This window comes from Watersipora subatra, chromosome 8 (assembly GCF_963576615.1).
Source record: "Watersipora subatra chromosome 8, tzWatSuba1.1, whole genome shotgun sequence".
NCBI classification, from domain to species: domain Eukaryota; kingdom Metazoa; phylum Bryozoa; class Gymnolaemata; order Cheilostomatida; family Watersiporidae; genus Watersipora; species Watersipora subatra.
Window position 1 is genome coordinate 38,536,775 of NC_088715.1, and position 72,089 is coordinate 38,608,863.

Sequence of the window (72,089 nt, forward strand, 5' to 3'; positions counted from 1 at the left end):
TGAAAACGGAAATGACGTCATTAGTACTCTTATTCGTGACGTCACATCCGGTAAAATTGAAAACGGAAATGACGTCACTAGTACTCTTATTCGTGACGTCACATCCGGTAAATTTGAAAACGGAAATGACGTCACTAGTACTCTTATTCGTGACGTCACATCCGGTAAATTTGAAAACGGAAATGACGTCACTAGTACTCTTATTCGTGACGTCACATCCGGTAAAATTGAAAACGGAAATGACGTCATTAGTACTCTTATTCGTGACGTCATATCCGGTAAAATTGAAAACGGAAATGACGTCACTAGTATTCTTATTCGTGACGTCATATCCGGCAAAATTGAAAACGGAAATGACGTCACTAGTACTCTTATTCGTGACGTCACATCCGGTAAAATTGAAAACGGAAATGACGTCACTAGTACTCTTACTCGTGACGTCATATCCGGCAGATTGGAAAACGGAAATGACGTCACTAGTACTCTTATTCGTGACGTCACATCCGGTAAAATTGAAAACGGAAATGACGTCACTAGTACTTTTATTCGTGACGTCATATCCGGTAAAATTGAAAACGGAAATGACGTCACTAGTATTCTTATTCGTGACGTCATATCCGGCAAAATTGAAACCGGAAATGACGTCACTAGTACTCTTATTCGTGACGTCACATCAGGTAAATTTGAAAACGGAAATGACGTCACTAGTACTCTTACTCGTGACGTCACATCCGGTATATTTGAAAACGGAAATGACGTCACTAGTACTCTTATTCGTGACGTCACATCCGGTAAATTCGAAAACGGAAATGACGTCACTAGTATTCTTATTCGTGACGTCACATCCGGTAAAATTGAAAACGGAAATGACGTCACTAGTGCTCTTATTCGTGACGTCATATCTGGTAAATTTGAACCCGGAAATGACGTCACATCCGGTAAATTTGAAAACGGAAATGACGTCACTAGTACTCTTACTCGTGACGTCATATCCGGCAGATTTGAAAACGGAAATGACGTCACTAGTACTCTTATTCGTGACGTCACATCCGGTAAAATTGAAAACGGAAATGACGTCACTAGTACTTTTATTCGTGACGTCATATCCGGTAAAATTGAAAACGGAAATGACGTCACTAGTATTCTTATTCGTGACGTCATATCCGGCAAAATTGAAAACGGAAATGACGTCACTAGTACTCTTATTCGTGACGCCATATTCGGTAAATTTGAAAATGGAAATGACGTCACTAGTACTCTTACTCGTGATGTCACATCCGGTAAATTTGAAAACGGAAATGACGTCACTAGTACTCTTATTCGTGACGTCATATCCGGTAAATTTGAAAACGGAAATGACATCACTAGTACTCTTATTCGTGACGTCACATCCGGTAAAATTGAAAACGGAAATGACGTCACTAGTACTCTTGTTGTAAACGTAAAAATAAAGCGAGATATTCTAAAGAACAAACTTTATGAAAGGAGTGGTAGCCATGAAAAAGACCGTGGAGGAATAACTCCGAAGAGTTGTCTTATTTGGATGCTATCGGTCCCATGAACGTCAGGCTCATCAAGGCGCTCTGGACACCCGGCGCAGAAAAACATGGTGAACTGATCAAAGGGAAAAGGTGACGTAGCCAATATATATATATAGAAAAGAGACTTCTGGGATAGTGGTTGACCTAGAAAAGATAACAGACGCCATTTATTAAGGATTTTACGCAGTTAACAATCTTCTATAATTTATTTCTTACCGTTCACTCATTGGAAGACATTTTTTATGTTCATGGTTACATGTCAAAATATTCTAAGCTTCTGTTAATATTAATTGTTAGTGGTTTAAGATTACTTAAACAATATTGTTTCCGTTTTTGTTCTACGTTTTCTCGAGATAAGATTTTGTAATTAGCCCTTTTCGTTATCGAAATATGTCTTAATGTTTTTTTACACTTACTGTTCGCTACCCAGTATATGTAGAATTTCCTGGGCTTTTTGTTAGTGTTTAGATTGTTATGCTATAATGGCTCATTGTCTAGCAATAATTTTTTATTGTTCTGTATGGGAAAATTCTTAGAAACTCGGCAGTCAGCAAGACTATATGATTGGTCGGTTTGAACGATAACCGTCAATCTCTAGGCCGATCGCTTATGTAATATAATTACTGCCACTAATTTTTAGGCAGTTCAGCTTGGATGTGACTCTTGAATTGGATGCATGATTAGTATTACTATAATAAAGTCGTTATTGTTGGAGAAATATCTTTTATAATCGTCACTAACAGCAAGCTCACACAAAATGACTACAAATAAATAGGATAATTAAATAATTATCCTTACAAGAGTTGTGTTCTCTCCTGTTGGTTTCAGCAGGTTACAGCGTTGGTTTCGGCGCACTCTGTTGTTTTCAGCAGAACGGAAGTGAGTTGGGTTCAGCTCCCTCCTGTTGGGTTCAGCAGGTTGTAGCGTTGGCTAAGCGCAGAGAACTAGAGCTAGGGGTTGTCTCCACCCTACTCATGCGAGTTTTCTTCACTCTTACTCGTGACGTCACATCCGGTAAAATTGAAAACGGAAATGACGTCACTAGTACTCTTTCTCGTGACGTCATATCCGGCAAATTTGAAAACGGAAATGACGTCACTAGTACTCTTATTCGTGACGTCACATCCGGTAAAATTGAAAACGGAAATGACGTCACTAGTACTCTTATTCGTGACGTCACATCCGGTAAATTTGAAAACGGAAATGACGTCATTAGTACTCTTATTCGTGACGTCACATCCGGTAAAATTGAAAACGGAAATGACGTCACTAGTACTCTTATTCGTGACGTCACATCCGGTAAATTTGAAAACGGAAATGACGTCACTAGTACTCTTATTCGTGACGTCACATCCGGTAAAATTGAAAACGGAAATGACGTCATTAGTACTCTTATTCGTGACGTCATATCCGGTAAATTTGAAAACGGAAATGACGTCACTAGTACTCTTATTCGTGACGTCACATCCGGTAAAATTGAAAACGGAAATGACGTCATTAGTACTCTTATTCGTGACGTCATATCCGGTAAATTTGAAAACGGAAATGACGTCACTAGTACTCTTACTCGTGACGTCATATCCGGCAGATTGGAAAACGGAAATGACGTCACTAGTACTCTTATTCGTGACGTCACATCCGGTAAAATTGAAAACGGAAATGACGTCACTAGTACTTTTATTCGTGACGTCATATCCGGTAAAATTGAAAACGGAAATGACGTCACTAGTATTCTTATTCGTGACGTCATATCCGGCAAAATTGAAACCGGAAATGACGTCACTAGTACTCTTATTCGTGACGTCACATCAGGTAAATTTGAAAACGGAAATGACGTCACTAGTACTCTTACTCGTGACGTCACATCCGGTATATTTGAAAACGGAAATGACGTCACTAGTACTCTTATTCGTGACGTCACATCCGGTAAATTCGAAAACGGAAATGACGTCACTAGTATTCTTATTCGTGACGTCACATCCGGTAAAATTGAAAACGGAAATAACGTCACTAGTGCTCTTATTCGTGACGTCATATCTGGTAAATTTGAACCCGGAAATGACGTCACATCCGGTAAATTTGAAAACGGAAATGACGTCACTAGTACTCTTACTCGTGACGTCATATCCGGCAGATTTGAAAACGGAAATGACGTCACTAGTACTCTTATTCGTGACGTCACATCCGGTAAAATTGAAAACGGAAATGACGTCACTAGTACTTTTATTCGTGACGTCATATCCGGTAAAATTGAAAACGGAAATGACGTCACTAGTATTCTTATTCGTGACGTCATATCCGGCAAAATTGAAAACGGAAATGACGTCACTAGTACTCTTATTCGTGACGCCATATTCGGTAAATTTGAAAATGGAAATGACGTCACTAGTACTCTTACTCGTGATGTCACATCCGGTAAATTTGAAAACGGAAATGACGTCACTAGTACTCTTATTCGTGACGTCATATCCGGTAAATTTGAAAACGGAAATGACATCACTAGTACTCTTATTCGTGACGTCACATCCGGTAAAATTGAAAACGGAAATGACGTCACTAGTACTCTTGTTGTAAACGTAAAAATAAAGCGAGATATTCTAAAGAACAAACTTTATGAAAGGAGTGGTAGCCATGAAAAAGACCGTGGAGGAATAACTCCGAAGAGTTGTCTTATTTGGATGCTATCGGTCCCATGAACGTCAGGCTCATCAAGGCGCTCTGGACACCCGGCGCAGAAAAACATGGTGAACTGATCAAAGGGAAAAGGTGACGTAGCCAATATATATATATAGAAAAGAGACTTCTGGGATAGTGGTTGACCTAGAAAAGATAACAGACGCCATTTATTAAGGATTTTACGCAGTTAACAATCTTCTATAATTTATTTCTTACCGTTCACTCATTGGAAGACATTTTTTATGTTCATGGTTACATGTCAAAATATTCTAAGCTTCTGTTAATATTAATTGTTAGTGGTTTAAGATTACTTAAACAATATTGTTTCCGTTTTTGTTCTACGTTTTCTCGAGATAAGATTTTGTAATTAGCCCTTTTCGTTATCGAAATATGTCTTAATGTTTTTTTACACTTACTGTTCGCTACCCAGTATATGTAGAATTTCCTGGGCTTTTTGTTAGTGTTTAGATTGTTATGCTATAATGGCTCATTGTCTAGCAATAATTTTTTATTGTTCTGTATGGGAAAATTCTTAGAAACTCGGCAGTCAGCAAGACTATATGATTGGTCGGTTTGAACGATAACCGTCAATCTCTAGGCCGATCGCTTATGTAATATAATTACTGCCACTAATTTTTAGGCAGTTCAGCTTGGATGTGACTCTTGAATTGGATGCATGATTAGTATTACTATAATAAAGTCGTTATTGTTGGAGAAATATCTTTTATAATCGTCACTAACAGCAAGCTCACACAAAATGACTACAAATAAATAGGATAATTAAATAATTATCCTTACAAGAGTTGTGTTCTCTCCTGTTGGTTTCAGCAGGTTACAGCGTTGGTTTCGGCGCACTCTGTTGTTTTCAGCAGAACGGAAGTGAGTTGGGTTCAGCTCCCTCCTGTTGGGTTCAGCAGGTTGTAGCGTTGGCTAAGCGCAGAGAACTAGAGCTAGGGGTTGTCTCCACCCTACTCATGCGAGTTTTCTTCACTCTTACTCGTGACGTCACATCCGGTAAAATTGAAAACGGAAATGACGTCACTAGTACTCTTTCTCGTGACGTCATATCCGGCAAATTTGAAAACGGAAATGACGTCACTAGTACTCTTACTCGTGACGTCACATCCGGTATATTTGAAAACGGAAATGACGTCACTAGTACTCTTATTCGTGACGTCACATCCGGTAAATTCGAAAACGGAAATGACGTCACTAGTATTCTTATTCGTGACGTCACATCCGGTAAAATTGAAAACGGAAATAACGTCACTAGTGCTCTTATTCGTGACGTCATATCTGGTAAATTTGAACCCGGAAATGACGTCACATCCGGTAAATTTGAAAACGGAAATGACGTCACTAGTACTCTTACTCGTGACGTCATATCCGGCAGATTTGAAAACGGAAATGACGTCACTAGTACTCTTATTCGTGACGTCACATCCGGTAAAATTGAAAACGGAAATGACGTCACTAGTACTTTTATTCGTGACGTCATATCCGGTAAAATTGAAAACGGAAATGACGTCACTAGTATTCTTATTCGTGACGTCATATCCGGCAAAATTGAAAACGGAAATGACGTCACTAGTACTCTTATTCGTGACGCCATATTCGGTAAATTTGAAAATGGAAATGACGTCACTAGTACTCTTACTCGTGATGTCACATCCGGTAAATTTGAAAACGGAAATGACGTCACTAGTACTCTTATTCGTGACGTCATATCCGGTAAATTTGAAAACGGAAATGACATCACTAGTACTCTTATTCGTGACGTCACATCCGGTAAAATTGAAAACGGAAATGACGTCACTAGTACTCTTGTTGTAAACGTAAAAATAAAGCGAGATATTCTAAAGAACAAACTTTATGAAAGGAGTGGTAGCCATGAAAAAGACCGTGGAGGAATAACTCCGAAGAGTTGTCTTATTTGGATGCTATCGGTCCCATGAACGTCAGGCTCATCAAGGCGCTCTGGACACCCGGCGCAGAAAAACATGGTGAACTGATCAAAGGGAAAAGGTGACGTAGCCAATATATATATATAGAAAAGAGACTTCTGGGATAGTGGTTGACCTAGAAAAGATAACAGACGCCATTTATTAAGGATTTTACGCAGTTAACAATCTTCTATAATTTATTTCTTACCGTTCACTCATTGGAAGACATTTTTTATGTTCATGGTTACATGTCAAAATATTCTAAGCTTCTGTTAATATTAATTGTTAGTGGTTTAAGATTACTTAAACAATATTGTTTCCGTTTTTGTTCTACGTTTTCTCGAGATAAGATTTTGTAATTAGCCCTTTTCGTTATCGAAATATGTCTTAATGTTTTTTTACACTTACTGTTCGCTACCCAGTATATGTAGAATTTCCTGGGCTTTTTGTTAGTGTTTAGATTGTTATGCTATAATGGCTCATTGTCTAGCAATAATTTTTTATTGTTCTGTATGGGAAAATTCTTAGAAACTCGGCAGTCAGCAAGACTATATGATTGGTCGGTTTGAACGATAACCGTCAATCTCTAGGCCGATCGCTTATGTAATATAATTACTGCCACTAATTTTTAGGCAGTTCAGCTTGGATGTGACTCTTGAATTGGATGCATGATTAGTATTACTATAATAAAGTCGTTATTGTTGGAGAAATATCTTTTATAATCGTCACTAACAGCAAGCTCACACAAAATGACTACAAATAAATAGGATAATTAAATAATTATCCTTACAAGAGTTGTGTTCTCTCCTGTTGGTTTCAGCAGGTTACAGCGTTGGTTTCGGCGCACTCTGTTGTTTTCAGCAGAACGGAAGTGAGTTGGGTTCAGCTCCCTCCTGTTGGGTTCAGCAGGTTGTAGCGTTGGCTAAGCGCAGAGAACTAGAGCTAGGGGTTGTCTCCACCCTACTCATGCGAGTTTTCTTCACTCTTACTCGTGACGTCACATCCGGTAAAATTGAAAACGGAAATGACGTCACTAGTACTCTTTCTCGTGACGTCATATCCGGCAAATTTGAAAACGGAAATGACGTCACTAGTACTCTTATTCGTGACGTCACATCCGGTAAAATTGAAAACGGAAATGACGTCACTAGTACTTTTATTCGTGACGTCACATCCGGTAAATTTGAAAACGGAAATGACGTCATTAGTACTCTTATTCGTGACGTCACATCCGGTAAAATTGAAAACGGAAATGACGTCACTAGTACTCTTATTCGTGACGTCACATCCGGTAAATTTGAAAACGGAAATGACGTCACTAGTACTCTTATTCGTGACGTCACATCCGGTAAATTTGAAAACGGAAATGACGTCACTAGTACTCTTATTCGTGACGTCACATCCGGTAAAATTGAAAACGGAAATGACGTCATTAGTACTCTTATTCGTGACGTCATATCCGGTAAAATTGAAAACGGAAATGACGTCACTAGTATTCTTATTCGTGACGTCATATCCGGCAAAATTGAAAACGGAAATGACGTCACTAGTACTCTTATTCGTGACGTCACATCCGGTAAAATTGAAAACGGAAATGACGTCACTAGTACTCTTACTCGTGACGTCATATCCGGCAGATTGGAAAACGGAAATGACGTCACTAGTACTCTTATTCGTGACGTCACATCCGGTAAAATTGAAAACGGAAATGACGTCACTAGTACTTTTATTCGTGACGTCATATCCGGTAAAATTGAAAACGGAAATGACGTCACTAGTACTCTTATTCGTGACGTCACATCCGGTAAATTTGAAAACGGAAATGACGTCATTAGTACTCTTATTCGTGACGTCACATCCGGTAAAATTGAAAACGGAAATGACGTCACTAGTACTCTTATTCGTGACGTCACATCCGGTAAATTTGAAAACGGAAATGACGTCACTAGTACTCTTATTCGTGACGTCACATCCGGTAAAATTGAAAACGGAAATGACGTCATTAGTACTCTTATTCGTGACGTCATATCCGGTAAATTTGAAAACGGAAATGACGTCACTAGTACTCTTATTCGTGACGTCACATCCGGTAAAATTGAAAACGGAAATGACGTCATTAGTACTCTTATTCGTGACGTCATATCCGGTAAATTTGAAAACGGAAATGACGTCACTAGTACTCTTACTCGTGACGTCATATCCGGCAGATTGGAAAACGGAAATGACGTCACTAGTACTCTTATTCGTGACGTCACATCCGGTAAAATTGAAAACGGAAATGACGTCACTAGTACTTTTATTCGTGACGTCATATCCGGTAAAATTGAAAACGGAAATGACGTCACTAGTATTCTTATTCGTGACGTCATATCCGGCAAAATTGAAACCGGAAATGACGTCACTAGTACTCTTATTCGTGACGTCACATCAGGTAAATTTGAAAACGGAAATGACGTCACTAGTACTCTTACTCGTGACGTCACATCCGGTATATTTGAAAACGGAAATGACGTCACTAGTACTCTTATTCGTGACGTCACATCCGGTAAATTCGAAAACGGAAATGACGTCACTAGTATTCTTATTCGTGACGTCACATCCGGTAAAATTGAAAACGGAAATAACGTCACTAGTGCTCTTATTCGTGACGTCATATCTGGTAAATTTGAACCCGGAAATGACGTCACATCCGGTAAATTTGAAAACGGAAATGACGTCACTAGTACTCTTACTCGTGACGTCATATCCGGCAGATTTGAAAACGGAAATGACGTCACTAGTACTCTTATTCGTGACGTCACATCCGGTAAAATTGAAAACGGAAATGACGTCACTAGTACTTTTATTCGTGACGTCATATCCGGTAAAATTGAAAACGGAAATGACGTCACTAGTATTCTTATTCGTGACGTCATATCCGGCAAAATTGAAAACGGAAATGACGTCACTAGTACTCTTATTCGTGACGCCATATTCGGTAAATTTGAAAATGGAAATGACGTCACTAGTACTCTTACTCGTGATGTCACATCCGGTAAATTTGAAAACGGAAATGACGTCACTAGTACTCTTATTCGTGACGTCATATCCGGTAAATTTGAAAACGGAAATGACATCACTAGTACTCTTATTCGTGACGTCACATCCGGTAAAATTGAAAACGGAAATGACGTCACTAGTACTCTTGTTGTAAACGTAAAAATAAAGCGAGATATTCTAAAGAACAAACTTTATGAAAGGAGTGGTAGCCATGAAAAAGACCGTGGAGGAATAACTCCGAAGAGTTGTCTTATTTGGATGCTATCGGTCCCATGAACGTCAGGCTCATCAAGGCGCTCTGGACACCCGGCGCAGAAAAACATGGTGAACTGATCAAAGGGAAAAGGTGACGTAGCCAATATATATATATAGAAAAGAGACTTCTGGGATAGTGGTTGACCTAGAAAAGATAACAGACGCCATTTATTAAGGATTTTACGCAGTTAACAATCTTCTATAATTTATTTCTTACCGTTCACTCATTGGAAGACATTTTTTATGTTCATGGTTACATGTCAAAATATTCTAAGCTTCTGTTAATATTAATTGTTAGTGGTTCAAGATTACTTAAACAATATTGTTTCCGTTTTTGTTCTACGTTTTCTCGAGATAAGATTTTGTAATTAGCCCTTTTCGTTATCGAAATATGTCTTAATGTTTTTTTACACTTACTGTTCGCTACCCAGTATATGTAGAATTTCCTGGGCTTTTTGTTAGTGTTTAGATTGTTATGCTATAATGGCTCATTGTCTAGCAATAATTTTTTATTGTTCTGTATGGGAAAATTCTTAGAAACTCGGCAGTCAGCAAGACTATATGATTGGTCGGTTTGAACGATAACCGTCAATCTCTAGGCCGATCGCTTATGTAATATAATTACTGCCACTAATTTTTAGGCAGTTCAGCTTGGATGTGACTCTTGAATTGGATGCATGATTAGTATTACTATAATAAAGTCGTTATTGTTGGAGAAATATCTTTTATAATCGTCACTAACAGCAAGCTCACACAAAATGACTACAAATAAATAGGATAATTAAATAATTATCCTTACAAGAGTTGTGTTCTCTCCTGTTGGTTTCAGCAGGTTACAGCGTTGGTTTCGGCGCACTCTGTTGTTTTCAGCAGAACGGAAGTGAGTTGGGTTCAGCTCCCTCCTGTTGGGTTCAGCAGGTTGTAGCGTTGGCTAAGCGCAGAGAACTAGAGCTAGGGGTTGTCTCCACCCTACTCATGCGAGTTTTCTTCACTCTTACTCGTGACGTCACATCCGGTAAAATTGAAAACGGAAATGACGTCACTAGTACTCTTTCTCGTGACGTCATATCCGGCAAATTTGAAAACGGAAATGACGTCACTAGTACTCTTACTCGTGACGTCACATCCGGTATATTTGAAAACGGAAATGACGTCACTAGTACTCTTATTCGTGACGTCACATCCGGTAAATTCGAAAACGGAAATGACGTCACTAGTATTCTTATTCGTGACGTCACATCCGGTAAAATTGAAAACGGAAATAACGTCACTAGTGCTCTTATTCGTGACGTCATATCTGGTAAATTTGAACCCGGAAATGACGTCACATCCGGTAAATTTGAAAACGGAAATGACGTCACTAGTACTCTTACTCGTGACGTCATATCCGGCAGATTTGAAAACGGAAATGACGTCACTAGTACTCTTATTCGTGACGTCACATCCGGTAAAATTGAAAACGGAAATGACGTCACTAGTACTTTTATTCGTGACGTCATATCCGGTAAAATTGAAAACGGAAATGACGTCACTAGTATTCTTATTCGTGACGTCATATCCGGCAAAATTGAAAACGGAAATGACGTCACTAGTACTCTTATTCGTGACGCCATATTCGGTAAATTTGAAAATGGAAATGACGTCACTAGTACTCTTACTCGTGATGTCACATCCGGTAAATTTGAAAACGGAAATGACGTCACTAGTACTCTTATTCGTGACGTCATATCCGGTAAATTTGAAAACGGAAATGACATCACTAGTACTCTTATTCGTGACGTCACATCCGGTAAAATTGAAAACGGAAATGACGTCACTAGTACTCTTGTTGTAAACGTAAAAATAAAGCGAGATATTCTAAAGAACAAACTTTATGAAAGGAGTGGTAGCCATGAAAAAGACCGTGGAGGAATAACTCCGAAGAGTTGTCTTATTTGGATGCTATCGGTCCCATGAACGTCAGGCTCATCAAGGCGCTCTGGACACCCGGCGCAGAAAAACATGGTGAACTGATCAAAGGGAAAAGGTGACGTAGCCAATATATATATATAGAAAAGAGACTTCTGGGATAGTGGTTGACCTAGAAAAGATAACAGACGCCATTTATTAAGGATTTTACGCAGTTAACAATCTTCTATAATTTATTTCTTACCGTTCACTCATTGGAAGACATTTTTTATGTTCATGGTTACATGTCAAAATATTCTAAGCTTCTGTTAATATTAATTGTTAGTGGTTTAAGATTACTTAAACAATATTGTTTCCGTTTTTGTTCTACGTTTTCTCGAGATAAGATTTTGTAATTAGCCCTTTTCGTTATCGAAATATGTCTTAATGTTTTTTTACACTTACTGTTCGCTACCCAGTATATGTAGAATTTCCTGGGCTTTTTGTTAGTGTTTAGATTGTTATGCTATAATGGCTCATTGTCTAGCAATAATTTTTTATTGTTCTGTATGGGAAAATTCTTAGAAACTCGGCAGTCAGCAAGACTATATGATTGGTCGGTTTGAACGATAACCGTCAATCTCTAGGCCGATCGCTTATGTAATATAATTACTGCCACTAATTTTTAGGCAGTTCAGCTTGGATGTGACTCTTGAATTGGATGCATGATTAGTATTACTATAATAAAGTCGTTATTGTTGGAGAAATATCTTTTATAATCGTCACTAACAGCAAGCTCACACAAAATGACTACAAATAAATAGGATAATTAAATAATTATCCTTACAAGAGTTGTGTTCTCTCCTGTTGGTTTCAGCAGGTTACAGCGTTGGTTTCGGCGCACTCTGTTGTTTTCAGCAGAACGGAAGTGAGTTGGGTTCAGCTCCCTCCTGTTGGGTTCAGCAGGTTGTAGCGTTGGCTAAGCGCAGAGAACTAGAGCTAGGGGTTGTCTCCACCCTACTCATGCGAGTTTTCTTCACTCTTACTCGTGACGTCACATCCGGTAAAATTGAAAACGGAAATGACGTCACTAGTACTCTTTCTCGTGACGTCATATCCGGCAAATTTGAAAACGGAAATGACGTCACTAGTACTCTTATTCGTGACGTCACATCCGGTAAAATTGAAAACGGAAATGACGTCACTAGTACTTTTATTCGTGACGTCACATCCGGTAAATTTGAAAACGGAAATGACGTCATTAGTACTCTTATTCGTGACGTCACATCCGGTAAAATTGAAAACGGAAATGACGTCACTAGTACTCTTATTCGTGACGTCACATCCGGTAAATTTGAAAACGGAAATGACGTCACTAGTACTCTTATTCGTGACGTCACATCCGGTAAATTTGAAAACGGAAATGACGTCACTAGTACTCTTATTCGTGACGTCACATCCGGTAAAATTGAAAACGGAAATGACGTCATTAGTACTCTTATTCGTGACGTCATATCCGGTAAAATTGAAAACGGAAATGACGTCACTAGTATTCTTATTCGTGACGTCATATCCGGCAAAATTGAAAACGGAAATGACGTCACTAGTACTCTTATTCGTGACGTCACATCCGGTAAAATTGAAAACGGAAATGACGTCACTAGTACTCTTACTCGTGACGTCATATCCGGCAGATTGGAAAACGGAAATGACGTCACTAGTACTCTTATTCGTGACGTCACATCCGGTAAAATTGAAAACGGAAATGACGTCACTAGTACTTTTATTCGTGACGTCATATCCGGTAAAATTGAAAACGGAAATGACGTCACTAGTACTCTTATTCGTGACGTCACATCCGGTAAATTTGAAAACGGAAATGACGTCATTAGTACTCTTATTCGTGACGTCACATCCGGTAAAATTGAAAACGGAAATGACGTCACTAGTACTCTTATTCGTGACGTCACATCCGGTAAATTTGAAAACGGAAATGACGTCACTAGTACTCTTATTCGTGACGTCACATCCGGTAAAATTGAAAACGGAAATGACGTCATTAGTACTCTTATTCGTGACGTCATATCCGGTAAATTTGAAAACGGAAATGACGTCACTAGTACTCTTATTCGTGACGTCACATCCGGTAAAATTGAAAACGGAAATGACGTCATTAGTACTCTTATTCGTGACGTCATATCCGGTAAATTTGAAAACGGAAATGACGTCACTAGTACTCTTACTCGTGACGTCATATCCGGCAGATTGGAAAACGGAAATGACGTCACTAGTACTCTTATTCGTGACGTCACATCCGGTAAAATTGAAAACGGAAATGACGTCACTAGTACTTTTATTCGTGACGTCATATCCGGTAAAATTGAAAACGGAAATGACGTCACTAGTATTCTTATTCGTGACGTCATATCCGGCAAAATTGAAACCGGAAATGACGTCACTAGTACTCTTATTCGTGACGTCACATCAGGTAAATTTGAAAACGGAAATGACGTCACTAGTACTCTTACTCGTGACGTCACATCCGGTATATTTGAAAACGGAAATGACGTCACTAGTACTCTTATTCGTGACGTCACATCCGGTAAATTCGAAAACGGAAATGACGTCACTAGTATTCTTATTCGTGACGTCACATCCGGTAAAATTGAAAACGGAAATAACGTCACTAGTGCTCTTATTCGTGACGTCATATCTGGTAAATTTGAACCCGGAAATGACGTCACATCCGGTAAATTTGAAAACGGAAATGACGTCACTAGTACTCTTACTCGTGACGTCATATCCGGCAGATTTGAAAACGGAAATGACGTCACTAGTACTCTTATTCGTGACGTCACATCCGGTAAAATTGAAAACGGAAATGACGTCACTAGTACTTTTATTCGTGACGTCATATCCGGTAAAATTGAAAACGGAAATGACGTCACTAGTATTCTTATTCGTGACGTCATATCCGGCAAAATTGAAAACGGAAATGACGTCACTAGTACTCTTATTCGTGACGCCATATTCGGTAAATTTGAAAATGGAAATGACGTCACTAGTACTCTTACTCGTGATGTCACATCCGGTAAATTTGAAAACGGAAATGACGTCACTAGTACTCTTATTCGTGACGTCATATCCGGTAAATTTGAAAACGGAAATGACATCACTAGTACTCTTATTCGTGACGTCACATCCGGTAAAATTGAAAACGGAAATGACGTCACTAGTACTCTTGTTGTAAACGTAAAAATAAAGCGAGATATTCTAAAGAACAAACTTTATGAAAGGAGTGGTAGCCATGAAAAAGACCGTGGAGGAATAACTCCGAAGAGTTGTCTTATTTGGATGCTATCGGTCCCATGAACGTCAGGCTCATCAAGGCGCTCTGGACACCCGGCGCAGAAAAACATGGTGAACTGATCAAAGGGAAAAGGTGACGTAGCCAATATATATATATAGAAAAGAGACTTCTGGGATAGTGGTTGACCTAGAAAAGATAACAGACGCCATTTATTAAGGATTTTACGCAGTTAACAATCTTCTATAATTTATTTCTTACCGTTCACTCATTGGAAGACATTTTTTATGTTCATGGTTACATGTCAAAATATTCTAAGCTTCTGTTAATATTAATTGTTAGTGGTTTAAGATTACTTAAACAATATTGTTTCCGTTTTTGTTCTACGTTTTCTCGAGATAAGATTTTGTAATTAGCCCTTTTCGTTATCGAAATATGTCTTAATGTTTTTTTACACTTACTGTTCGCTACCCAGTATATGTAGAATTTCCTGGGCTTTTTGTTAGTGTTTAGATTGTTATGCTATAATGGCTCATTGTCTAGCAATAATTTTTTATTGTTCTGTATGGGAAAATTCTTAGAAACTCGGCAGTCAGCAAGACTATATGATTGGTCGGTTTGAACGATAACCGTCAATCTCTAGGCCGATCGCTTATGTAATATAATTACTGCCACTAATTTTTAGGCAGTTCAGCTTGGATGTGACTCTTGAATTGGATGCATGATTAGTATTACTATAATAAAGTCGTTATTGTTGGAGAAATATCTTTTATAATCGTCACTAACAGCAAGCTCACACAAAATGACTACAAATAAATAGGATAATTAAATAATTATCCTTACAAGAGTTGTGTTCTCTCCTGTTGGTTTCAGCAGGTTACAGCGTTGGTTTCGGCGCACTCTGTTGTTTTCAGCAGAACGGAAGTGAGTTGGGTTCAGCTCCCTCCTGTTGGGTTCAGCAGGTTGTAGCGTTGGCTAAGCGCAGAGAACTAGAGCTAGGGGTTGTCTCCACCCTACTCATGCGAGTTTTCTTCACTCTTACTCGTGACGTCACATCCGGTAAAATTGAAAACGGAAATGACGTCACTAGTACTCTTTCTCGTGACGTCATATCCGGCAAATTTGAAAACGGAAATGACGTCACTAGTACTCTTACTCGTGACGTCACATCCGGTATATTTGAAAACGGAAATGACGTCACTAGTACTCTTATTCGTGACGTCACATCCGGTAAATTCGAAAACGGAAATGACGTCACTAGTATTCTTATTCGTGACGTCACATCCGGTAAAATTGAAAACGGAAATAACGTCACTAGTGCTCTTATTCGTGACGTCATATCTGGTAAATTTGAACCCGGAAATGACGTCACATCCGGTAAATTTGAAAACGGAAATGACGTCACTAGTACTCTTACTCGTGACGTCATATCCGGCAGATTTGAAAACGGAAATGACGTCACTAGTACTCTTATTCGTGACGTCACATCCGGTAAAATTGAAAACGGAAATGACGTCACTAGTACTTTTATTCGTGACGTCATATCCGGTAAAATTGAAAACGGAAATGACGTCACTAGTATTCTTATTCGTGACGTCATATCCGGCAAAATTGAAAACGGAAATGACGTCACTAGTACTCTTATTCGTGACGCCATATTCGGTAAATTTGAAAATGGAAATGACGTCACTAGTACTCTTACTCGTGATGTCACATCCGGTAAATTTGAAAACGGAAATGACGTCACTAGTACTCTTATTCGTGACGTCATATCCGGTAAATTTGAAAACGGAAATGACATCACTAGTACTCTTATTCGTGACGTCACATCCGGTAAAATTGAAAACGGAAATGACGTCACTAGTACTCTTGTTGTAAACGTAAAAATAAAGCGAGATATTCTAAAGAACAAACTTTATGAAAGGAGTGGTAGCCATGAAAAAGACCGTGGAGGAATAACTCCGAAGAGTTGTCTTATTTGGATGCTATCGGTCCCATGAACGTCAGGCTCATCAAGGCGCTCTGGACACCCGGCGCAGAAAAACATGGTGAACTGATCAAAGGGAAAAGGTGACGTAGCCAATATATATATATAGAAAAGAGACTTCTGGGATAGTGGTTGACCTAGAAAAGATAACAGACGCCATTTATTAAGGATTTTACGCAGTTAACAATCTTCTATAATTTATTTCTTACCGTTCACTCATTGGAAGACATTTTTTATGTTCATGGTTACATGTCAAAATATTCTAAGCTTCTGTTAATATTAATTGTTAGTGGTTTAAGATTACTTAAACAATATTGTTTCCGTTTTTGTTCTACGTTTTCTCGAGATAAGATTTTGTAATTAGCCCTTTTCGTTATCGAAATATGTCTTAATGTTTTTTTACACTTACTGTTCGCTACCCAGTATATGTAGAATTTCCTGGGCTTTTTGTTAGTGTTTAGATTGTTATGCTATAATGGCTCATTGTCTAGCAATAATTTTTTATTGTTCTGTATGGGAAAATTCTTAGAAACTCGGCAGTCAGCAAGACTATATGATTGGTCGGTTTGAACGATAACCGTCAATCTCTAGGCCGATCGCTTATGTAATATAATTACTGCCACTAATTTTTAGGCAGTTCAGCTTGGATGTGACTCTTGAATTGGATGCATGATTAGTATTACTATAATAAAGTCGTTATTGTTGGAGAAATATCTTTTATAATCGTCACTAACAGCAAGCTCACACAAAATGACTACAAATAAATAGGATAATTAAATAATTATCCTTACAAGAGTTGTGTTCTCTCCTGTTGGTTTCAGCAGGTTACAGCGTTGGTTTCGGCGCACTCTGTTGTTTTCAGCAGAACGGAAGTGAGTTGGGTTCAGCTCCCTCCTGTTGGGTTCAGCAGGTTGTAGCGTTGGCTAAGCGCAGAGAACTAGAGCTAGGGGTTGTCTCCACCCTACTCATGCGAGTTTTCTTCACTCTTACTCGTGACGTCACATCCGGTAAAATTGAAAACGGAAATGACGTCACTAGTACTCTTTCTCGTGACGTCATATCCGGCAAATTTGAAAACGGAAATGACGTCACTAGTACTCTTACTCGTGACGTCACATCCGGTATATTTGAAAACGGAAATGACGTCACTAGTACTCTTATTCGTGACGTCACATCCGGTAAATTCGAAAACGGAAATGACGTCACTAGTATTCTTATTCGTGACGTCACATCCGGTAAAATTGAAAACGGAAATAACGTCACTAGTGCTCTTATTCGTGACGTCATATCTGGTAAATTTGAACCCGGAAATGACGTCACATCCGGTAAATTTGAAAACGGAAATGACGTCACTAGTACTCTTACTCGTGACGTCATATCCGGCAGATTTGAAAACGGAAATGACGTCACTAGTACTCTTATTCGTGACGTCACATCCGGTAAAATTGAAAACGGAAATGACGTCACTAGTACTTTTATTCGTGACGTCATATCCGGTAAAATTGAAAACGGAAATGACGTCACTAGTATTCTTATTCGTGACGTCATATCCGGCAAAATTGAAAACGGAAATGACGTCACTAGTACTCTTATTCGTGACGCCATATTCGGTAAATTTGAAAATGGAAATGACGTCACTAGTACTCTTACTCGTGATGTCACATCCGGTAAATTTGAAAACGGAAATGACGTCACTAGTACTCTTATTCGTGACGTCATATCCGGTAAATTTGAAAACGGAAATGACATCACTAGTACTCTTATTCGTGACGTCACATCCGGTAAAATTGAAAACGGAAATGACGTCACTAGTACTCTTGTTGTAAACGTAAAAATAAAGCGAGATATTCTAAAGAACAAACTTTATGAAAGGAGTGGTAGCCATGAAAAAGACCGTGGAGGAATAACTCCGAAGAGTTGTCTTATTTGGATGCTATCGGTCCCATGAACGTCAGGCTCATCAAGGCGCTCTGGACACCCGGCGCAGAAAAACATGGTGAACTGATCAAAGGGAAAAGGTGACGTAGCCAATATATATATATAGAAAAGAGACTTCTGGGATAGTGGTTGACCTAGAAAAGATAACAGACGCCATTTATTAAGGATTTTACGCAGTTAACAATCTTCTATAATTTATTTCTTACCGTTCACTCATTGGAAGACATTTTTTATGTTCATGGTTACATGTCAAAATATTCTAAGCTTCTGTTAATATTAATTGTTAGTGGTTTAAGATTACTTAAACAATATTGTTTCCGTTTTTGTTCTACGTTTTCTCGAGATAAGATTTTGTAATTAGCCCTTTTCGTTATCGAAATATGTCTTAATGTTTTTTTACACTTACTGTTCGCTACCCAGTATATGTAGAATTTCCTGGGCTTTTTGTTAGTGTTTAGATTGTTATGCTATAATGGCTCATTGTCTAGCAATAATTTTTTATTGTTCTGTATGGGAAAATTCTTAGAAACTCGGCAGTCAGCAAGACTATATGATTGGTCGGTTTGAACGATAACCGTCAATCTCTAGGCCGATCGCTTATGTAATATAATTACTGCCACTAATTTTTAGGCAGTTCAGCTTGGATGTGACTCTTGAATTGGATGCATGATTAGTATTACTATAATAAAGTCGTTATTGTTGGAGAAATATCTTTTATAATCGTCACTAACAGCAAGCTCACACAAAATGACTACAAATAAATAGGATAATTAAATAATTATCCTTACAAGAGTTGTGTTCTCTCCTGTTGGTTTCAGCAGGTTACAGCGTTGGTTTCGGCGCACTCTGTTGTTTTCAGCAGAACGGAAGTGAGTTGGGTTCAGCTCCCTCCTGTTGGGTTCAGCAGGTTGTAGCGTTGGCTAAGCGCAGAGAACTAGAGCTAGGGGTTGTCTCCACCCTACTCATGCGAGTTTTCTTCACTCTTACTCGTGACGTCACATCCGGTAAAATTGAAAACGGAAATGACGTCACTAGTACTCTTTCTCGTGACGTCATATCCGGCAAATTTGAAAACGGAAATGACGTCACTAGTACTCTTATTCGTGACGTCACATCCGGTAAAATTGAAAACGGAAATGACGTCACTAGTACTTTTATTCGTGACGTCACATCCGGTAAATTTGAAAACGGAAATGACGTCATTAGTACTCTTATTCGTGACGTCACATCCGGTAAAATTGAAAACGGAAATGACGTCACTAGTACTCTTATTCGTGACGTCACATCCGGTAAATTTGAAAACGGAAATGACGTCACTAGTACTCTTATTCGTGACGTCACATCCGGTAAATTTGAAAACGGAAATGACGTCACTAGTACTCTTATTCGTGACGTCACATCCGGTAAAATTGAAAACGGAAATGACGTCATTAGTACTCTTATTCGTGACGTCATATCCGGTAAAATTGAAAACGGAAATGACGTCACTAGTATTCTTATTCGTGACGTCATATCCGGCAAAATTGAAAACGGAAATGACGTCACTAGTACTCTTATTCGTGACGTCACATCCGGTAAAATTGAAAACGGAAATGACGTCACTAGTACTCTTACTCGTGACGTCATATCCGGCAGATTGGAAAACGGAAATGACGTCACTAGTACTCTTATTCGTGACGTCACATCCGGTAAAATTGAAAACGGAAATGACGTCACTAGTACTTTTATTCGTGACGTCATATCCGGTAAAATTGAAAACGGAAATGACGTCACTAGTACTCTTATTCGTGACGTCACATCCGGTAAATTTGAAAACGGAAATGACGTCATTAGTACTCTTATTCGTGACGTCACATCCGGTAAAATTGAAAACGGAAATGACGTCACTAGTACTCTTATTCGTGACGTCACATCCGGTAAATTTGAAAACGGAAATGACGTCACTAGTACTCTTATTCGTGACGTCACATCCGGTAAAATTGAAAACGGAAATGACGTCATTAGTACTCTTATTCGTGACGTCATATCCGGTAAATTTGAAAACGGAAATGACGTCACTAGTACTCTTATTCGTGACGTCACATCCGGTAAAATTGAAAACGGAAATGACGTCATTAGTACTCTTATTCGTGACGTCATATCCGGTAAATTTGAAAACGGAAATGACGTCACTAGTACTCTTACTCGTGACGTCATATCCGGCAGATTGGAAAACGGAAATGACGTCACTAGTACTCTTATTCGTGACGTCACATCCGGTAAAATTGAAAACGGAAATGACGTCACTAGTACTTTTATTCGTGACGTCATATCCGGTAAAATTGAAAACGGAAATGACGTCACTAGTATTCTTATTCGTGACGTCATATCCGGCAAAATTGAAACCGGAAATGACGTCACTAGTACTCTTATTCGTGACGTCACATCAGGTAAATTTGAAAACGGAAATGACGTCACTAGTACTCTTACTCGTGACGTCACATCCGGTATATTTGAAAACGGAAATGACGTCACTAGTACTCTTATTCGTGACGTCACATCCGGTAAATTCGAAAACGGAAATGACGTCACTAGTATTCTTATTCGTGACGTCACATCCGGTAAAATTGAAAACGGAAATAACGTCACTAGTGCTCTTATTCGTGACGTCATATCTGGTAAATTTGAACCCGGAAATGACGTCACATCCGGTAAATTTGAAAACGGAAATGACGTCACTAGTACTCTTACTCGTGACGTCATATCCGGCAGATTTGAAAACGGAAATGACGTCACTAGTACTCTTATTCGTGACGTCACATCCGGTAAAATTGAAAACGGAAATGACGTCACTAGTACTTTTATTCGTGACGTCATATCCGGTAAAATTGAAAACGGAAATGACGTCACTAGTATTCTTATTCGTGACGTCATATCCGGCAAAATTGAAAACGGAAATGACGTCACTAGTACTCTTATTCGTGACGCCATATTCGGTAAATTTGAAAATGGAAATGACGTCACTAGTACTCTTACTCGTGATGTCACATCCGGTAAATTTGAAAACGGAAATGACGTCACTAGTACTCTTATTCGTGACGTCATATCCGGTAAATTTGAAAACGGAAATGACATCACTAGTACTCTTATTCGTGACGTCACATCCGGTAAAATTGAAAACGGAAATGACGTCACTAGTACTCTTGTTGTAAACGTAAAAATAAAGCGAGATATTCTAAAGAACAAACTTTATGAAAGGAGTGGTAGCCATGAAAAAGACCGTGGAGGAATAACTCCGAAGAGTTGTCTTATTTGGATGCTATCGGTCCCATGAACGTCAGGCTCATCAAGGCGCTCTGGACACCCGGCGCAGAAAAACATGGTGAACTGATCAAAGGGAAAAGGTGACGTAGCCAATATATATATATAGAAAAGAGACTTCTGGGATAGTGGTTGACCTAGAAAAGATAACAGACGCCATTTATTAAGGATTTTACGCAGTTAACAATCTTCTATAATTTATTTCTTACCGTTCACTCATTGGAAGACATTTTTTATGTTCATGGTTACATGTCAAAATATTCTAAGCTTCTGTTAATATTAATTGTTAGTGGTTCAAGATTACTTAAACAATATTGTTTCCGTTTTTGTTCTACGTTTTCTCGAGATAAGATTTTGTAATTAGCCCTTTTCGTTATCGAAATATGTCTTAATGTTTTTTTACACTTACTGTTCGCTACCCAGTATATGTAGAATTTCCTGGGCTTTTTGTTAGTGTTTAGATTGTTATGCTATAATGGCTCATTGTCTAGCAATAATTTTTTATTGTTCTGTATGGGAAAATTCTTAGAAACTCGGCAGTCAGCAAGACTATATGATTGGTCGGTTTGAACGATAACCGTCAATCTCTAGGCCGATCGCTTATGTAATATAATTACTGCCACTAATTTTTAGGCAGTTCAGCTTGGATGTGACTCTTGAATTGGATGCATGATTAGTATTACTATAATAAAGTCGTTATTGTTGGAGAAATATCTTTTATAATCGTCACTAACAGCAAGCTCACACAAAATGACTACAAATAAATAGGATAATTAAATAATTATCCTTACAAGAGTTGTGTTCTCTCCTGTTGGTTTCAGCAGGTTACAGCGTTGGTTTCGGCGCACTCTGTTGTTTTCAGCAGAACGGAAGTGAGTTGGGTTCAGCTCCCTCCTGTTGGGTTCAGCAGGTTGTAGCGTTGGCTAAGCGCAGAGAACTAGAGCTAGGGGTTGTCTCCACCCTACTCATGCGAGTTTTCTTCACTCTTACTCGTGACGTCACATCCGGTAAAATTGAAAACGGAAATGACGTCACTAGTACTCTTTCTCGTGACGTCATATCCGGCAAATTTGAAAACGGAAATGACGTCACTAGTACTCTTACTCGTGACGTCACATCCGGTATATTTGAAAACGGAAATGACGTCACTAGTACTCTTATTCGTGACGTCACATCCGGTAAATTCGAAAACGGAAATGACGTCACTAGTATTCTTATTCGTGACGTCACATCCGGTAAAATTGAAAACGGAAATAACGTCACTAGTGCTCTTATTCGTGACGTCATATCTGGTAAATTTGAACCCGGAAATGACGTCACATCCGGTAAATTTGAAAACGGAAATGACGTCACTAGTACTCTTACTCGTGACGTCATATCCGGCAGATTTGAAAACGGAAATGACGTCACTAGTACTCTTATTCGTGACGTCACATCCGGTAAAATTGAAAACGGAAATGACGTCACTAGTACTTTTATTCGTGACGTCATATCCGGTAAAATTGAAAACGGAAATGACGTCACTAGTATTCTTATTCGTGACGTCATATCCGGCAAAATTGAAAACGGAAATGACGTCACTAGTACTCTTATTCGTGACGCCATATTCGGTAAATTTGAAAATGGAAATGACGTCACTAGTACTCTTACTCGTGATGTCACATCCGGTAAATTTGAAAACGGAAATGACGTCACTAGTACTCTTATTCGTGACGTCATATCCGGTAAATTTGAAAACGGAAATGACATCACTAGTACTCTTATTCGTGACGTCACATCCGGTAAAATTGAAAACGGAAATGACGTCACTAGTACTCTTGTTGTAAACGTAAAAATAAAGCGAGATATTCTAAAGAACAAACTTTATGAAAGGAGTGGTAGCCATGAAAAAGACCGTGGAGGAATAACTCCGAAGAGTTGTCTTATTTGGATGCTATCGGTCCCATGAACGTCAGGCTCATCAAGGCGCTCTGGACACCCGGCGCAGAAAAACATGGTGAACTGATCAAAGGGAAAAGGTGACGTAGCCAATATATATATATAGAAAAGAGACTTCTGGGATAGTGGTTGACCTAGAAAAGATAACAGACGCCATTTATTAAGGATTTTACGCAGTTAACAATCTTCTATAATTTATTTCTTACCGTTCACTCATTGGAAGACATTTTTTATGTTCATGGTTACATGTCAAAATATTCTAAGCTTCTGTTAATATTAATTGTTAGTGGTTTAAGATTACTTAAACAATATTGTTTCCGTTTTTGTTCTACGTTTTCTCGAGATAAGATTTTGTAATTAGCCCTTTTCGTTATCGAAATATGTCTTAATGTTTTTTTACACTTACTGTTCGCTACCCAGTATATGTAGAATTTCCTGGGCTTTTTGTTAGTGTTTAGATTGTTATGCTATAATGGCTCATTGTCTAGCAATAATTTTTTATTGTTCTGTATGGGAAAATTCTTAGAAACTCGGCAGTCAGCAAGACTATATGATTGGTCGGTTTGAACGATAACCGTCAATCTCTAGGCCGATCGCTTATGTAATATAATTACTGCCACTAATTTTTAGGCAGTTCAGCTTGGATGTGACTCTTGAATTGGATGCATGATTAGTATTACTATAATAAAGTCGTTATTGTTGGAGAAATATCTTTTATAATCGTCACTAACAGCAAGCTCACACAAAATGACTACAAATAAATAGGATAATTAAATAATTATCCTTACAAGAGTTGTGTTCTCTCCTGTTGGTTTCAGCAGGTTACAGCGTTGGTTTCGGCGCACTCTGTTGTTTTCAGCAGAACGGAAGTGAGTTGGGTTCAGCTCCCTCCTGTTGGGTTCAGCAGGTTGTAGCGTTGGCTAAGCGCAGAGAACTAGAGCTAGGGGTTGTCTCCACCCTACTCATGCGAGTTTTCTTCACTCTTACTCGTGACGTCACATCCGGTAAAATTGAAAACGGAAATGACGTCACTAGTACTCTTTCTCGTGACGTCATATCCGGCAAATTTGAAAACGGAAATGACGTCACTAGTACTCTTATTCGTGACGTCACATCCGGTAAAATTGAAAACGGAAATGACGTCACTAGTACTTTTATTCGTGACGTCACATCCGGTAAATTTGAAAACGGAAATGACGTCATTAGTACTCTTATTCGTGACGTCACATCCGGTAAAATTGAAAACGGAAATGACGTCACTAGTACTCTTATTCGTGACGTCACATCCGGTAAATTTGAAAACGGAAATGACGTCACTAGTACTCTTATTCGTGACGTCACATCCGGTAAATTTGAAAACGGAAATGACGTCACTAGTACTCTTATTCGTGACGTCACATCCGGTAAAATTGAAAACGGAAATGACGTCATTAGTACTCTTATTCGTGACGTCATATCCGGTAAAATTGAAAACGGAAATGACGTCACTAGTATTCTTATTCGTGACGTCATATCCGGCAAAATTGAAAACGGAAATGACGTCACTAGTACTCTTATTCGTGACGTCACATCCGGTAAAATTGAAAACGGAAATGACGTCACTAGTACTCTTACTCGTGACGTCATATCCGGCAGATTGGAAAACGGAAATGACGTCACTAGTACTCTTATTCGTGACGTCACATCCGGTAAAATTGAAAACGGAAATGACGTCACTAGTACTTTTATTCGTGACGTCATATCCGGTAAAATTGAAAACGGAAATGACGTCACTAGTACTCTTATTCGTGACGTCACATCCGGTAAATTTGAAAACGGAAATGACGTCATTAGTACTCTTATTCGTGACGTCACATCCGGTAAAATTGAAAACGGAAATGACGTCACTAGTACTCTTATTCGTGACGTCACATCCGGTAAATTTGAAAACGGAAATGACGTCACTAGTACTCTTATTCGTGACGTCACATCCGGTAAAATTGAAAACGGAAATGACGTCATTAGTACTCTTATTCGTGACGTCATATCCGGTAAATTTGAAAACGGAAATGACGTCACTAGTACTCTTATTCGTGACGTCACATCCGGTAAAATTGAAAACGGAAATGACGTCATTAGTACTCTTATTCGTGACGTCATATCCGGTAAATTTGAAAACGGAAATGACGTCACTAGTACTCTTACTCGTGACGTCATATCCGGCAGATTGGAAAACGGAAATGACGTCACTAGTACTCTTATTCGTGACGTCACATCCGGTAAAATTGAAAACGGAAATGACGTCACTAGTACTTTTATTCGTGACGTCATATCCGGTAAAATTGAAAACGGAAATGACGTCACTAGTATTCTTATTCGTGACGTCATATCCGGCAAAATTGAAACCGGAAATGACGTCACTAGTACTCTTATTCGTGACGTCACATCAGGTAAATTTGAAAACGGAAATGACGTCACTAGTACTCTTACTCGTGACGTCACATCCGGTATATTTGAAAACGGAAATGACGTCACTAGTACTCTTATTCGTGACGTCACATCCGGTAAATTCGAAAACGGAAATGACGTCACTAGTATTCTTATTCGTGACGTCACATCCGGTAAAATTGAAAACGGAAATAACGTCACTAGTGCTCTTATTCGTGACGTCATATCTGGTAAATTTGAACCCGGAAATGACGTCACATCCGGTAAATTTGAAAACGGAAATGACGTCACTAGTACTCTTACTCGTGACGTCATATCCGGCAGATTTGAAAACGGAAATGACGTCACTAGTACTCTTATTCGTGACGTCACATCCGGTAAAATTGAAAACGGAAATGACGTCACTAGTACTTTTATTCGTGACGTCATATCCGGTAAAATTGAAAACGGAAATGACGTCACTAGTATTCTTATTCGTGACGTCATATCCGGCAAAATTGAAAACGGAAATGACGTCACTAGTACTCTTATTCGTGACGCCATATTCGGTAAATTTGAAAATGGAAATGACGTCACTAGTACTCTTACTCGTGATGTCACATCCGGTAAATTTGAAAACGGAAATGACGTCACTAGTACTCTTATTCGTGACGTCATATCCGGTAAATTTGAAAACGGAAATGACATCACTAGTACTCTTATTCGTGACGTCACATCCGGTAAAATTGAAAACGGAAATGACGTCACTAGTACTCTTGTTGTAAACGTAAAAATAAAGCGAGATATTCTAAAGAACAAACTTTATGAAAGGAGTGGTAGCCATGAAAAAGACCGTGGAGGAATAACTCCGAAGAGTTGTCTTATTTGGATGCTATCGGTCCCATGAACGTCAGGCTCATCAAGGCGCTCTGGACACCCGGCGCAGAAAAACATGGTGAACTGATCAAAGGGAAAAGGTGACGTAGCCAATATATATATATAGAAAAGAGACTTCTGGGATAGTGGTTGACCTAGAAAAGATAACAGACGCCATTTATTAAGGATTTTACGCAGTTAACAATCTTCTATAATTTATTTCTTACCGTTCACTCATTGGAAGACATTTTTTATGTTCATGGTTACATGTCAAAATATTCTAAGCTTCTGTTAATATTAATTGTTAGTGGTTTAAGATTACTTAAACAATATTGTTTCCGTTTTTGTTCTACGTTTTCTCGAGATAAGATTTTGTAATTAGCCCTTTTCGTTATCGAAATATGTCTTAATGTTTTTTTACACTTACTGTTCGCTACCCAGTATATGTAGAATTTCCTGGGCTTTTTGTTAGTGTTTAGATTGTTATGCTATAATGGCTCATTGTCTAGCAATAATTTTTTATTGTTCTGTATGGGAAAATTCTTAGAAACTCGGCAGTCAGCAAGACTATATGATTGGTCGGTTTGAACGATAACCGTCAATCTCTAGGCCGATCGCTTATGTAATATAATTACTGCCACTAATTTTTAGGCAGTTCAGCTTGGATGTGACTCTTGAATTGGATGCATGATTAGTATTACTATAATAAAGTCGTTATTGTTGGAGAAATATCTTTTATAATCGTCACTAACAGCAAGCTCACACAAAATGACTACAAATAAATAGGATAATTAAATAATTATCCTTACAAGAGTTGTGTTCTCTCCTGTTGGTTTCAGCAGGTTACAGCGTTGGTTTCGGCGCACTCTGTTGTTTTCAGCAGAACGGAAGTGAGTTGGGTTCAGCTCCCTCCTGTTGGGTTCAGCAGGTTGTAGCGTTGGCTAAGCGCAGAGAACTAGAGCTAGGGGTTGTCTCCACCCTACTCATGCGAGTTTTCTTCACTCTTACTCGTGACGTCACATCCGGTAAAATTGAAAACGGAAATGACGTCACTAGTACTCTTTCTCGTGACGTCATATCCGGCAAATTTGAAAACGGAAATGACGTCACTAGTACTCTTACTCGTGACGTCACATCCGGTATATTTGAAAACGGAAATGACGTCACTAGTACTCTTATTCGTGACGTCACATCCGGTAAATTCGAAAACGGAAATGACGTCACTAGTATTCTTATTCGTGACGTCACATCCGGTAAAATTGAAAACGGAAATAACGTCACTAGTGCTCTTATTCGTGACGTCATATCTGGTAAATTTGAACCCGGAAATGACGTCACATCCGGTAAATTTGAAAACGGAAATGACGTCACTAGTACTCTTACTCGTGACGTCATATCCGGCAGATTTGAAAACGGAAATGACGTCACTAGTACTCTTATTCGTGACGTCACATCCGGTAAAATTGAAAACGGAAATGACGTCACTAGTACTTTTATTCGTGACGTCATATCCGGTAAAATTGAAAACGGAAATGACGTCACTAGTATTCTTATTCGTGACGTCATATCCGGCAAAATTGAAAACGGAAATGACGTCACTAGTACTCTTATTCGTGACGCCATATTCGGTAAATTTGAAAATGGAAATGACGTCACTAGTACTCTTACTCGTGATGTCACATCCGGTAAATTTGAAAACGGAAATGACGTCACTAGTACTCTTATTCGTGACGTCATATCCGGTAAATTTGAAAACGGAAATGACATCACTAGTACTCTTATTCGTGACGTCACATCCGGTAAAATTGAAAACGGAAATGACGTCACTAGTACTCTTGTTGTAAACGTAAAAATAAAGCGAGATATTCTAAAGAACAAACTTTATGAAAGGAGTGGTAGCCATGAAAAAGACCGTGGAGGAATAACTCCGAAGAGTTGTCTTATTTGGATGCTATCGGTCCCATGAACGTCAGGCTCATCAAGGCGCTCTGGACACCCGGCGCAGAAAAACATGGTGAACTGATCAAAGGGAAAAGGTGACGTAGCCAATATATATATATAGAAAAGAGACTTCTGGGATAGTGGTTGACCTAGAAAAGATAACAGACGCCATTTATTAAGGATTTTACGCAGTTAACAATCTTCTATAATTTATTTCTTACCGTTCACTCATTGGAAGACATTTTTTATGTTCATGGTTACATGTCAAAATATTCTAAGCTTCTGTTAATATTAATTGTTAGTGGTTTAAGATTACTTAAACAATATTGTTTCCGTTTTTGTTCTACGTTTTCTCGAGATAAGATTTTGTAATTAGCCCTTTTCGTTATCGAAATATGTCTTAATGTTTTTTTACACTTACTGTTCGCTACCCAGTATATGTAGAATTTCCTGGGCTTTTTGTTAGTGTTTAGATTGTTATGCTATAATGGCTCATTGTCTAGCAATAATTTTTTATTGTTCTGTATGGGAAAATTCTTAGAAACTCGGCAGTCAGCAAGACTATATGATTGGTCGGTTTGAACGATAACCGTCAATCTCTAGGCCGATCGCTTATGTAATATAATTACTGCCACTAATTTTTAGGCAGTTCAGCTTGGATGTGACTCTTGAATTGGATGCATGATTAGTATTACTATAATAAAGTCGTTATTGTTGGAGAAATATCTTTTATAATCGTCACTAACAGCAAGCTCACACAAAATGACTACAAATAAATAGGATAATTAAATAATTATCCTTACAAGAGTTGTGTTCTCTCCTGTTGGTTTCAGCAGGTTACAGCGTTGGTTTCGGCGCACTCTGTTGTTTTCAGCAGAACGGAAGTGAGTTGGGTTCAGCTCCCTCCTGTTGGGTTCAGCAGGTTGTAGCGTTGGCTAAGCGCAGAGAACTAGAGCTAGGGGTTGTCTCCACCCTACTCATGCGAGTTTTCTTCACTCTTACTCGTGACGTCACATCCGGTAAAATTGAAAACGGAAATGACGTCACTAGTACTCTTTCTCGTGACGTCATATCCGGCAAATTTGAAAACGGAAATGACGTCACTAGTACTCTTACTCGTGACGTCACATCCGGTATATTTGAAAACGGAAATGACGTCACTAGTACTCTTATTCGTGACGTCACATCCGGTAAATTCGAAAACGGAAATGACGTCACTAGTATTCTTATTCGTGACGTCACATCCGGTAAAATTGAAAACGGAAATAACGTCACTAGTGCTCTTATTCGTGACGTCATATCTGGTAAATTTGAACCCGGAAATGACGTCACATCCGGTAAATTTGAAAACGGAAATGACGTCACTAGTACTCTTACTCGTGACGTCATATCCGGCAGATTTGAAAACGGAAATGACGTCACTAGTACTCTTATTCGTGACGTCACATCCGGTAAAATTGAAAACGGAAATGACGTCACTAGTACTTTTATTCGTGACGTCATATCCGGTAAAATTGAAAACGGAAATGACGTCACTAGTATTCTTATTCGTGACGTCATATCCGGCAAAATTGAAAACGGAAATGACGTCACTAGTACTCTTATTCGTGACGCCATATTCGGTAAATTTGAAAATGGAAATGACGTCACTAGTACTCTTACTCGTGATGTCACATCCGGTAAATTTGAAAACGGAAATGACGTCACTAGTACTCTTATTCGTGACGTCATATCCGGTAAATTTGAAAACGGAAATGACATCACTAGTACTCTTATTCGTGACGTCACATCCGGTAAAATTGAAAACGGAAATGACGTCACTAGTACTCTTGTTGTAAACGTAAAAATAAAGCGAGATATTCTAAAGAACAAACTTTATGAAAGGAGTGGTAGCCATGAAAAAGACCGTGGAGGAATAACTCCGAAGAGTTGTCTTATTTGGATGCTATCGGTCCCATGAACGTCAGGCTCATCAAGGCGCTCTGGACACCCGGCGCAGAAAAACATGGTGAACTGATCAAAGGGAAAAGGTGACGTAGCCAATATATATATATAGAAAAGAGACTTCTGGGATAGTGGTTGACCTAGAAAAGATAACAGACGCCATTTATTAAGGATTTTACGCAGTTAACAATCTTCTATAATTTATTTCTTACCGTTCACTCATTGGAAGACATTTTTTATGTTCATGGTTACATGTCAAAATATTCTAAGCTTCTGTTAATATTAATTGTTAGTGGTTTAAGATTACTTAAACAATATTGTTTCCGTTTTTGTTCTACGTTTTCTCGAGATAAGATTTTGTAATTAGCCCTTTTCGTTATCGAAATATGTCTTAATGTTTTTTTACACTTACTGTTCGCTACCCAGTATATGTAGAATTTCCTGGGCTTTTTGTTAGTGTTTAGATTGTTATGCTATAATGGCTCATTGTCTAGCAATAATTTTTTATTGTTCTGTATGGGAAAATTCTTAGAAACTCGGCAGTCAGCAAGACTATATGATTGGTCGGTTTGAACGATAACCGTCAATCTCTAGGCCGATCGCTTATGTAATATAATTACTGCCACTAATTTTTAGGCAGTTCAGCTTGGATGTGACTCTTGAATTGGATGCATGATTAGTATTACTATAATAAAGTCGTTATTGTTGGAGAAATATCTTTTATAATCGTCACTAACAGCAAGCTCACACAAAATGACTACAAATAAATAGGATAATTAAATAATTATCCTTACAAGAGTTGTGTTCTCTCCTGTTGGTTTCAGCAGGTTACAGCGTTGGTTTCGGCGCACTCTGTTGTTTTCAGCAGAACGGAAGTGAGTTGGGTTCAGCTCCCTCCTGTTGGGTTCAGCAGGTTGTAGCGTTGGCTAAGCGCAGAGAACTAGAGCTAGGGGTTGTCTCCACCCTACTCATGCGAGTTTTCTTCACTCTTACTCGTGACGTCACATCCGGTAAAATTGAAAACGGAAATGACGTCACTAGTACTCTTTCTCGTGACGTCATATCCGGCAAATTTGAAAACGGAAATGACGTCACTAGTACTCTTATTCGTGACGTCACATCCGGTAAAATTGAAAACGGAAATGACGTCACTAGTACTTTTATTCGTGACGTCACATCCGGTAAATTTGAAAACGGAAATGACGTCATTAGTACTCTTATTCGTGACGTCACATCCGGTAAAATTGAAAACGGAAATGACGTCACTAGTACTCTTATTCGTGACGTCACATCCGGTAAATTTGAAAACGGAAATGACGTCACTAGTACTCTTATTCGTGACGTCACATCCGGTAAATTTGAAAACGGAAATGACGTCACTAGTACTCTTATTCGTGACGTCACATCCGGTAAAATTGAAAACGGAAATGACGTCATTAGTACTCTTATTCGTGACGTCATATCCGGTAAAATTGAAAACGGAAATGACGTCACTAGTATTCTTATTCGTGACGTCATATCCGGCAAAATTGAAACCGGAAATGACGTCACTAGTACTCTTATTCGTGACGTCACATCAGGTAAATTTGAAAACGGAAATGACGTCACTAGTACTCTTACTCGTGACGTCACATCCGGTATATTTGAAAACGGAAATGACGTCACTAGTACTCTTATTCGTGACGTCACATCCGGTAAATTCGAAAACGGAAATGACGTCACTAGTATTCTTATTCGTGACGTCACATCCGGTAAAATTGAAAACGGAAATGACGTCACTAGTGCTCTTATTCGTGACGTCATATCTGGTAAATTTGAACCCGAAAATGACGTCACATCCGGTAAATCTGAAAACGGAAATGACGTCATTAGTACGCATTTCTGCGACTTGAGCTTTAACCTGTGATGTCACTAACCGGTCTACGGCACTTATAAAAGGTAATCCTCGCTATGAAGTTTCTACAGAAAGCTTAGTTCACGCCTTCTTCAGTGCCTAAACAAGATCTCAAACGGCCCTTTTTAGAGGATTATAAGTTATTTTCACAACAGAACTACTCAGGACATCACAGTTCTTTGAACAAGCCCAGTTATAACAAAGCGCCAGCAATAACTTACCTTTCAAGCTATGGGGCTTGCAGGCGTGAGCAGCATGCTGAAATTTTAGCTTGAACAGCAACTTTTTAGATACGTCACAATATTAGAGCTCAAGATTTGTATTTTATTAATATATTTGATAAATACCATGTTAAAGCGGTGTTGAGAAAAGTAGGTAATCACTTTTAGCATAGCTTTGAGCTGTAATTTATTGAAGCTAGCACGTAGTTGTGGAACAAAAGCTTATTGCAACCATTGATGCTTTTTGGCAGTAAAAACTGACTTCTCTGAGCAACAGGAAGTCAGTTGGAGTGCTATAATATCGAAAGCAAAGTTTAGATAACCGGTGATGACCTACCAGATGGTATGACACTATCATTGGCTACACAGCTATATTTCAAAACGAGTGACATCTACAATGTTTACAATACATGCATAAACGCATAAGAAATATTTGGCACCATCTGCTTGGCCAGTCGTCCTTTGATTTCAACCTTCATTGCGCCGTTTCTGGCACTTCAATGCTGTCTGCTCTCAAGTCTTTCTCTGCAATGCTTATCTAGTCCATATTAGCGCCGAAACATTTTTAAGCAGGGCAAACATTTCACATGTCACCATTTTTAATACAAACTTTTTACCTAAAGCTAACATTTAGTCCTTATAATACAAATAAGTGATATGAAGTGCAACAACACGAACTGAGCGGACAAAGGATTGGGGCGGAGTCAATTGAATAAGTTTTGTCAATCCTCTTCTGCTACAGCCATGTCTCTTTTCTCCAACTTTTAGTCTCTCAACTGACCTTGGAACAGGGTGCCCGGGGAAAACTATTTGCTGTACCTAGATAATAAAATGCTGATAGTTATGTTAGTTACAAGCATATTCCTCCCGATTGTTAGCAACCACTGACACCCAGCAGTAAGTAAGTGAATACCCTGCACTGCGCACAAGAAAGCAAGCCTAATTAAGTATGTTACTAGCAGCTATAGCTGGACAGCTATAGCTATACAACAGTGTCGTAAACTTTGATTGACGCCGTGTGTTACTGTCAGCAACGGTATGTATGTGACCTCAACAGTTTCCACTGATCACCCAACTGAGAGAAAAGTGTCTAGATGAATAGCATTCTGTGACACCTTTCTGTGACACTGAGTAGAAATTAACACATTCATTGCAATAGAAGAACATGATCCATGAATTTTTATTTGCTACTCGTAAAACTCTTAGGGCACCCATGTTACTTACAAGATTGGAGTAAAAGAAAGAATGGACAACTCCAACCGAGCCCTCTAGATTGGGCAAGCGCCTATGCGACAGTTTTGTTTTTCACCTAGTCAAAGATGTCAGACACACTGAAATATACACAATACTAACCATCTTACAACTCGTATGCCAAATGCCAATTATTCAGCAGCTATGGCGGCAAACTTATCGCTATACAACTATGTCGTAGACTGTGATTGACTGTGTATAACAGACACTGGTTTTCCTTTTTTAGAATTGGCAGCAGTGTTATTCTCGCTAGTACAAGCGGCATCAGCTAGGGAAGGATAAGCCGGTCATCTGATTCCTCAATGCTTTCACTCGAAGCTTTTGTGTCCAAGGCTGTCTGGCTCACTCAGCCAGGATCTATCTGCTGCGGAGAATAACTTTATTGAGACATAAGATTTATTATACACTAAAAGATACACTATAGAAACACGTGATCTAATCATATGAACAGCTTATGGACATTGAACAAGTATGATAAGTACATATGAACAAGTGTCCTAGGGTAATCACATACCATATTTGTGCTATTTTATTCAGCTACAATTACAACTGAATGTCAAGTTTTTTTCAATGCTACACATTTGACTTTCGTAACAACAATCAACGGTTAAATAAATCATCACAGACCTATTACTAAAACTGGTCTTCGTTTTAATGGTTAAGCACAGGGTTGAAACAGGGCTCAGACGTGGATAAGTTTATTTAGTACACGGTAGTAAATTGATGGCAGAACTCAAGTTGAAACTACGTGACATCCTAGCGCAACAATGCATTAGCGAATCTCATTTTCAATTGATTTTATCGAGTGATATAATGATCTCTTTAATGATGAAATATAAAATCAATGTAACAAGAAGCGAATAGATCTGACCAATCGAATAAACAGAGAAACCGGGAAAACTGGGTGTGATACAGAAAAACGTTTCAGGTGCATATTGATCCTGTGATTTCTGGCTAAAACTCTCATAAACTGAACTCAAAAACAACACCTCGCTTTCAACTGAATATGAGTAAACATGTGGTGTTATGGTATGAATGAATTAGAAACTCCATAAATGTCCATGTTATATATATATATAACATGAAAAGGGTATTATATTATGATATTACGTGGTAAGACTTTATATAACATGGAGGCTGGTTCCGGATGGTGGTCATGGAAAACTAAAAAACTGTTTGTAACGATAACCCTACTCGCGTGGTCGTTAAAAGCGAGTGGCCATAGAGAACTGGCTCCTATGCTTGTATCACAAAGGAATATTGTATTTCAACGATAATTTTGAAATAAGAGCAAATTTATGCGAAGTGTTCACACGTCGAGGCACTCGCGTATTACTTGAAGGCTGTAAGGAATTGATAGTTTTTTGTTCAAGGTGCCGTTTTGTTTGTTTTGTTCAGCCTAATGAATCACCGTGTCAACGCCAAGCTTGGCCAATGTGAAGGCATGAGACAAAAGCACTTCTGATATATTATGTTAAGTGCTAGTGTTATAGTGCATTAAAACTTGTGCTGTCAGTTCACCTTAAATAAACTATTCATTACAGAAACGATCCTTTTAATGTGAGGCAATTCTGACTACCTAGCCTTATAGGCAGCATCACATTTTAACGCGACGCTTTTGGACTTTTAAAGCTGCTAAGACTGTTAACAGTTTTGATAATTACGGAATAGAAGAAAAGCCTGGCAAATTTGAGAGCGTTTAGAAGTAATCTTTCCGCGTTCTCCATTATGCAAACAGCTTAAAATAACAAAGCTGGCCCTAGACTCATACCTGGTCTGTAAGAAACTTCACTTCATCATGCAAGCGGAAAGTCTTCATTGGTCACAACAACGTTGGCAATAGCAGGAGTGAAAAACCCTGAAAAATATTGACAGGCGGAAGCAGTCAAAACTAACAGAAGGAGTAATCTTGTACAAGTAAGAGTCGACCAAACACAAGACACTAAGTACATGGTTACAAAGTAGCCTATAGAGTAGTTTTTGTCCAGTGTTCTGTACAAAAGCTAATGAACTGCCAGTTGCATATGCATTGTCGATGCGCAGATGAGTATCTCTCTTACATAAGTTAATAGCAATAGCTATGAATAAAACATGTTGCAAACAATTCATAATGTCATACACTTGACTTCCTTAAAGGCTGACCTTGGCATTTTCATATTTCGTTGATAAAATGTCGCGATGTAAAATAAGACAATTCATATAATGTTAAGCGCAACATTTCCTTTTTAGAATACATACACAACATTCAACATGGTTTTTATTGTTCAACTCGACACCGCGTGTCGAAAAGGTTAAATAATTTAACAGGAAACTAATACATAGGTGGTCGGGAAGCTCATTAAAATGGACACACGCCAGAAAACAAACATTATTTGAGAATTTAATGTAGCAAAATAAGAGATGGACAACAAACATTTGTCTAAGATCTTAAGTGTCGCTGCAGCACTCGATAGAACAGCTGAAAGGGAACTTGTCCTCATGTTTTACACCCGACTGTCTCAAAAGTGTGCTACAACGTATTTATCAGAAATATATTCTGTCTTTGACAGCCTTCCCGTTAGGTAACCAGCCTCTCACTCTTCTGTTCATTTTACTATTTCCTCTCACCAACCTGTGTACATGGGAGGCGTAAGAATAGCATTGATCTATGCGATGATAAACTTGCTTACCATCTCTCACCGGCTCCATTAAACACAACAGGATCTATTTGTTAGTTCAGATCATGGTCATCTAGATAGCAGAAAGATCTGCAAAAAATTCACCTTTTATCAAATAGTGTTCAGTTTTCGCTGCACCAATACTTAAATCTGTTAAAAAAGGTATGCTTTAGAATAACACACTTCACACTGGGTTTGAACTCAGGACCTCCAGTTCCGTAGGCCAGGGTTGGCTCGGTTTAAACCAGCCCGAAAACACCGGTTTGTATGGCTTTTTCATTTCTTGTGTGAAAAAACATAATATTTTAAGCTCCTAGTGGTTCATGTGCGGTAGAAATGCAATTATATGTAATTATCAGCTGTGGAAGTTTATTTAGGACACAGTAGTTAATTGACGGCATAGTTCAAGTGGAGACTACATAAAATCCTATAGCACAACAATGAATTAGTGAAATTCATTTTCAATTGGTTTTATCAAGCGATTTGATGATCTCTTTGCTGATGAAATATAAAAGCCATGTGAAATATACTAATCCAATCATCGTCTCTAATAATGAATAAATACTTTCTCAAGTCTGGCCGGTGAGAAAGGATTACTTATAATTAGAAATTAAAACAATAAAATCCTTTTAAGCAAAAGCTTCAAGTTTGCGAACTAATATTTTATTTATCGGGCACAAGCCAAAGTAGTTGGATTGGTACAATTCAGTTTATCAAGTTTGTTGTGTTTTGAAAAGTTTTGAAAGGCAAAGGTTTTAAGGCAAAATGTAATAGGTGTGCTGTCGTAACGCGAAGTCACGTATATAGGCTTAAAGCTCATGTATATAGGCTTAAAGCTCACGTATATAGGCTTAAAGCTCATGTATATAGGCTTAAAGCTCACGTATATAGGCTTAAAGCTCACGTATATAGGCTTGAAGCTCACGTAGCAAAATGTCAAGCTGAAAACACCAATTTAGTCAGTGATGCTAATATTCAAGTGATAGAAATTGAGTCATCTGCCACAGCTCCAAACACTAGCAATGCATCTGCAATACGCTCTGCTCTACACTACCAAACGACTAATCACTGGGATTAAAGTTTCTACTTATACATAGAGCTGTATGTAGAATATTCACTTTATGCAATAAGATTTCTGCTCAGTATTTCATCGATCGTGTTTGATTTAAGACTCCTTCTCAAATTTTCATGTTTTCTCTCTTTTTTTCCCCATAACAACTCCCACAGTACCATCTTTAACAGATGATTCTACATATGTATGTTCAATAATCAATCATGCAGCTACAGTAAGTGATGTTAATTAGACTTAAAATTGTAAAGACCTTGGTAAAATTATAAAAACCATAAAAACCGATTTAAACCATAAAAGCCGGTTCAAACCGAAAAAACCTGTTTTTTTTCGATTTGTTCATAAAAACCGTGGTTTTTTCTAACCTTGCAGTAAACAGAGGTACCCTATGACACTTATATTTCGCTAGTATTTAGTTTCGTGAGTAGCACACAGAGTAAAATTTCGCTGCAACTTAATTTCGCGGCTCTGATGAGTGCGAAAATATAGTGGTGTGAAAATAAATCCAGTAGAAAAAACATTACATTCATTAGGTCCAGTTCACTAATAAGAAAAAAATTCAATTTGGGAATAGTTCGTATTTGTAAACCACAGGTTGAAATGTGTGGGTGAGATCGACAATTCAATTTGATCACTCGCTGCCATTTGTTTCTTAGACTATCAATGACGTCTAGGTCCCTCCCGCCGTGACTTTCACACTCGAATCCCAAGAAGAAGAAAATAGATAGGTAACAACCAACTTCACAACCAAAACTGTATAACCCTTACGCTGCCATAAACGCATTTATGCGTTTTCTAGGGGCCACTGACATAAACGCATTTTCTGACTTTCTCAGCAATTGTCTGGTAACCTGATTTTATTATTTGTTGACCACATAACCCACGGTCTTTAAGTGTTTTATGAAATTGACTGTGTTGTCCGAAGATTTCTCTATAAAATCAGCCTAAAACAACGAAGCAATTTTAAACTTTTGTTTGAGAATTTCTAATCTAAAAACGAACATTTTTCTGTGAGTTCATTAACTACCCCGCGCGAGTCATAAAACAGGTAATTAGTTGTTGATGACATAACAGACAATTTAGATTTTCGTGATTATACAGATAATTAAAGTAGAACTTGAAAAATACTGTATACATATCATGAAGCAATATCGGCAATTTCGGTAAAATGGCTGGCACTAGGCCAGTAACGAATTTGTACATGATTGGCAGTGAAAGAGATAATGTGGTTGGACCTGATGAGGGTTGATATTGTTTTTGGATAGTAATAAAATTCATCACTGCAATAATTATTTTTCAATTTTACGACTTCACCTACCAGACTATCATCCTCATCAGTTACAAATTCGGTGACTAAACTGATATTGCTTTGCCATGCTGCTCAGTTGGTGTATTAGCTATAATGAGTTTACCAGAAATTTCCCATTTATCCTTACCACAGACGAAAGTTGCCTGCATTTCTAATATTACGATTTTATTGTGGATATCAACGAACAAAGCTATTTAACTTCGCATTTTCGCTCGTTCGTTATGATAGTTTAGTTTCGCTCATTAAACTTTCGTGAGAGGATTACACCGCGAAAACGCGAAAGTTAGATGCCGCGAATACATAAGTATCCTAGGGTAATATCGTATCACAATTTTGTTAATGTCAGCCAAATAATTCAGTGTTTTTCGTTCATTTCGCGATTTTGGTCAGAGCCGATAAAAAAATCATCAAGTGTGGCCGTACCTTCAGCAAAACCAGAAGAAAAATACTTGCATATCTGTGGAGATAAATGCCTAAATTTACATGCATGCCAACAAGACTCGTATTCAGTGTAAATCTATACTAGGCACAGCAGCCATTACAGTATGAATCACACAAAAATAACCACAACACACAGAAATAACCACAGCACACAGAGATAAACACAGCACACAGAGATAAACACACCACACAGAGATAAACACAGTACACAGAGATAAACACAGCACACAAAGATAAACACAGTACACAGAGATAAACACAGTAGGCCTACACAGAGATAAACACAGTACACAGAGATAAACACAGTACACAGAGATAAACACAGTACACAGAGATAAACACAGCTCACAGAGATAAACACAGTGCACAGAGATAAACACAGTACACAGAACTAGACAAACACCTTCATTTAACAGTTAGAATGGTAAATGTTGTATATGTTGACTGGAAATGAATTTTTTACGAAAAAACTTTCTGATTACCAGTGCCATGCCGAGCATTTTGCAATTAATCTCAAATGTAGATTGACTTATTATTGACTGCAGGATCTGCTAATTGTTGCAATTTCATTCAAATTGAACCTCTTCTAAGTCAATATGAGATACCATGAAGCCTCTATTTAAAAGCGACCTTTGTTTGAATGCCACCTATATTTGACTGTCATTCTAGGAGTAACCCATAATAGTAGGTGATCAGCAGAAGTGTATACAAAATGGTACTAATAATGACTTTTTATACGATAAAATTCAACTAGTTAATTTTTGTTGTTTTTTTCAACTCCAAAAGCTAATGTTTATTTTTCTGTTCTCTTGTCAATCTATCCAATCACGTGAAGGTATTGCATGAAGTTGTTGGACTGTCAGCATGAGAAGCTGTTAGCAAACAATGTTAACCAAATGAAATCCAAGTACTGTCAATGAGTGAGTGAAACTATGGTATCACTGCCCATGATATGCATACTAAAGGTCAACAGGCTAACAAACTTGCTTCAAGGGAGCTCTAATGCAGCTCTAAGCAGACCACATCAAACAAAAAGCAAATTCGATCTCATTAACTCAACTTTACATAATCCAATATGAATACTTTGAGAGAGATCAATGCTATTGACTAACATACATACTAACTAGCCATTTGTAATATTCAATTTAGAGCAATTTTAAATGGATGTAGCAAAATTGGACACATCTTTGTATGTCCAGCTTTTTATGTAACTCCTTAATAATAAATTGATTACCTGCTGCACGCAGAGCCTTTTCGTCTGTTAGCGAAAACTTCATTTAAGACTAAACAAGCATCAGAACTAAGCAGAAAGAGAATTATCTACCTCAATCTGTTCCAGGCCATGTCCTACTTTTCCTGTAGTCTCAGAGCTGACTCAGTACTTGATCTCAGAACTGGGTAGCTGACAACAATCTGCTGCACCTAGATAACCAAATGTTGATAGTTATTTTAACTGCAAACAAATTCTGTTCTGTCGTTAGCAACCTCTGACACGTAATAGATACTGTAGGTAAGAACAGCGAAACTTGGATAACTTGCTCTTGTATAGCTTGAACATATGGTTAACTCAAACGGGTTTGTTTGGTCCGTTCTCACGCAATGATAAATTCGGTTTATCATTGTGTGGTTTATCATAAGTGACAGCTTTAGATAACTCGACCTTAACTTCGTTAACTCGAACAGCTTTTTGCCCAACGGTTGTTATCGCTTTAGAATATCCCTTTATCTCAAGCCATAGAGATGATCATCAATTTTTAGTAGTTCTTATGCGTCATTATTACCACTATCGCCAAAATATTTTTGTTAATGACTTTTCTAAAGGTTTGCAAAAAATCAAATTTCACCAAAAATCCGCTTGCCCTCTGCAAGCAAGGAGAAGCGAGATAACCTTCAGATAAACTTGAAGAAAAATTGGTTTTTGTTAAATGCTCAAAAGAAAAATTATAAGTCTTTTTTCTGAGCCTTTCAAACGCGATCAAGTTTTGCCTGTTTTAATCTGAAAACGTCACATCAGTCAGTCATCAGCAGTCACAGTCATCAGCAGTCACAGTCATCAGCAGTCACAGTCATCAGCAGTCACAGTCATCAGCAGTCACATCAGTCACAGTCATCAGCAGTCACATCAGTCACAGTCATCAGCAGTCACAGTCATCAGCAGTCACAGTCATCAGCAGTCACATCAGTCACAGTCATCAGCAGTCACATCAGTCACAGTCATCAGCAGTCACATCAGTCACAGTCATCAGCAGTCACATCAGTCACAGTCATCAGCAGTCACATCAGTCACATCAGTCACAGTCATCAGCAGTCACATCAGTCACAGTCATCAGCAGTCATATCATCAAAGACACAATCTCAAGTAATAGAAAAATATTTATACTTTCTGATGAAAATTGTTGAAACATTACATGAGAGGCCCCTTAAATTGCAACGAACAATTGATGCTTTTGATTTATATATAGTTTGTGTATGTACTGATAAATACAAGCACTTGTGACAGTGTTCTCATAACATGAACGCTCTGATAGCTCTAACACGTTCTCTCGGTCCCGTGAAGGTCGAGTTAGCCGAGTTTCACTGTACCTCAACTAACAACTTTATATTCTCAAAACATTCCACAGATGGTCCAAAACATCTAATAAACGTTTCCTTGCAATGTTATCACAAGATAATGTGCACTTTTCTTTTGCGCCTTCTGAACCTTTCTAAACCACTGCTTATTGAATACAACAAATGCACGCTATTGCCAATAGCACACAAATGAAACAATTTTTATGATACTTGTCATAAGAGTTAAAATTGAAAATTGTAATAACTTACTATTTTTAAAGGTTGACATGCAACAAATTCACATTAGTTATTTAGTAAATTTTTTAAATTATTTAAAAAAAAAATTTAATCTACTATATAAACGGCAATCGTCGTCTGTCTGTGTATGTGTCCGCCTTATAGAGTACCGTATTTTTCGGACTATTAGCCGCTACTTAGAGGTGGAACGAGACAGGTTTTTAAAGTTCGAGACGAGACTCAAGACACTGTCTGGTAAAAATTCGAGACTCAAGACAGTAAAATAATGTGCATTTGACGATGATTTCACTACACAAGGACTAGCGTATTTAATATATAAAATTGATAAACCTCTTTTTAAATTGAATCTTCACCTGGTGTAAACAAAAGTGACACAGCTTTAAAATAGCGAAGTTATATATTTCTAAGAAATTTGAGCTTGATTGATACTAATTACTAAGAACATATTGCTTTGTACATGTGTATTTGTTTTAAGTTTTGTTTGTGTATTAACTGCAGTATGTGAATTATATTTAAATTGTACTCATGAAATTATATGCGCTACTGTATATAATCTTATATTGAGCTAACGATAATGTCATTGTTACCCGAACACCGACTATGGTAGACAAAGCCTTTAGTTCGTTTTTCCGTGTACAGGCAGGTATTACCAGCAATTGGTAGTATACAAAAGAGGACCGAATTTTATGAAGGGCAAATGGTTTAGACACGATACGATAAAATGCAGATAATTTACCAGCAACAGTCTTATTTATTAAATCGGATTATTCGGAGGGTAATTGGATACGACCCGGTATCTGTTTTAAGAACACAGATTCGGACTACAATATATTAACAGGGCCGTTGTCCGGACTACATGATTAGACTCGGCGGCAGATAGTAACGAACAGGCAGTAACGACAGGTAGTAACGAACCTGGTATAAGGAGTTGCCCGCAATCCTTTACAATAATTATATGGAGTTGTTGTTACCGCGAAAGCCATGCTTTAACAGCCATGCGCAGGCGCTTTAGTTCTATTTCCTGTCTCGAGTTTGGTAATAGTTAGGTCGAGACCGATACGAGACAGGTCGATACTCGCGATATCTCGTTCCACCTCTACCGCTACTAGGTATCTAAGGCGCATTAACGGGAGTCTCCGGTTAATGCACCTCTATACATAACCTATTCATCGTTTTTACACAAAAATCACGTGATCTCTGGTTAACGCGTAGTAATTTACATGCAATTAATATTTACTGTCAACGTGTACCGAGAAGGTCACGTAAACATTCGTTTCTTGCTGTCACTGGAAAAAAACGCAGTTCGTAACTACTAAATTTCCACATAAAAAAGGTAAGTACTTTTCATTCAATGTTGTATTGTCTATGAATTGCCACACTTCCAATACATAACCCTTTCATTAGCGTCCATGTATAAATTTAGCTATCGGCCTACTGCCAGCCATTTTGCCGATATTACTTCATATCTTTTCAATTTTAAACTTCATCTAGAACGTTTGTTTTGGTTATATATTTCATTTTGCCAACATGTTAACAAGCACTGCTATGCAAAACAATTAATTGTATTTATACTTTGTGCATTAATAAAGCGATGTGAAGCTACAAAGCAAAACGAGTTTCTATAATGCTCCTTATTCTTACAAAACCATTACTTTCATCGCCATCAGAGTCGCTGCTGCTATTGCTATTTTAATTATCTGTGTAACCACAAAAATCTGAATCGGCTATAATGTCATCAACATAAGTAATTGTCTTCTAACTCGGTGGCATTTTCAAAACTTCACAAAAAAATGGTTGTTTTTAACCACTTCGGGTACAATTGCATAAGCCAATTTTGCGTTCAGGTACAATTAAATTATGATGTTCTACAGATTATGACATGGGTCAAGAAAATGTCATTTTAACCATAGAAGCACTCACATTTTCACATAGAACACCTATACTTTTTGGAAAGCAGAAAAAATTCTGTATCTGATCATATTATCTTTATTGCAAAAATTAAAAATTATAAATATTGAAAATAGCATGAAATAGCGGTTTTATTAAAATTCGTGTTCTACGAACATATTTGACTAATAAAGGTAGCATATAAGTGTATAAAAGTATATATTATAACAAGCAATTAAAATATTATACTGTGTATAAAATGCAATCTACAGTCTCTTCCATAGCTGTTAACTTATCTTCGTCACTACTCCACTAGAAATCTGCCATTTCTATCGCTGGAGGGAAGCCTACACGCACCTACCTACTACTAGCATCCACTACTAGCATCCACTACTAGCATCCACTACTAGCATCCACTACTAGCATCCACTACTAGCATCCACTACTAGCATCCACTACTAGCATCCACTACTAGCTACTACGCATTGTTACTAACTGATCGCGATGTTAAACTTTGAATGCAAATTACTCGAAATTCTTTCATTTGACCAATCTAATGTAACTGTAAGCAGGCTCTAAATATAGATGGATGAGTAATGCAACTACGCAAAGCCTAAAAACCCGCTGATGAACTTGAAAGGAATATACTCCAAGCTTTATAGCAGCGCATGCACCTGAAGTGGTTAAAGGTTGACTTGCAATAAAATTCATATTACAGTTATTTGGTATCAAAAGATTCACCATGTCTTACTCTGTTGTGTTGCAGGTGCCAACTATGTAGAAATGTGATTACAAGCTCATAAAAGTTCAAAAACGAAAAGCCGCTGTAGATTGGAATCTCTTTATTTCTCTGACGTAGCCATGAAATTTGGTTATTGTCTTATCACGTGATGTTCTCACCTAAATTGAAAGGCCAATAAAAAGCTCAATATAAAACTTATCGTAGCACTAGTTTATGACAAACACTTCGGGTGTTACCGAAGACCCCGTATCAAATATAGATGCTCGCTACTTTACAGTTTTATTTGGTTTGGTCTAATCGGTTTGGTTAAGTCGTAATCTGATCATGTGACCCAATACTTCGCAAACAATTTCTGCAGCACTTTTCGATAATGACAGGTGACCAACAGGCTCGTCATGATTATCCGACAATGATATGTACTTCTTCGAGGTAAAGTTAAAAATTTAAACAAATTTTTACGGTAAGTTATAAGATATCAGTGCTAAAAGTGACAGCATTACAATGACGATAAAATAGACGCGTAAGAAAAATAGACATGGTTTTATTGAATGCGTGAAGTATATTTGTGAAAATATTTCAAACAAATAAGGTCGCATGAAAGTGTAAACAGAAACCATCTACCACCTCTACGGCACAATTGAGCCGTTTTGGAAAGATAATTCAAACTACGGCGGTCTCGTATGGCTGCGATAAACTGTTCGTTTTTTAGTTTTTAAGAGCTTCACATTTCCACATATTTTGCACCTACAACACAACAGAGTAAGACATGGTAAATCTTTTCATATCAAATAACTGTAATGTGAGATTTGTTGCAAGTCAACCTTTAACCGCTTTATGTTAGCAAAGTTTACTCCTTGTAGCATTTTATAGAGCGTCGCGATAACTTTTTTTTGCAAAACATTCTGATTGATATTTCTGAAGCATTGTAACATACCCTACAGGACGACACTAATCGCGGAGTTAACGTTCGCGAGAATTGTCTTCCTTCACGCGCCTTCCTTGTGAGCCTTCACGCGCGCATACCAAGTGTTTAGGTTTCTATTTAGCTAAGAAATTTATGTCGATCATGCCTATAAACTTTTGACTGAATCCAGAGGTTTTTATGAATATTTATCATTGTGGAGGCTTTTGGTGAACCAACAACTTGCGGTAAGTTATAGTTTTTTCAACGTAAAGAACTGCAGGGGAGATTTTGGCGATGATGACGTCGTGCCGAATTCCAAATAACTTGTGACAACCTTGAATAATTTTGTAAAGAAGTGTGATGCATTCACTGGCAATGGACTTAACTCAAAGCCCCGGCGATGATTTTAAGAGTTTGGAACTCAGTTGCCTTTACTAACTCTGCCTAGCGATTGGTTTTTAATTTAAGGTAGTAGTTATTCTCTCTTGTGTTGAAAAGTAAAACAAATTATTGGCGGATTTCAATAATTGGCGGAATTGCCAGTGCGCATATTCACGAATTACTAAATCTATCGAATAATTTCATCCTATAGGTTAATAATATAGTGATCATCAGTCAACATTTGTAGAGCATTATGAAAACGTTTCCTTGGAAATTCATCTGATGCGAAACATTAGACTGCGTCAGTAATGTCGTCGTTACCTGGGAGCCTGCAGTGCACATAAAAACAAGCCTACTTAAGTTACCAGCAGCTATGGCGATAGACCTATCGCAATACAACTATTTCGAAAGCTGTGTATTAAAAACACAGGTTTTCCTTTTTTAGAATGTTTAAGCAACGCAAGACGTAATTCTTTACACTAAACACATGCACATCAAACAGATGCTGAGAAAAGTCTACCGTACCATAGTTATTGTTGCATGAAAGCGAGAACTGGCAGCAGTGCTATCTTCGCTAGTACAAGAGACATCAGCTAGGGAAGGATGAGCATGTCATCTGACTCCTCAATGCTTCCACTTGAAGCTGTTGTGTCCCAGGCTGTCAACTGGCTTGCTCTGCTAGGATCTAAATGCTGCAGATAAATTATATTGAGACTTACATAACAGTAGCAATAGCAAGAAATGATGTAACAGTCTACTGCAAAATGTTACTGTCATTTCCTTTGAAGCTGCTGAGCTTTCATGTAAAATAAAGACTAGCGTGGCGTCAACACCTTTTTCCATGTATAATTTATCTTATTAATTGTATATACATTATGATATACAGTCAAACATGGATAACTCGAACTTCAAGGGACCGAGCAAAAGTGTTCGAATTATCAGAGCATTCAAGTTATCAGAGCACTGTCACAAGTCCATATATTTACTTATTTATTAGTAGATACATGTACATATACAAACTATAATATAAATCAAAAGCACAAATGGCTTGTTTCAAATTAAATGCTTTTAATGTAAAGTTTAAAACGTTTTCATGAAAAAGTATAGAGATTTTTCTATCACTTGAGATTGGTTTGTTGTTTGAGGTGATGTTATTGCCAGGACGTTTTTCAGATTGACGTTGGCAAAACTTGATCGTTGTCGAAATGCTCAAAAGAAAAGACATTTTTTTCTTTTGGGGTTTTACCCACGATCAATTTTGCCGTTTTTTCTTGAAGTTTATGCAGATTACCTTACTTTACCTGGGATTCGTTAAGAGCAACACTCCGAGGCAGTTCAATTAGAAGTTTTACGAGGTTTTACGGTACATTCTATATCACTCACGCTTTTTTAATAGATACTTATTGAATGTACACACGTATTCTGTGTTTAGGTCAAACGATGAATAGTTTTTTGTAGCTCAGACAACGTATACGTTGTCTGAGCTACAAAAAACAACATTACAACATTTTTTAAGACGTTTTAAACATTCAACATTCCGACGTTGATTCAACACGGAATCAACGTCGGAAAACTATTCATCACGGGCTAGCCGAGTCACGCACTCAAGGATTTTCGCCACGCACATACAAAACAACATGCGATTTTTGTTTTGTAATGTGCGTGGCGAAAATTCTTGCGCGCGTGACCCGGCTAGCTCGTGCTATTCATCGTATCGCTGTATAAATCAAATTTCACCAAACTTAGAAAAGTCGTTGACAAAAATATTTTGCCGATGGTGGTAATAACGACGCTTATGAATTACGAAAAGATGAAGTTTACCTCTATGGCTTTGAATAAAGTGATTTTCTAAAGCGAAAACAACCGTTTCGGTAGCTGTTGGGCAAAAAACAGTTCGAATTAACAGTGTTGAGTTCGAGTTATCTATAGCAATTTATCATTACGTGGGAACGGACCAAAGGAAATGTTCGAATTAACCATGTGTTCGAGCTATCCGTGGACGAGTTATCCATGTTTGACTGTATAAATAATAAAATATATAGAAACATGATTAAAAACAGTTTAATCACGTTTTTATATTATTAAACAGTCCTTAATCATCGTATACAGTTTACTGTCTATCATAGAACAATGCAGTTTCAACTCATACCTGGCCCGTAAAGTACTTCAGTTAAAAGCTAACAACAGTATCATAGAGACACTCTTCACCATGTAAGCAGAAGTAGTCCTCAGTGGTGACAGCAATGTCACCAATAGCAGGAGAGCGTGATTAGTGGAAAACCCTGCAAAATATTGACAGACGAAAGCAGTCACAACTAAAAGACGGGGCCAGCATACTACTAACACTCTCCATCTTGTACAAGAGTGGACCAAACACACAACACTAATTATATTGTTACAAAGTAGCCGGTATACTGGTTTTAGTGAAGTTTTCTGTACAAAAGCTAATTAACTGTCAGTTGCATATGCATCGTCAATGCGCAGATGAGTATCTCTCTTCAATAAGTTAATAGCAATAGCTATGAATAAAACATGATGCAAATTGTTCACTATGTCATACACTTGACTTCCTTACAGACTGACCTTGCCATTGTCACATTTTGTTGATAAAATGTCGCAATGAAAAATGAAACGATTCGTATAATGCTAAATGCAATGTTTCTTTTTAGAATACACACATTTTACACACAGAGACTGGTCTCTGATTAAATGTTTTTTTATCTTTTTTCTACATAATTTTTAGGCTAAATCCGTTATGATTACCAATGGAGAAACCGACAACATCGCAGCCAGGCCGCATAGATGGAAAAGCAAAACTAGCTTTCAGTGCAGCTGATGCATCCGGTGCAGTGGGTATCGTGACAAACTTGTTTTGCTCGCTGTTTGACGGGGGACAACTCCACCAAAACAACACTTTGGCAAGACATCTTCTTCATAGAACGTACTAGAGCCAGTTGCGGCAAGCGGCACGCCTCATATGTTGAGCAGTTGTTAACACTAGATAATATTGTAATTTATTGCCATATTAGCAAATAATTGTTTATTGTTGATGTGATGTACAGTTTTTAAATTCACAAACAGTCTTTGGTAAAAAGCTGTTGTGATAAACAGACGTTCCTGCATATGTAGTAGGAGGATCGCCTCTTCCAGCAGCTCATGTGACAGTCGTACTCCTGCATTAATTCATCATAGGTGGTAATTATTGAGTTGTGATTCTGATCAGAGGAGAGGAGTCGCATTAGCAGATTTTGTCTACTGACCTTCCGTATTTCACATAGCGTTTGCATATTTAAAGTATCTAAAGCTTTAGTGATGCTATCTCTTCCTTTCAGTTTACATATAAAACGTAGTGCGTTGTTTTGCTAGTGTACCAAGCATGGCTTGCTGTATGTCGCTTGACTTGCATCTAGCGATGCATGCTAAGGAAGGCCATATCGTATGGGAGCCCATAGAAATTAACTAATGCAAATCGCTCGGTATAAACGTTGAAATTCTATTAACGTACTGTATTAATGTAAATATCAAATAGTGAAAAGGTATAACCTTTGTTTACCATTTACTGGTTATGATTCGCAATAAAAGGTAACATTATTAAGTACAGTATTGTATGTAGAGTTATGCAGTTCTTACTTTTGAAACAGACGTGGTAGCTAACAGCGGAGTGAGAGACGTTAAAGCAACGCATTCAGTACACAGACTTGGTGCCACGTGACATGAAAGTCAAATTCAATTCAATTCAAATAAATACCTGGTAAAGTTTAGTGAATAAGCACGCTAAAAGCAACATGTAAGTTTAACATGCATTTAACTAAATTTAACTTCAAATTTGTCAGCGTTTTAATTTTTATATTACCTGTTTTCGGTTTGTATATGTACTGTAAGGCCTGCGGTTTTCCAGAATCCAAGTTGGGAGTGTATTAGTCGAGTTTTCGATCTTGGCAGCGATCTCAATTTTGTAAGTCTCTTTGTCACCCATGTCAAGGGCTTTCAGCAATGTTTCAACACGATGGGTTGTTTTCTTCGTCGCTCACAAACATGGACTCACGCGTACTTGAACACAGCTGGACAGCTGCTTTTCCGATGCTTACCGTTTCTTGTCACGTGATATGCAGCCTGCGGTTCTGAGTTTTTAAATAAACAATATACAAGGGTTAGGCACGGCTGCGCAGTTTGTTGGAATAATTCAATAATAGCCTTTGCTTAAATAACTCAAGTCTGTCTTCAATGTTTTTACGGTAGAGTCTCAATATTGTTGCGATATTTTAGGAACAACTGTTAATTTTTACTAAAATTCAGCTGAGCACTGTCTGTCACTCTACTTGTCTGGCTTTGATCTTTCCCGACCGCGCGCTCACGGCTCCGATGTACCCAAATTACCAAGCCTATTAGTGGCATAATGGTGGCTTTGAGGTGACCGCATGAATGCTGCTATAACTTACGTACCTCTGATTTGTTGAAGAGCCATAAATAAATATGCATTCGAAAGCTGAGAAATTTCTCTACAAGCTGCTATATCTACTTGCAGTTAACAAATGCAGATCTTACGAAATGAGCTACAGTACTGTAAAACCTGTTTAACCTTTTTATGTAAAACCTATTTAACGCCACCTCTACTTGAACGCCACTATTTGAAAAGGAATAAAAAATAGAGTGCCACTCTGTAGTTGAGCGTCACTTCTATTTGAACGTTACTGCGATTTGACGGATACTATTTGACATTCTTGATCTTTACGAACTAATGATAGCAAGTGATCAGTAGAAGTGTCCACAACAATGCAATAACATTGACTCTATTACATCAATAACAATTAATTCCTCCATAGTGTCTTTGTATCAATGTCCGTTTTGCAACTCCAAATCTTTAGATTTTCGTGTTAAAAACTTCATTCGCAACACCGTAGAAATATTTGGCACCTGTTTCAGGCTAATATCAATTCGTTTTTTAGCGTGGTCTTAACAGTTCAATGTATGTAGGGGAAGCGGTTTTCGCATTTATGTTTTTAGGTTTTCGCGGAAAATGTGCTGCTACATATTTTGAGTACACGCGATTTCACTTTATTGCGCTGAAAATGTCTATTCAAAATTGCATTGGATAAAAGTTTTGCTCTGCTAAAAAATTGGTTGAATGTCAATATTCACTAGCTCATCTGTGCAAAAAACAGGTTGAGGTCAGAAGACATTGTGGAAAGTATTGAACAGCCAGAAGAATACGAATATGGTTCCAAACAGACAAAACAATCAGAAGTCAACTGGCCGAACAAATGATGCCAATATTTTTGTTTAAAAAATGGTAATATTTGCTTTAAAATGTTAATTATGGTTCATTTATGTCACTTGTTCTTGAATTTATATTTGTAGCATTTGATGCATTGTTGTTATTGTAAATTTATAAATTTGCGGATTTATAGCATATTACATTTGATGGCATGATTGCGTTAATCTGAAGTCAGCTTACAATGGATCGACGCTCATAACTCCTGCTCCATTGCACATAAAAAGCCAGTTTTGGTCGCAAACTCTAGCAAACATATTGATGTGGGCAGTGAGATTGCAACAGTGTTAAATATAGATATAAAACGAATGTCTTGTCTTGTCTATGTCTTCAAATTTAAAATGAAAAAACTTCAAACCGCCAACAAATTGCAACGCTGGCTATAAGATCATCGCAGGTAATTGCAAGCAATAGACTTCAGCTGGTATAAGCCTGCATGTTTCAGCTTCCTCGTGCACATTTGTATATCATGTTGGAGTACGACAAGCTTAAGCAATCTATGATAAGGTGGAGGTAAGTTAGCAAATGTCTCGCATTCAAAAGGGTTAAGGATGCACCGCCAGAAGGAGAGTGCAAAATATGGACGACTATCGATTCGCCTGTGAAAGAGTTAAATGTATCTTCTCAACATTCTGACAGTGTTTAAAAATACAACGCCACCCTTTATTTGAACACCACCTGTAATAAAGCGCTACTTTAAGCTATTTGTGCTAGAAAAAAATTTTTAATGTTTAAATTTGAATGCACTTTTATGGATTATATAAATATATTTAATCAAGTCGTATAAAAGCTCGTTGCACAGATTAATGTTTGCTAAAGTTAGCAGCAAATACCGGCTGTTTATATGCAATAAAACATGAGTTATGAGCCCCGATCCATCGAAAGCCCAATTTTGATAATGATCATGTCATTATCATATAGTATGCCACAACTCTGAACCTTTATGCTATATTGAGATACTTAATTGAATGCTACTAATATATAAAAAACAGTTGACATAAACAAACAATGTTTATAATACATGCAGAAACAAAAATATAAATTTTTAAAAATTTTAGAGAGCATCTAATCTAGAAGAAAGATGTCTTCTGACTTGAAATCTCTTGCATTGCTAAACTAGTTGATATTAGCAAGCAAACAATGTTTAACACAGAAGAGTAAAACTCTCTAAAATATTAGCCTTGAAATTGTAATACAGATTGTATCGTAATTATTCTGGTCTATAATTAGTAGTTATATAGTAGATTTATAAAGAATAAAAAGATTTCAATCTATGACAGAGACCAGCCTAGTTGATTCGATTGATAGAGAATTTCAGTTGTCGTAGACTAGGTTTAGAGAGGTTTCACTGTATATGTATACAGCGATGTATACTTCACCTGCTTGGAAGACATACCGCAGACAGACACAAACAGACACCTAAATTTTAAACAAAGCATTTATAAACCTTCAGATCTACTAGGGTTAATAATATTTTTAATCACGGAGGAAACCCAATAACATTGGAAAATAGCATTAACCTGGTACAAACATGAGTGAGAAAAACACATTCGAAGTTACTAAAAGTTCATGAGAAAAGAACTTGGTGAGCCTTTATATTTGCAGACATTTACTTCCAAAATGCTAACAACAACAATACTTCAAGTAAATAAATTGTACATAATAGGGCACATTAGAGTTGACTGAGCACCTACCTCTTCCAGAAGTGATGATGCGCTGGAGGTCTGTCCCTCCTTTCTCCCTATTTTTACAGGCAGGTATACTTGGCTACCAGTAGCTTTATCACAAGCAATAGGAGACCCCCAGTCTGATACTGAAGACTACAATTATCAGCTTGTGATTATCCTGAAATAAAATACATGGTGAACTATTAGGAGGTAGCTTTCTGTGAGCCACATACAACCTTGATGCAAGGCAAATGGAAGCCATGCAAGGGGAACCCTGGATGGAAGGGGACAGTTCACAAAACCTTCGAAGTTGACTCAGCCAGCTGTCCGTATCCCTGCTCCATTATTATCTCCGGCCAGCTTTGAAACCTGCAGTGACAATCCTGTTCTCCGCAAGCCGCCATAATTTACTTGCAGTTAACATCTCCAGATCTTACAATCTGAGCTAAAATTTATTTTGGCCAAATAATTTGTTAAATGCTAAATTTGAATGCATTTTTTTGGATTAACTAAATATATTTAGTCAAGTCATATAAAACTTCATTGCACAGATTATTGTTTGCTAATGTTTGCAGCAAAAATCAGCTGTTTATATGCATTACAAGATGAGTTATGAGCCTCGATCAATTGAAAGGCCAGTTTGTATAACGGTCATGGCGTCATCATACGGTGTGCTACAAGTCTGCAGTTTTATTAGCTACGTAGTGATAACCTATTAAATGCTATAAATATATATATTCAAAACAAGCGACATAAACAAAGTTTACAATACATGCAGAAACAAAAATCAAACTCTTGAAAGTTTTAGAAAACATCAGTTAATGTTCAATATCTTCTAGAGTAGACCTACACAAGCATAATCAATACTCAATAATCAATACAGCCCAAATATATTGAAAGGCCTAATCAAACTCAAGTCAATGGAGAAACTGTGTAAGCCACTATTCAAAACTCAAGGAATTCAGACTCTCTGCAGCTTGGAAAGCTGTATATTGTTTTAGGTTGGGAGAGGGCTGCAGCAAATTGCATAAACTCATATAAGTGCTTTTGCTCAGTATGTGCTCAACTATGTGCTCAACTATGCGCAAAACTAATGGCTCAACATCTGAATAAGCGTCTGTGCTAAACACTAAGTTTCTTTCTATTTTTTACAATCTTGATTTTACAAACAGATGTACGTCTACGATTATTTGGCAGTCTTTATCTGCATAGCCAGCAGAAAAATGATTTTATTATAATAAGTGATACAATTAAATACTACATAATTATGACCATACATGAATAAATACAAACATGTGTACATACAAACATGTGTACATACAAACATGTGTACATACAAACATGTGTACATACAAACATGTGTACATAAAAACATGCGTACATACATGCATGCATACATACGTACATATGTACATACGTACATACATACATACATACGTACATGCATACCTACATACATACATGCATACGTACGTACATACATACGTACATACATACATGCATACATACATACGTACATACATATGTACATACATACGCACATACATACGTACGTACGTACGTACGTACATACATACATATATGCACATGTACATACATACACATATGTTTTATTTGTGTTATATTTTATTTTTGTGTTAATGATGGTATATTCACTACATCACCTATGGTAGTTTTCGGGTCTGCCAGCGACCCAGGCAAGCGAGCATTGCGCGAGTAGATGTACTGATAAAGATAATTATGTAGATGTGAGCAATGATATACAGCCCCCCCCCCACCCATCCTTGGGGGCTGTATATCATTGATGTAAGTGTAGATTGTTGTTTAATGATATTTATTTATTCTCCAAACTACCGTGGAACTACTTGGGGGTTTCGGTTTGCCCTTCCAGCTTGCTGATATAATTGGTATAATTTAAAAAGTGCTAATACAGAGTAATAATTGGTGACACACTGTAAGAAGGTTCTAAAAAGACGGCAAGAAAGCCGAGCGAATGGGTAGCATAAAGGACCGCCTAGGTATTATCACAGGTGTGATCCGATCACCTTGGCTAAGGACAGACTGTAGTAATACTTCAAACTGCAGTAATACTTAACCTTTTGATGAAGGCCAACAGGTGCCATGGTGCAACTGTGTGCCACTGAGTTGGGCATTAGATTCTACTGGGTGAAAAAAAACGCTACTAATGGAAAAACCACAAACCTTTGCCAACAGTTGCCACAAACCGCCAACCAAGTGCAAGAATAGCTTTATGACCCCTTTGCCAGGATCGATGGGTTTATTGATTTCAGAGAAATTGGTGTTGTTTTGCATTCACTATTTCGGTCAACTCATGAAACCTCATGGTGATTAGTACTTACATGTAAATAAACTAAACAATTGTGAGTAAATTTATTTTTACAAATCGATATTAATTGATGAGATATACTAATGATTAGATAATGTTGACTATACATGACCTTTTTAGGAATGCAGTTGGGTTCGGTATTCAAACATATTCTTTTCAAAGATGCGGCTTGCTTATTTTATTTAGTAACTATGGTAAATATAGGACGATACCATGTATAGGATGCAGTGGATATTTGACCCCAATAGTGATGAAAAAACTAACTGTGTATAGGGCGCATCCTAATTTTAGTCCTAAATTTCCATTCATTTTTATAGAAATGGTGGCGTTTCATATAAATTGTTGTGAAATCATTCGACAATTTCATAACAATTCATTCGAAATTCGTCGAATGATTCGACGAATGTCGAACGATTTCACGAAATCGTTTGACATTTGTCATGCCGAATTATTGGTGACAGCAATCGGTGCTGATGTTAGACGTCTTCTGATGCAGTACAACCAACAATGTTAAGTCAAAATTGAAGTGGCACAATACAGACCTCGTCTTCATCCCCAGCTGCGTGACCAGTATTCTGCAACCAATAGATGCCATTCAAAACAACATTAAAGCAGAAATAGGCCGAATGGATGACCAGTAGTGAGCTTACTTTCACCAAGGTGGCAACATGAGGAAAGTCGACATGCCTACTATCTGCCAATGGTGACCACGAAGATAAATATAGTGCACCCTCGAGATACGATTACCCTGGTAAACGATTTTTTCACCTTACGATGCCAGCATTGGAACCAATTAACATCGTATCTCGAGGGTGCACTGTATTGTGAAATTGAAATTTTTATCATAAATTTTCGATATTGTGATAAATGCATAATTTGTATACTTAAAGTATCAATGGATAAGACGCATCTGGGTTTTTAGGTCAACTTAAAAAAATAGTGGGCCTTATACGCGGGTATTTACGGTAGCTTTCGGTGTGGATATCAACCGAGAACTTTGCTGATACAAAGACCGCGATGAAATAAGTTAACTCGACGACCTGATTTCCGTAGACTGACAGAATCGTAGTCGGTACTCAAATGTTTACACAGCATTTAGAGGATGCTAATATGACAAGTTTTTAATTTCCCTTATTTGATACGCCCGAGACATTCATAATAGTGTATCTGAAGCTGGATTAAATACTTTATTCTAGCAATCATGAGCAAATACAAAATAAAACATATGCCAATAGGGTCGGGCAGGACTAGACTTTTATTGCAATAGTCGATGTGAATACGGAGAGATAGAGACAATTTGCTTCACTATATACATCATTTTGGGCGAGTCTGGGCACATCTTTTTTTTTAGCGTTTTTACCGCAATCAATTTTTGTCGATTTTAATCTTCAAATATCTTGACAATGAGATCGCCTAAACAACAAACAACATATCAACTGATAGAAAAAAAAGAAGTACTTTCTGTTAAAATCAACTAAAATTTTGTGACCAGAGTGTGACCAGAGCCTGCGGGGCCAACCTCTCGAGCGCCAGCATAGCCGAGCCGAGTGAGACACGAGAGGAGGCTCGGTCGCAGTTGAGCTAACTTGGTCGGCTGAGGGAAAACAAAAAAGATAGTGGAAACAGATGAGAAAAGGGGAGGTGCCTAAGATTAGGAGTTCACATATAATGAACTTGCCTAGATCATTCCAACTGAATCGTACTGCGTATGTCATAGGTTTAAGCCATTGACAAACATTTCTATTTATACATTGAACTTATTATATGTATTATATACATAAATATATAAATAGTATTAGTTATGTAAAATAATTGCACTTAAATTTCAGTTACTAGCAGTTTTATGATTTCTTCTGTCAATCTTCAGGCTGCTACAGAGTAGCAACCTGAATCATACATGTACATGTCAATAAGTATCCATTAAGAAAGCGTGAGTGATATAGTGATATACAGTGTACCGTAAAACCTCATAAAACTTGTAATTGAACTGCCTCAGAGTGCTGCTCTTGACGAATCCCGACTAACTGCAGTAAGCTGATTAACAGCAGCAGAGATCTGCTTTCGCTGCCCATACCAAATAGTGTGTCGCAAATGACTGCTATGTGGTGTTTATGTTTATTTGAGCAAAGTAGCATGACTCATACTAGTAGCATGACTAACATTAGTAGCATGACTCACACTAGTAGCATGACTAACACTAGTAGCATGACTCACACTGGTAGCATGACTCCCACTAGTAGCATGACTCACACTGGCAGCATGACTCACACTGGTAGAATGACTCACACTGGTAGCATGACTCACACTAGTAGCATGACTCACACTAGTAGCATGACTCACACTAGTAGCGTGACCCATTCTAGTAGCATGACTCACACTAGTAGCATGACTCACCCTATTTGCATGACTCGCTCTAGCAGATAACAGAAAGATAAGGTGCAAACTCTTTTATTAAAAATCAGAATTGCAAAAGATTGTGATCTAATTTCAGAGAGATATCCCTTGCGAACAACAGCGAATGTTACTGGAACATCACATTTCAGAACAGAGTTGTTGGTACGTATGTTGAGCAGAAATATCTTTAGTTTATTTTTGGTGTTACAGTTGTGCAATCAGAAATACCGGAAGAATCGATTGTTTTCGATTCTCTTTAGTAGTTTGTCTGCTAATATGGTAGTTGTTTCCTCTTGTATTTGTGAATGCGGCGGCTTGTTACGCTCCTACAAGAATATAAATACTCTTCAAAGATTAGGTTTACTGAGACCAAATTCCAGATAATATCACAAATCAGACAGCACATTTTATTAATTAAAATTTACTTTGTTTTTAACTTGTTTCAAAGAAATTATAAATTTTACTATAATAAGAGTAGAGATTGGCAAATAAGATTACATCTGCTTAGCTTACTACAAGTGAAGGCTAGGCATGTTTGTAAGATTAGTATTTCACAAACAATGTCTCTGGGATGTTGGCTGAGCGTGTCTGAGTCCTGAGGCAAGAGAACCTCAACGACTGGAGACAGCCAGTTGCAAAGAGCAATTTAAGGTTGGGTGTCATTCCAGTCACCATGGGTGATCTTTATTGGGAGTTGAATCCTAACCTTTTCTTTGGAGGCCTGGAGTTTTAGAACACTAGACCAGGCTGCTCTGTTGGAGTTTATGCAAGTTAATTGGAGTAAATCTCTCCAAGTGAGTAACCCTTTGGAGGGCAGACTTGAGAAGAAAGAGTGTATTTATTTGCAGTGAAGTAGTTAGGAAAAGGAAATAAGGTTACTCACCCTGTGAAAGTGAATCAGAAGAAAAAGTTTCAAAAGAAATTATATTGTTTTTTATTATTAATCATTATTACTTTCATACGAAAAAGAGACCCACAAAACTTCAAATCTTTCTAATTTTTTCTGAATTTAGGAATCAAATGTTCTTATCTGCTCCCCTATCTGTCTTTTGAACTATTCTTTCAATATCAGATGATTGTTTGACACTCAATTATTTTATAATTATCTGTCTCATGCAAACCAAACAGCTTTAAAGGTTGAATTGCAACAAAATTCTCATTACAGTTATTTGGTATCAAAAGCTTCACCATGTCTTACTCTGCTGTGTTGTAGGTGCAAAATATTGGGAATGTGATTACAAGCTCTTAAAAGCTCAAAAATAAACAGTTAATCGCGGCCATCACGAAAATGCCATAGATTAGAATATCTTTCCAAAACGGCTCAAACGGGAGATAGCTGAACAAGATGTCTGCTGTTTACACTTTCTTATGCTGTTTATACATATTTTCAAAAATATATACTTCACGTATTCAATAAAACCATGTCTATTGTCCTTACGCGTCCATTTGATCATCTTTGTAATGCTTTATATTTAATATATATATATAAATATATATATACTGTAAATGTTTATATAGTAATATATATCTATGTATAAATTTCAGTGTTCGTCTGTCCAGTTATACCAATAAAGTTTAAGTAACGAAAAATCCACTTAAGGAATAGTTCGTTTTTAGAAATTCATTTTCTGGAGGCGTCAAGCTTTTCCATTAGATTACAGCGTTCAACTGATCATTAATGTGAAAATATGACAATGGTTAAAATACGTATAACGACATTGCGTCACAAGTAGCGATTAGCAGCTGGCCTCAATATGTGAATGCTCGGCATCGCATGGGTAATAAAAGAATTTATAAACAGTTGCGGGTAACTGTAGTGCAATGTAATGTTTATAAGCCATTTTTAATACCCGTGCAACGCAGGGCTAGTTTATATATAAATGTGAGTGTCTGTTCAGCTATAGTTTTAGGAATGAAAAAACAGTTTTGCAGAGGATTTGAACTCACGCCATTCACTACCCAAGCCTACAAACAAGCGCGTGTCACTATGCTAAGCTATTTTTATCACTTTCACTGTTTGATCTATCCTTCTGTCAATCGCATGTTACAAACTAAATATGTCATTATTATTATTAATTATTTATATCTTTTGCATTTGTTTTTCTTTTAAAGTATTTTAAAAGCCATTTCAAAATAGATTGCGTTTTATTTATTGGTAATTTTCAAATGTGTCATTTCAATTTCAAATGTGCCATTACACTCCTATTTTTAGTTTCTCCTAAGGGCGGGCGCTAACTCTACAAATTACAAAAACAAAGTACCCTTCGCGTGCTTCACTCGCTGGCTTCACAGCCATACATTTATACCAGTATCGAGAAGTGCCATTAATGTCTATCTAAAGTTTGAACGCAACAAGCCTCTGCTGCGACACCTTTTTTATACGCATCCTTCTGTGTAGTCAGCGTTTTCAAGATATTCATGGTTTTTATTGTGTTTCCTCAGCTTGTATTATTTGATAAACTTCAAATCACTTTCCATTGTAACTATTGTAGCAAAACAGACTATCTAGCCATTACATGTACTTGCTAATTATTTCGCATTTAAACACTTTTACATCTGTTTTATTTTTTCTCTCAATTTGTTTGAACTGCACAAAACACTTTTTTCATGATAAAGCAAGATTGGCAAGATTTGTATCTGTTAGATAAAAATAATAATAGGAAAAAGAGCAGCAACTGCTATTAAAAAGATTTAATGTCAAAAACAATCGGACAAACAAGAATAATCATGCTGATTCAAAGGAAAATTCAAACTACTAAGTACTACTATTCAGCGGCTAACACTATTATTCATAAAAAAAAAAATTTATAATTTATTACTGTTCATAAAATAATAAATAAGAGTTTACCGATTTTCATGAAATTTTATTAATTTGTTTTACTTATGCATTGGTGAAACATTTTAACTATGATATTTGTTTAATTTTCTGGAATGTGTTTTAATAAGTTTTAAATAATTTTTTATTTGTAAGAGACTTTCTTTTGGCATATAAAATTTGCATGCCTGTAAAATTTGATCTTTATCAAATGCACTGGCAAAAAACAAATTTAAAGTTTATTTATACAACATTGAGTAACCAAAGATATCTGATTTGATATATTTAAAGCACCCAGCTAATCCTATAAAGGGAACCTTAAAACATTAGAAAAAATAGGTAGACAATATCTGCTCTACATATGCCTTGCCACTATTGCCACAAAAAGTAATTTATTTTACCACAGAAAAACACAAGCAATAGCATTGTTGCCATCACTGCATAGGGAAAAACCAAAATGTATGACTAGAATTTGAGTATTTAGTCATTAACTAATCTGCATGAAAAAGAGCTAATCTATCTGAGAGAAACTTACATTCATGCCTCTTAATTTCTCCAAATCAGCTGGGGTGAATGTCCCTTGACTGTGCTCTAACTACAGCAGATTATTGCCTTCAGGGGAACTGCAATATTACTACAAGTCAGTCCATATGTCTATAAAAGGTATATTTATAATAAGTAACTATTAGTACCTTAGCTGGCCGGTGAGCTGTGAGAGATCCCTAGGTGTGATAACTATGTGTACAAATTCTCTGGAAAAGCAGGAGTGCTTGATTGGAACAGTTGTCAGATTGCCAGAATACCGTGCTGAAAGTTGTGAGTTCAAATCTTGTATGGTCCACTTAATTTTTTAAACTACTAACCACGGGAACAGACACCGTTTGTATTATGGAAAAGAATGTCCAGAAAATTCCTATACCGGTAATTGCCAGAATAGTAGTATCTATGGTCTACAAAGCTATTGAGTTCAGCCTTTTCCAATTGATATTGTAAGTTATGCGCTCTATAAAAAAGTAAGGGAAAGCAACTTCAAACATGTCAACCACTTATAACTTAAAGAATTTATGTAAAGTTTTTGCTTTGTATTACGTAAAAATTTCACATAAAGTAAAGGGTGAAGTTCTCATTTAGCGTAAATTAAATGGGAACAGATTAATTTGTATTTGATTGCTTTAAACAGAAAACTTTGCATTGAGATACGAGAACGTTGACATGCAAGCTCAGCTCTAGTAAACATTAAAGTTAATATAATTGTAGTCAATAGTTATAGTTAATAGGTCTATGTCCGTCAGTGAGAAAATGGCGAAACCTGGTTCAGGGCATGATAAAGATAGATTGTCCTACCGGATCGACGGAAAGAATAGTCAGAATCGTGCTCCTCAAAATTTACGGATGAAATGTTGCGTCCCATGAGCCGTACAACAGTTTCAGTGAACACCGGGAACCTATGGTATCAATATCAACATCTTCCTACCGTACAGTATCTACAAATGCGTTTTTTGTTTGTCGTTTTTTTTTGTTGTTTTGTTTTTATATGCGAAATCGGTTACTTTGAAATAAAATATGCACGTTAGGCCAGCGTAACTGACACAAGGTCTGCGTTATATTTACATTGTCTTAGATATCAAGAGTTTCAAAATAAAATATTAATAAATCAGCAAAAAAGTATTGGTGATAACATCCTTCAACCTATGTAGAATAGAAAAATATGAACAATATTAAACATACCACTCTGATGGCTTCCGGTGCTAATCGACCATGATGGAAACGGAAAAAAAGCACCTCCCTTACCATACAAATGCGATGTTACAAAATATAAACAGAAAACAACACCCATTGACGCAAGCAGATTTTAAACTTCATCATGACAGTGTAGAACAAGTTTATACACCTTCATACATACGCCATAACCTAAGTCTTGCATAATGTACATATATGTAAATAAAAACCTAACCTAAAAGATCACACCTTCTACATCGTCATTCATGATCAACAGCACCAGCGAAAGAGTCCAGATGTGTGCCTTTCATAGGTGGATAGAAGCCTTTCCTAGTAGATAGATAAATAAAGTGGCCTTGAGTGACCACACCAGGCTACTGTTTGTTGATGAGCTCGAGGAAAGGGTAAACATAATCTCCTCGCAAACAGTAATTCGGGCCCGGAATCCGGTTATAGTCTGGAGATATCTGTAAACATAAAACAAAATCCAAACATGTTAAAAAATGATTCACAACTATAAGCGTTTTAACATTAAAATTTCCCTACTCATCCAGTATACTGTCTTTATATAACACTCTAACCAATAATCAAAACTAAAATAACTAAAGGTATAAACAGCTATGCGTAGAGCACATACAAGCGAATGTAAATTTATACGCTAAATATCAAGGCGTTGTTACGACGAAGAACCTCAAATAGTTACTAGCATGTAAATACAAGTGTAAATACAAGTGTAAATACAAGTGTAAATACAAGTGTAAATACAAGTGTAAATACGTTAAAATATGCAACATGGTCAATTAACTCCAACTGGTTTAAACCATATACAGTGAAACCGGTTCTCGAACGTAATTCGTTTCGGAAGATTGTTCGAGATACGAAACAATAATTCCGATTAGCATCGATGTAAGTAAATTTTAATTTGTTCCAAGCTGAGAAAACAACTTCAGTAAAGTATTTTTTAACATTTAATATCATAAACTGTACTGTGTACTGCATACTATAAATAAAAACGGGTAGATATAGATCGTGTCTAGTTTTAATAAAACAGATTCTATCGGAAGATGGAAAAAGAAACAGAAATGTAAAAGTTTTGTGTTTTGCTCTTAAAACATCGAACACATTCGGTTAAGATACGATACTAAAATTTGCGTAAATTGATAATGAAACAGCAAGAAATGCAACTGATCAGTTACATTAAAATTCTTGTGAAAAAGAAAATATGAACAGCAGTGGCACTTTTATTTTACATCTCTGAAGGAGACTCTTCCAAAACAATTTAGGGTAACCCGACTGGAAGAGTTGTCTCTCTAGCAAATATCTTCGGTAGAGATACGTCATCCCAGACAGTTTCTTCCTTTTTACACGTATAAAGAATTTATGAAGCATAACTTGCTTCTCTCTGTGTAAAGAAATGATCCCGTGCTGTTTCCGGAGCTGTTTCGAACGTTTAATTATAATGAGCATGCTCCGGTTTGGTCCAGAATCGAATTTATGTTCGAGATCCAAGACAAACAAATCTCAATGATTCTGGAGAACCAAAGCATTCGAAAACCGAAGTTTCACTGTATGTACACTCCGCTATAATCACAGTAATATGACAGGAGTTTGGGACCCAAACCCCTATTGGTAGCTAAACTGAAAAACCTAGTATAATATCACTAAACGAAAAATGGAAGATTGATCAATTGTGCTCGCTATCTCGGTGAAAAGCGAATTTGACAAAAGGGGTTTCTATTTTACAGGGGTTTTCCATTCCGCGAGACTGATAACCTGATACAGACAGTATGGTATACCCTCTCAATCAGCGGATATTTATGGCCGCTTTCCGACGAGTCTCGTAAGCTATACAATAAACTACCTGATGACCGTAACTTAAAATAGGCTTAAAACTTACGGATCACAGTGAGCTGTTCGATCAACCGGCCATGTCCGTGAACTGACACAAGACAAAACAACTTCCTCCATTCCGATAGCCGAGTCAACTACTAGGCATATCTCGATATCTGTAAAGAGAAAAATGTGAAAATCAAGTTTAAAAGCGAATTTGAAAAATGAGTGGGTTTTGAACCGCATATTGTTTTTGTAATCGCTTACCTCTTAGAGGTAAACAAATAGACATCAGCGATCGCTTTCAAAAGGTTTCCTTCGACGTCTAAACTCTCCCGCCTGAAAGCTTTCCATCCTATTTTCTCTATAAAACGAGCAAAAGGATTTGAGGTTAGAATATACTGTGAAAGGTATTGCACGGCCAGAAGAATATGAAACGGTTTCAAACAGAAGCGACAATCAGAACGCAACTGACCGAGAAAACGATGCCAATATTTCTGTTTTGCAATGTTAATTTTATATGCCGCTTGTATTAGAATTACTGTTTATGTCACTCGATTTTGAACATATAAAGATATATTGGTGGCATTTGATATATTATTATCATCATCATTATATAACTTATACCAATGATATACAGCCCCCAAGGATAGCCGATTGCTCTCATATGGGCGAGGTTTAACGATCGAGCTCTGTTAGGATTGTGGCCTGGGTTTGAGAGCTTACACAATTCTCGTGGGGCGGTCGTGTTACCTTGTTAGGTTTTTGGGGTATAGGTTTTTGTTGCAGATGTGTGTCGATCGCTGATAACACATAATTTCTTGTTAATAGTACTAGTACTTATTTCCCGTCGAAGGTAGCTTATTTATTATTAATGACAAAACCTGTAATCAGCAAACACGTCATTCTCTCGCTCCCGCTTCAATTTCACTAATATGGTCAGCAAGGCTTGCTATGGTGATGACTTTCAGTGTGAAGATATCTTGGATGACCTGTTCTCTGACGATGAGTTTGATCACGAGAAAGTAAAGGTAGGTAGGGGTAGATAGTTTTTTGGTAATCTTTTTCATTTTTAATATTTTGTTCATCAAATTATATCGTTTATATCATTGATGTGGAAAAGGGTCTATACTATTGAAAACATCAATGGTGTGAAGTAGCACTCAATTTATACTAATTGACTTTTTAATTAATTAATTATCTTCATATTTTAAGTACACTGTATTCATCAAATTATATCATTTGTTATTTACATCATTGGTGTGGGAAAGGGTCTAAACTATTGACAACAGTGAACGCAGTCAACAGTGAACTCATGCATCAATTTATACTAATGAACTTTAATGTTATTGTTATTAATTCTTGAAGTTCAACTCTGGACTTCAAGAAGGTAAAGAGGTCAGATCAGCTTCTGTGTCGACATATGACAGGATCACTTGTGTAGATTGCCATAAAACGTATGCTTCTCGGACAACCAAGACATAGACTAACCAAACACACAACCAACACAACCCCATCAACAGCAACCATTGATCAAGGTAAGACACAAAACGATTTTCAAGATGAATATATGACATGAAATTACACTTTGTGACAAATTCATTCTTAGCTCACTAATAGTAATCCTGTTTACCCTCACTGTCCGTAAACTGATCTCTTGGTCAGGTACCTCATAAACAATGGACAGCACATGTCTATTTATAACAACCTATTTATAGTTAAGCCTGTTAGTGGGGCAGCAGCCTACCATAAAGTGCTCAAAAAAGTGATTTATTTTATATTAGGATGGACAATATGCTGAAATAATGTTCAAGACCAGAATTTTATGCTGATTCGGAATATCTAGTTTCTACACTTCTTAACTAGCCACCAGACTAATTATAATGTATTACGTGATACAATAAATAAATTTATATATATAATTTACATGTATCACAATGGCAATGAAAACAATGAGGAGCAACATTATTTAGTGCCCAGTGGTGAAATGGATGGACACAGCAGCACCCACCTCTTCAAAGCTGGCAGTATCCCCTGCTGATTTTATGTTCTTACGTCTGGCCTCAGCTCTTTCCAAGAGTAACTTATTGCATTATTTTTTGTAGCATGCATAGTGACAAACAAAGTTTGTGTGTGACTCATTGTCATAATATGATGTCAGCTAACATTGTTTAGCTATGGTCATTTGGTGGGTTAACTATGGTCATTAGTTGTGGTGTATCACATCCTATTTCATCATGTTGTTTTTATCATCCTGTGTGAAATGTGTCCTCAGTTAATATCCCAGTGTTGTCAAGAACAGTCCACTTGTATTCATTCAATATATACCGTACTCAAGCATAATACATTGAGTTTCTATATACGCATCAATTTGACATGGCGTCGTAGGCAGGATACGGATACCACAGACAAAATTGTTCAGAGAATAGTAAAATATCACCAAGGATATATTCAAGTCAAATATCAAGTATGGCGACTGGAGTGAGACATCCTGACCCGCTGGATTTCACCAATGCTCAGGAAAGCTGGAGCGATTGGATCAAACGATTCCAAAGATTCAGACAAGCCAGTGGACTAAATGAAAAAAGTGCCAGTAGACAAGTAGACACTTTAATCTATGTAATGGGAGACGAAGCAGAAAAGGTTTTCGCACAACTGACAATATTAACACCATCTACAGAAGAAGCAACAGCCAACCCAAGTAAGTTGTATGACAATACAGTTGAAGCGTTCAACAATTACTTCAATCCAACCAGCAATACGCTTCATTATCAGATTATTTTTGGCAGCTGTGTGCAAGTTATGGGACAAACGAATGAACAATTCATCCGTAAATTGTATGAGTTAATCAGTAAGTGCGGATTCAGTCCAGAACAACAAAATATTATGCTAAAAATGAGATTACTGGCTGGAATGGAGGATAAAGCTCTTTCGAGAGAGTTACAACTTGATGCAGATGTAACTGTGGACACAATTAAGGCAAAAATGAGAGCAAAAGAGACTATTCTACGAAATCAGCAATTGGAGTTGGATGGAGAGAAAACAGTGGCTTCTCTCCAATGGCGAAGCAACCCGACTACCCAAAAGTCCCTGGGTAGGGGTCTCAGCAAGGGTGAATCTGACAAGAACAGAAGCAGTGCTGAGCCTGAACGCACAAGGATGCCGACGCAAAGTGACTTTATCAAAAACTGTAAATACTGTGGAGGGTCTCATGCAATAAGACGATGTCCCGCGTACGGAAAGAGATGTAAAAACTGTAAGAGATTCAATCATTTCTATTCTGTTTGTCAGTCAAATCCAAGAAAAATGCATGCTGTAGATGTTTCTAATGAGCACGAAGAGCGTGAGTCAAATGCTCAATATTTGAATCTAGATACATTATGTCTTTTTGTACATGAAACAAAAGCTGCTGAATGTAATTCTAAGTGGTTGATTAAGCTCAGAGCAAATAACCAGACATTTGAGGCTAAGGTTGACACCGGGGCAGAGGTTTCGGTGATGTCTCGTACCACTGCTAAGAGTTTGGGCGTAACACGTGTTAAAAAATCAGCTGCAGTTGTCACAGGCTATGCTGGAAAATCAATTCCACTTTTGGGCACTGCAGAGATTGCCATTTCGGTTGTGCATGCTGGCAGACTCAGAAAATGCAAGGAAGTGTTTTATGTGGTTGAGCAGAATTCCCAAACACTGTTAGGAATGCCTGCAATAAATGCTATGCAGCTGATAGCCAACATAGGCCAGGTAGGTACTCAAGCTCAGTCAGGTGCGAGTGTGATTGATAAATATGAGCATGTGTTCAATGGTCTAGGTAAGTACCCTAAACCTATTACGCTTCAACTCAAAGAGGGCGCAGTTCCTAAAGCATCACCACCGAGAATGGTGCCAGACAAGGTACGTAGCAAATTAGAAGCTGAACTTAAACGGATGGAAACAGAACAAATTATAGTTCGAGACAACAATGCATCAGAATGGCTTAGTCCATCAGTAATAGTGAACAAGCCTGATGGCTCCATCCGGCTGTGCTTAGACCCTCAGTACTTGAACTCACAGCTGGTAAGAACGCAGTGCTGCTTATCCACTCAATCAGAAATATTTTCCCGCATACATGGGTCTAAGTACTTTTCATGTCTAGATGGAAAGCAAGGTTTTCATCAGCTCGTTCTTGATGAAAAGTCATCTAAGCTGACATGTTTTTTAACACCATTTGGAAAATTTAAATACCTGAGATTGCCAATGGGCATCACTAATGCACCTGAAATTTTTCACCAACTGATGGTGGATTTGCTGAAGGGTATTGCCGGTGTAGAAGTGTACATTGATGATGTGCTGATTCATGCTAAAACTTTAGATGAACACGATGCAAGGTTGGAAGCTGTTCTGGAGCGCCTTGCAGAAGCTGGCATTACTTTGAACAAAGCAAAAAGTGTTTTTTGTCAAAAAAGGGTTGTTTTTCTGGGCCATGAACTATCTGGGGAAGGTATCTGTGCACACAAGGACAAAATAGACACTATACAAAATATGATGGTCCCACAAAACAAACAGGCTGTTCAATCTTTTCTTGGCTTTGTGGGATATTTGGCTAAGTTCATAAACAATCTTTCGGAAATGACCATGCCTCTGAGACAATTGTGCAAAAAGGGTGTCCAATTCATGTGGGAAAAGCCACAGCAGGATGCATTTGACCAAATAAAAAATGCTGTTTCTCATGCACCTATGCTATCGTACTATGACACAAACAAGCCAATTGTGGTTTCAGCCGACAGTAGCGCACATAGCTTAGGGGCTGTTCTGATGCAAGAGGGTAGGCCTATTGAGTATGCGGCCAAGTCTCTCACTGAGACACAACAGAGATATTCTCAAATTGAGAAAGAACTTTTAGCAATTGTGTTTGCATGCAAGCGGTTCAAGTACTATTTATGGGGTAGGGACACTGTTACTGTTGAGACTGATCATCAACCTCTATTAGGATTGCTAGCTAAGCCTATCAGTGAGCTGTCTCCTAGGTTAGCTCAAATGCGGTTGGAAATACTGACCTATCCAGTTACACTAGAGCTCAAGTACACACCAGGCAAAGACATGACAGTAGCTGATTTGCTATCTCGCACGTGCCCACAAGGCATTGATGCATATGATGATTTAGGTGCGGACCCATTGTTACAAGTGTGCCAGGTGATAATTAGCAGCGATGATGCAATGAGGAAATACACTGGGGCTACTCAGTGCGACAATGAGCTTTCTGTAGTGCTCAAATACATTAGACAAGGGTGGCCAAATGCTCGTAAATCTTGTTCCAGTCTGGCGCTTCCGTATTACAATTATAGATATGAGCTGTCAGAGGTAAATGGCTTGGTAATGTATGGTTCAAGAGTTGTCATTCCTGCATCCCTTAGAACTGAAGTGTTGCAAAAATTGCATGCGTCTCATCAGGGGATAACCAAGATGTTGCAGAGGGCACAGGGTAGTGTTTTTTGGCCGGGTTTGAGAAAACATGTGGAGGATAAGTGTATGTCGTGTGATGCTTGTTTGCGCACTGCTAGAGAAAGTAAGAAAGAACCACTGATCCCAATGGAAATACCACAATACCCATTCCAAGCGCTGGGTGTTGATTTGTTCCATGTAAATGGAAATAGTTACCTTATGGCAGTAGACTACTTGACTAAATGGCCCATTGTTAAGGCCCTGAGACAGGCAACGTCTAGTAGGTGTGTGATACAGGCTTTGAGAGAGATTTTCGCTGATTGGGGTACTCCAGAGAAATTGATAAGTGATAACGCCAGTCAGTTTACGTGCTTAGAGTTCCAACAGTTTTGCTCACAATATTGTGTAATGCACAGGACCAGCTCTCCCTTACATGCATCTGGTAATGGCCAAGTTGAGCGCACTATAGGTACAATCAAGGCAATGATGAAAAAGTGCATGAGTGCAGGTGACAATTGGGTCGATGGGTTGCTGGCTATTAGGAACACTCCCATAGCAAATGGCTTGCGATCACCCGCTCAGTATTTGCAAGGTAGGGTGCTACGGGATAAAATACCAGTTGCTGCTAAACAATATGCAGTGCAGCCATATGACTTAATGAAGCTACGAGAGCAGTTGGGTGAGCAAAAAGAGCGAGACAAGTTTTACTTTGACAGTCGGGCTGGAAACGAAAAGATGCAGTTGAACAAGGGGCAAGATTGCTATTTTAAAATGGCCAATGGACCGTGGGTTAGAGGAAAAGTAGGTAGTCAGGTAAGCGAGCGTTCATATCTGGTCAGAAAGGCATGTGGGACAGAGTATAGGAGAAATCGAAAAGATATTTGTAAAGCTGGAAAGGTAAGTGAGAGTGATGTGTTTAGTGATGCAGGTGAGGTAAATCTGGATGGTGAGGAGGTAAGTGCTAAAGAGATGCCAGCAGTGGTACCACCAGAAAATATAGTTGCCCGAGATTCCCCTCGTTCTCCGCGACCGCAGCGTGAACATAGGCTGCCATCCAAATATAAGGATACAATTGTTTACTTCAAATAACTGGTACTTGCTCTGAAAAATGCAGTGAATCATGAAAAATCCTGCACAATTTCATGTGACATTTTCAAATTATGATATTACTTGTCTAGCTACATATGCATGAAGTTTTCTGTCATATATATTATATACTTGCTTAGCATATTTTATGGCTAATATGGCTTATTGCTACTATGCATGGAGTTTGCTATCATATATTATATCTGTAGTAGGGTAGATCGCAAGCAGCATGAACAAGTTCATGTGTTATTTTAGCTTCATTTTATCTTTAGCTTACAGACACCATTGCTTAGATATTGTTTGGATTGGGTAGATATTGCTTTTGAATTTTCTCACAACGCAACCAACCACAAGTCTTATTTTGGAAAAAAAAGGAGATGTCATAATATGATGTCAGCTAACATTGTTTAGCTATGGTCATTTGGTGGGTTAACTATGGTCATTAGTTGTGGTGTATCACATCCTATTTCATCATGTTGTTTTTATCATCATGTGTGAAATGTGTCCTCAGTTAATATCCCAGTGTTGTCAAGAACAGTCTACTTGTATTCATTCAATATATACCGTACTCAAGCATAATACATTGAGTTTCTATATACGCATCAATTTGACACTCATGTTCAAGAATGTTAGCTGCAATTACTATGTTAAGTTCATCATCTAACTCAGTTCACTTCTGTGTGTACTCCTGAGCAGTTTTCCACTGCTGTGACTCTAACCAAATTTTTCCACAATTTTTTAAACAATGGAAGACTCACTCCTTATCATTCATGTTTTTATAACTCTGAAATGGGAAAACTTGACTCGTGGCAGTAATTTCAAACGGAAAAATACCGATTTTCCGAAATTTTAGGAGTTGGCCTCTCCCAAAATAAAATCGTCTTAGAACTTCTAAATGTGACCAGTAATAGGTGTAGAAACTATATCATTAAACTCAGCATAAAATTCTGGCCAAGAATCTGGTCTTACTTTATTTTCCATATTTATATAAATAAGAGT

At 37.7% G+C, this 72,089-nt stretch overlaps 2 long non-coding RNA genes across 2 annotated transcripts; both read right to left on the reverse strand.

Annotated features, from left to right (window-relative positions):
* Window positions 1–33,207: 33,207 nt before the first annotated feature.
* Window positions 33,208–41,236, reverse strand: LOC137401774 (uncharacterized). The gene is made up of 5 exons (XR_010979393.1): window positions 41,145–41,236; window positions 37,014–37,091; window positions 36,116–36,202; window positions 34,447–34,705; window positions 33,208–33,912 (listed from the first exon to the last, which is right to left on the reverse strand). It is a non-coding gene; the product is annotated as an uncharacterized lncRNA (long non-coding RNA).
* A 21,476-nt stretch (window positions 41,237–62,712) lies between these two features.
* On the reverse strand, window positions 62,713–66,727 carry LOC137402108 (uncharacterized). Its single transcript, XR_010979462.1, has 4 exons — window positions 66,598–66,727; window positions 64,854–64,950; window positions 64,654–64,762; window positions 62,713–63,223 (listed from the first exon to the last, which is right to left on the reverse strand). It is a non-coding gene; the product is annotated as an uncharacterized lncRNA (long non-coding RNA).
* Window positions 66,728–72,089: the final 5,362 nt, after the last annotated feature.